Here is a 72,089-nt window from a genome sequence, read left to right as displayed (position 1 = left end):
AATGGAAAGAATTGTGCATACTCCTATGTATTACTATTTGTTGCATAAGGAGAGCTAATGTTTTTTTCCCTTGTTTTGATGCCCCCTGCTCTTATTTTCTGCAGCAATTAGAAACACCTGACTTGGGGACTCCTCTGCTCCTGCAGCTCTTGAAGGGCATACGGAATCACACAGAATCACAGAATGGGTCGTGTTGGAAGGGAGCACAGCGGGTCATCTGGTCCAACCTGACTGTTTAAGTGGGGTCATCCCAGCGCACATGGCACAGATTTGCATCCAGATGGTTGTTGAGTATCTCCAGTGAGAGAGACTCCACACTCTCTCTGGGCAATCTGTTCCAGCGCTTAGCCACCCGCACAGTAAATTCTTCCTCATGTTCAAGTGGAACTTCTCATTCACCGGTTTCTGCTTGTTGCCTTTCGTTGCTTGGCACCGCTCACCAGAGCCTGGCTCTGTCCTCTTGCCACCCTCCATTCAGATGGACATGGATGAGGTCCCATCTCAGGCATCCCTTTTCCAAATGAAGCAGAGTGTGGATAGATATCGGACAGCACACGGGCTGCGCTGCCAGTGCGGGGCGGGGGAGGCCCGCTCAGCGGCGCTGGGGCAGGCCAGATCAGCAGGGCCCGGTGGAGGGGGCTGGTCAGGACGGGTCAGGGGGGCTCGATCAGGCAGGGCCAAGGGGGGCCCGGTCAAGGGGGCCCGCCCAGGGGGAACAGGCCAGCGGGGGAACCGGCCAGGGGGAACCGGTCCGGCCAGGCCGGCCAGCGGGGCCGGGGCCAAGCGGGGCGGGGTGGGGGGGCGCGGGCGCGGGGCCGCCAATGGCCGCGGGCGGGCGGGGCGCGGCCGCCATTGCCCCGTCCCCCCGCGCTGGCGGCCGCCGGCCATGCTGGGGCTCCGCCGCGCCTTCGCCGCGCTGTTGCCGCTGCCGCGGGCAGGGTCGCCGCCGGCCGCCGCCATGTCCACGCTGCTGATCAGCCAGGAGCGCTACGCGTGGCTGCGGGAGCTGGGGCTGCAGGAGGAGAACCCGGGCGTGTACAACGGGCGCTGGGGCGGCCGCGGGCAGGTGCGGGGGGCGCGGGGCCAGGGGGGGCGGCGGGGCCTCGGGGGTCGCGGCCCCTCCGCCGGGTGAAGGGGCCCTGCCGCTCACCGCTCCCGTCCTGCTCTAGGTGGTGACCACGTACTGCCCCGCCAACAACGAGCCCATCGCCAGCGTCCGGCAGGTGAGCGCGGCCCGGGGCAGCAGCGGCGCGGCGGGGACGGGGCGGGAGGAGCTGTGCGGGCCCGGCCACCGGAGCGAGGCGTCCTGGGAAGTTGGTTTGGGCGCTGCCCCACCCGCGACCTGGGCGGCGATGGGCACGAATCTCCCGATACCCCGTCAGGGTCCCTGGGATGTTGAGTCCGGGCGGCCGCTGGAGCCTGGCCGCCGTCGTAGCCGGGGCCTACTGCTGGCAGTATGCCCGCGGCTTTCTTGGGAAGAAAAATAGTCTGTTTGCCTTCTTCTATTAAGTTTTTTTTACTTATTGTCTCTCCAGCTCTCTGCCTCGCACTCTTGCAAGGATTACTGGGAAGAGCAAGGGTTTCTCCCTTTTCTTTTGTTTTTGGGGGAGTTGCAGAATAGGGGCAGATTGTGCCAATTTAATAGGGATGAGTGGCCTGGGAAGAAGTAGAGCAGTGTGACATTTAAGTAGTAAATCTGTGTAAGTTTTTACTATAGGCATAGCAGTGTTGTATTAATCTACTCCTTTTGTGCATTATGACCCAACTAGCCCTTGATGTCCAGTGAGGCTGGGTGATGGAGTAGGACATATTAATATATGTGTGTGTATGTATATATGCAAACATATATAAGACCATTATTCTATATGGAGCTTCCTTTAACACCTGGATGAAGACTTCTGCTTGTGTTTTCTGTTTTGTTTTTTAAATTTAGGCAGCACATGTGTTTTTCATTGACAGTGGCTTCAGGCAGCTTATCGTATTGGGACCAAATTGTGTCAGGATACAAGCATCCTGTAAAAGTGGTATCCTGTAGTGCAGCTACTCCTTATAAATATATCTTGAGTTGGATGCAGAAGCTTTTTTGTGAAACTTCTTTTGGGGATTTGATTTTCCTAACTTTGTGCTTCCTCATGTAGGGTAATTTGGAGGATTATGAAGAAACAGTAAAGAAGGCTAAAGAGGCATGGAAGGTCTGGGCTGATGTAAGTTAATGGGGACTTCTCTTTTATTACAGATCTCCGGCAGAGACAGGCTATTAAATTCCCCTGTAAGGTGGAGGTGTAAAAATGTGTTCACAATGTGTGTGGTGCATTAGAACAAAAATCTGCAATGGAGACCTCAAGAAACAAACCCACATAGTTAGTGTGTGATACCACTGGGGTACAAAGATGAGGACATTGACCTGTGGGATATGTTTGTTTTGAAAACCCTGGCAGATTTACCAAGGCTTGTGCTTGTGAGCGGTTGCCAGCAGGTCTGGTGGAGTTCAGAAACTTTTTAGCAAGTAACCTATCCCTGCTCATGTTTCACTTCCTGTTGCCCCCTGTTTCCTCTGGGAGAACTCTGTGGAATATTTGGATGTGTAATTTTTGTTGATCATCTTGTTCTCGTGGTGTGAGGAAGACTTCTGGTTATAAACATGGGAGTTTTTTGTTCACCCACTGTCTTGTTATTTCACAGAACAGCTGTGCACAAAAACATTAGTGTTTTGTTGTATATAATAGCTAAGCTATTTTTCCTTAGCAAGCTGTAGTTCTACATGCAGCTGTACCAGCCAGCACCCATTCTGCTGCTGATGGCTGTGCAGGCTTGGTTCTTGTTTTTCCTTTGCTACCTGTTTTTCCTTTGGTAGAATATGAAACCTGGATTTCAAAAGGTCATGTGCACTCCGTGTTTTAGCCAGCAAAGTAGTTTACCTTGTCTGAAGGCAGCAAAGTTTAGGATGAACAAAACAGCTTCCTCAGGATAAGTTAGTATGTGTTCTTTTGTAATGACTTCTGGGTATAGTGTTGATGACTCATAACATGTTTGGAAATAATCTGAAAGCCATCCAACAGATAAAGAATCAACACATCAAATGTTTCTTGAAGATTTTTTCTCAAAGCTATTTTTTATTATTTTGTGAATTTTGTTATTTGTAATGATCTTACTTGAAAGATATTGCCTGTAGAGGGATATGCTTGCATGGTTTATGCTTGTCTACTCAGTCTTGTTGTTACAGAGAGCTGCTGTTTTAGACCTGTAAATCCTATTGCATATGGTTTGCAAACTGATCTTGGCTATTGATTATTGTTTACTATACTGATACCATGTTAGAAAATAATATTAAGAGTTGGTGTATGAGCTTAATATTTTCATGATTGAGGTTTCTATGTGTCTTAATTTCTACTATCAAAGTAAATGTCATATTTGGAAGAAAGTTTGAAAATGTGGTACTAAGTGCACTTCAAGGTGCAGAAACCAGTTAAGTACACTTTTATGAAAAATGCTTGTTTCTTGAGGTGCAGCTTATTGTTTAGTTGTGTTATGGGTGATGTAGTTGAACAGAGTTAACAATCTGAATATTCAGTGAAACTAAAGTTTTGAACAGACAAAATGTTTGCAGTATGGTCAGTCTCTGAGGCAGGAAGTAGCTTCTTGTGAAGTAGTGTGCATGATAAAAATGAAAAGTAACAGTGTCTTGGGAAGATAAAAAAAAAAAGCACAGCAATCAGTGATTGCTTACCACAATGACAGAAAACTAGCAGTGTATATACAGCAGGAGTTACAGATTTTCAATCTCACATAGATTCTTCTGTTTTGTTTTGACTAGATCCCTGCACCTAAACGTGGAGAAATAGTGCGACAGATTGGTGATGCCCTGAGACAAAAAATCAAAGTTCTGGGAAGCTTGGTAAGGTATTTTCAGAAGTTGCTTGCATTTCTTGGTGGGGAATGAAGGCGAAATGTGTGTAGAAACTGATTATTTTTAGTAATACTAACAGTTTTCTCTGCAGTACTAAACTTGGTAATTGTTAAATAGTTGTTGTTAGTTCTCTTAGCTTGCCTAATTAAGTTTTAATTTTGAAAAGAAGGAAAAAAATAAAGAAACTTATTATGGCATAGAAAGGGCATGAAGCTGTGTCAGTTGGGAGTTTGGCTACTTGTTATGAAAAGGTTCTGCACCCAGAGGGTGTTTGGGCACTGACCAGGCTCCCCAGGGAAGCGGTCACAGCACCAACCCTGACAGAGTTCAAGAGGTATTTGGGCCATGCTTTCATGCACATGGTGTGGATCCTAGGGATAGAGCTGAACTTGATGATCCCTGTGGGTCCCTTTGAGCTCAGGATATTCTATGATTCTGTGAAATGACAATTTATAATAGGAAAATAAAATTTAATATGGGCCTTTCTGGGATGAGTGATACAACTGTTGCCCTGCTATTTCCCCTCCTGCTTGTCAGATAGGGCACTTCCTAATACTAAATGTATCCTGAAAAAGACCTTCCTCTAATACAGAGCTTTTAACCTTGAGCTCTTTATGGTGATCTGCAGGATTTTGCCAAGTGATATGTGGAAATATGAGGCTTCAGGAGTTGAGATGGCCTTAATGAGATGATCTTGCAGTGCTGTGCAGGACATAAAGGCTGAAGGACCACTCCTTTAAAACTCTTGCTGGTTGCTAGGGAAGAAAAGGAGATGAGTGGGGAACTTCCACTTTCTTTTTACAGGGCTTGCCTGTCTGTGCTGCTGTTCAGAAACAGCTATCAGTGAATAACTCCATGTGTAGTCAAGCCCATATTGTTAACCTTCCAAACTTTGTTCTGCTGTTTCCCTTGATGTTGTCTCCTCAGCACAGTTTCTGTGGTGGAATTAGAGTGCTAACGTACTCCTGTATTCAAAAACAGTAGAGCTTTCCTGATGAACGTGGACAGACAGAAGTTTGTTCTATATTCCTTGACCAAAACTTACAGCTTTCTTGCCACATTTTCTTAGTTTTCCCAAACAGATGTATGTTCAGCTCTGCTAGGATTGAGGATGAATTTCAGGATGAAAGAAGTGCAGTAGGTATTCAGATTTTAGGACTTTGCCTGGCTTTAGGATATGTAAGAAGGAACTGTATTATAGAAACTCATTTTTCTCATATGCTGTAGGAAATTTCCAGCCTCACCTTGCCATGCCCTGGTGAAGTATCCAGGTATTTCTACTGCACTTACAGACCCACTGCTGTGTTTCTTAGTACATATGTCTGATGCCGCTCTGTTTTTGGTCACAGATAGGGGCTGTTCCATCTGTCTTGAGATGACCACAGGCATCATAGAAATGCAGTTAGTCATCTTTGTTAACTTTCACATGGAGAGAAAAATCCCGTGGAAATCCTTTGAACCTGATGCTTCATTCAACAGCCTTTTTAAAGTACAATCATCAGTGTAAAGTGGTAGGTGATATCTGCTTGAAGGCCACACCTAGCTATCAGAGCATGACCACAAAACTGAGTGGAGATAAGTAGATGATTTCTCAGTTCCTAAATTTTGAAATTTTCTCACTTTTGGATGAAGATATCTTCCAATATCAGCTTATTCTCACTGATGTATTTCAACTGAGTAAATCTAACATATTTTTAAGAGAAGCATGTAGTTTAAGTTCAACTTCAGAAAAAAAATGATAAATTGATCCTAAACATCCCAGGTTACTAAAATACTAAACATGTATAAGAATTTTCAGCAGTGTCTGTAAATGAAATCTCTCAAATTTGCTTTGAGATGCTGTAATATGAGTAGTTTACTTATGAAAAATGTAAGTGGCTGTTTTCTTTTGCTGGAGTAAAGTAATCCCTCTTTTCCAACTTGTACAATGTAGTCAAGCCTGCTGATGTAAATCCAAGGTTTTGTTCATCTAAGTGTATGAACCTCATTAGTGTTGGACGTTCCTTCAGTATTTTTTTTCATTTTTCTCCATTAACTTCCTTTTCTAATTTATTCCTGTTGTATTGGGATATGACCCTTGTTGTTTCTTTAAGTTCTGAATAACTGGGGAAGAGGTGAATCTCCTCTAATGAAAAAAATGTGTGTTAAAATCTTACATGGTGAGTAGACACACCCAACATTAGGGGGAGACAAAATATATTTAGGATCCAAGGAATTTTGTAAAAAAGTTTTGTCTTATTGTGAATTTTTTCAGGTCTCTTTGGAAATGGGAAAGATTTTTGTCGAGGGTGTTGGGGAAGTGCAGGAGTATGTTGATGTCTGTGACTATGCTGTTGGTTTGTCCCGAATGATTGGTGGACCTATTTTGCCTTCAGAAAGTAAGTATGTGTTATTTTTTTGGTTTTCTTTGTTGGTTGGTTTGGGGTTTTTGGGGGCTGTTTTTTTGGGTTTTGTTTTATTTTGTTTTGTTTTTCTTTAAAGAAATGAAGATATGGAGGTGTAATTTAAATATGCTGTCTTGTGGTGCAGCAAGATCTCTGTTCTGTATGTTATTTAGGGAGGTCTAGGAATAGATGTGATGGGCAGTAGTGCCAGCTATTGAAGTATCTAATGAAATGACAGATAAGCAGGTCAGTCCATCCATTTTCTCTGAAGCATTAAGTTCTTTGATTTCTTTATTGATGAAAGGTGGTAAAGTAAGTAAAAAGTTTCAAAGTGTACTTTGAGAGGAGAGACCTCTTTGCCAGTTATCGATTACCACAAGTCATCATTATGTTAACTGAATAGCTAAAATAATAAAAGTTTATGTTCTCGGATCATTAGCTTTTTGCACAGTCTAGCTAACCTTGATCCAGGTAAGCTGCAGAGCACAAATAATAAAGCTCTTAGCAAGCTAATGCTGTGGTAGACTGAAGAGTGATGCTAGGTGTCTTGCTTACATATCTTCCCTTTTTAAAAATACCCCAGACATTAAATGGATGAAAACTGCATTATGCTGTGGCTTTGTTTTCAGGACCTGGCCATGCCCTTATAGAGCAGTGGAATCCTGTTGGGCTAGTAGGAGTCATCACAGCCTTCAACTTCCCTGTGGCAGTTTATGGGTGGAACAGCGCAATTGCAATGATCTGTGGAAACGCTTGCCTCTGGTAAGATCTACTTCTCTGCTCTGCTAACAGTATTTTTAAATTAGAAAGCTATTAACTGAGAGGCATTAAATTGCTATTTAGTGTCAGGTGTTTCTGGATATTTGATTTTGTCTAATGTAGGCTTACATTCTCTTTATTTTTAGGTCTGTTTGTTGAGAGAGCTTTTTTAAATTTTGTGGTGGCTTCTTTTTGAGGTACTAAGGTACAGATGCACCTAGGACTTAGCCAAATGGCCTGTATAAAAAGAACCCAGGGAGAGGACTTTCAGCAGTAGTAGTTATTATATTCAGAGTTGGTACAGCTAAGATTAAAAATCTAAATAAGTAGTTTTACTTTCTCTCCTGTCTCTCACTTTGCTTTCATCTACCTCCTTCACTCTAAAGTCTGGCCTAGCCCATGTCCAGATGGATTTCAGTAGAATTTGCTTTGAATGCTCAGCTGCAGAAGGAAATTGTTGAGTTCCTGTCTTAATTTGTACCTGAAAACCAGCATAACCAAAGTGTGCTGTAGGTCAGAGACCCTAAAAATTTTCTGAATTATTTGCTTATTTGAATTATTTCTTATTCTTAAAGAATTGAAAAGAATAAAAAGATAATGTATTTTTTTTTCTTTCTAGGAAGGGTGCTCCTACAACATCCCTTGTTAGTGTTGCTGTTACAAAGTGAGTTCTGTTTTCTTTGATACTTGTCTCAATAAAAGGGAGAATTTCTCCAAAGAAAAAAATTTATAGTGATACTTCCTTTAGGTTTAGTGTTACTTTATATTATCATTTTAAATACTTTTTGTGCATTACCAATAACACTTACTTTAAAATGCTAAATAAAAGTCGGCCCCTTAAAATAGGTAATTACTAAGTCTTGTAGATAGTGTATTAACTCCTGAGAACAATTACCCCAAACCACTACTACCCAAAACCCCCAGACAATCCTAATGGTTCATTCCCTATTTTCACCTTTCAGAAATCTCTAACATTTGTACATCTTTGATTCCAGGATAATTGCCAAAGTCTTGGAGGATAACAAGTTGCCAGGAGCAATCTGCTCTCTGGTTTGTGGTGGAGCAGATATTGGGTAGGTAACTTCCCTTGGGTTTTGTGAACCTTTATAAAAGGTAAAGAATATTCATTGAAGTACTTCTAGTAAAGTTATTCTAGGCTCTAGGAGTTCCCAGTACATGCACATGTTGCCATGATTTTTATCAGTTCATCTGAAACTTTGGCCCTGCACTAAATGTAATACATATGTCTACTTGCTGTTTTGAGATCAGCTGGAAACAAAGAACTTGTCTGATATTTAATGAAGAGACATGACTAAGTTTATATTCCACTTCTGTATATGCTTACACCCAAAGAATACAGCTAATGTTTGGTTCCCAGTACCATGTTCTTGAGAGTTTTCAATGTATAGTGCATTAGACTTCTAGATTAGTTGTGAAGGAGAATAATTCCCCTTTTCCATGCTTGTGCAGGACTGCACTTGCTCATAGATGTATACCTGTGCTTGGAAGCTGCACAATCCAAATCACTTTGTTTGATTTTTACAATGACGATATCCCCAGTACAAATGTATATTCAAATAGATCTTTTGAGTTTTTAAGAGAAGGCAAAACATACGGCAAGCATTAAAAATATCACAGATTTGCATATTTTCTTATGGATCATAACAATTGGAGCTGATCTCACAGTATACTTTAGACTGAATTTCAGTGTTACTACAGATGATACTTTTTTAGCCTGAAAAGGTGGATGGAAACAGCCTTGTTCCTCTCTTCTGGCTAAGAAGCTTTCCTGCCATTAGCTTGGTCACCTGATGTTTCAAAGAAGTGGCTCTGGCTTTAAAGATCTCCCTGGCTGAAGCTGATGTATGTGAAAGGTGCAAGCTGCTTTTCTGTCCGCCTGTCTTTTGTTGAGCACAGTGCTTTGTGTCCCATTGTGCAGGACAGCAATGGCAAGAGATGAGAGGATGGACCTCTTGTCCTTCACTGGCAGCACAAAAGTGGGCAAGCAAGTAGCACTTATGGTTCAGGAGAGATTTGGTGAGTGTATGGGTTCTTCTCTATTTTTTTCCATGTGTGGTGAAGGTAGTGGTGCCCCATAAGATTTTAAAATAACAGTTTGTTTTAGCTGTGCTACCTATTTTTTTGTTTTGTTTTTTTGTTTTGTTTTTGTCTTGGATAAATGGGGTTTTGAAACTGCTCGTAGATACATATGGCATTTGTCAGTTAGTTCTGTTACAATTCAGATCTTTCTTCCAGGTTATCAACAATTCCATAGCCCTGCAGAGCTACAGAGGAGAGGTGTGGTGGTGTCCATTAGTGTTTAATTGTATGGAAATTGTTAGGGTGAACAACCTGGGCTTATGGTCTTTTGGAAATTTGAATAGAATTCATGAATACACTCCCTCTCACGTTTTACTGCTGATAAATATAGTAGAAAAGTGATAATTTTTGAGGTACTGTTCTGTTGCAAATATTTAAAAGTGTACAGGCAAGAATCTCAGCTGCTGGATTTTAAGGTCTAATAAACAGCACCTTGCAAAGATGTTTTTTTGGTTTCATACATTTGTTCATACAAGTGTAAAAAAAGCCCCCCAGAAACAGAACAGATAGTAAATATTCACCCAGATATAGGTTGTGATTTTTTGTCCCAGACTGTAGATAAATAGTTGCCAGGGAAATGAACAAGCTTCATTTAAATTCAAGTTAAATTTCGTGTGCATTTTGATCTTTGTAGGACTTTATTCTTTATCTATGTCGTACTATTTATTCTGCAACTTTTTCCTGTTTCCATCTTTTTCTTTGCTATTTTTTTGCCTATCTTCATAAACTTTTCTGTGCCATAACTGCTTGCAGGTGTCTTCACAACATGTGATTGACGTAGTATTTGGTGTAATTTTCTGCTTTGGCTAGAGTAATTAATTGACTGTGATTTCTAAAACATTTTGTTTACCCATAAAATGCATTTCATGAAGGTTAGCTCTAGTTAGAGGTAACCTCACTGACTGAGGTGCAGTGAATACATGTGTGCATGGCATAACTTATTTTGTGTTTTTCATTAGGTCGAAGCCTGCTGGAATTGGGAGGAAACAATGCCATTATTGGTAATATGCACTGTAGAAATTTAGTTCTGTAGATGATATTTGGAAGTTAGTATGCAAATACTCATAGCTAATTGTCCCTTTTTTCCTGTTTCTTTTGTTGGTTTGTTTTTTCCCCCCACAGTGGGCTTTTAAAAGTATATATAGTTTGTATAGAATAATAGAATGTTGCAGGGTTTTTCTGTGTTTGGTATTGTGCAGGGAGCAGTGTTGTAAGATAAAAAGTGAGAGTCCAAGGTCTTTTAAGTAATCAGTGATGAGGAGGAGAATGGAATGAGAGAAGCAGAAAGCTTCAATATAATGAGTTGTGGACAATGCTAAACTAAATAAGTTTGATTTCAGGATAGTTTTAGGTATAAAATCACTAAGGTTGGAAAAGACCTTGAAGATTTGCATTAACTCTTAACCCAGCACCAGCACATACACCACTAAATCATGTCCCTAAGTGCCACATCTTCATACCTTCTTTATATTTCCATGGATAGTGATTCCACCATTTCCCTGGGAAGCCTGTTTGAATGCCTGACTGCACTTTTTTATGTAATCTCGTGAACACTACACTTCTAGCATTTTAGAGTCTGAGTACCTACGTATAAAGTTTAAGATACTTATGATACTTGAAAGAAAAGCATGCAGGTATTTATTTCAGTAGCACATTTTTTAGGTTTAAGTACCTTAGGGTATGATCCAGTTCCTAGATAAACAGCATAAATACTATACAGCTGAGCAACATGGTGGAAAGAATATATAAGCTAAATAAATACCTAAATTGCTGTCCTGTTCTTTTGTTGCCTTTTGTTTCACCTTTCACATATTCTGGACAAATGTTATTTACATATGATCTTTTGAAGTATAAACATGATGCTACATCATCTACTCTTGAAAATCATATTTCAGCAGGTCCTTCTTTTTTCCTGTGCTGCTTTGTAGCCAGTAGTATAAACTTGTTTTATGCTTTGAAAATTGTTTATTTTTTAATGTTAACATCCTGCTTTTTCTGGATTTGACTTCGAATGGTCACATAATCATTGTTTGATTGACTTTTTCCCAAACTTAGTAATAGTTTTGGATGCTTAAGAGACCTTTGTGGCATTGGTTAAGCTGAGTGATGCTTTGGGGATCCTTTGAGCTTTATAAAATATCTCATTGTCTTCTAGCCAGATTAATTTGTTCAGCTCATTGTACATTTTATGTTACTGTACATCTGTGTGTTTTAGCTATGCTTTTTGTAAGGCCACTTGGATACACTTTATGATTGCTACTTTATGCTGATAAACTTCTGATTAAAAGATGGACAAGGTGGAGAAATGGCAAGAAATTGCTTGTAGTTTCTTGAATTAAAAGAAAGCTGAAATTTTTGCAAACTTTATTGCAAAAGGCTCTGTTCAGTAGTTCAAACCTACAATTTTGTCCAATTGCATGTGTCTAATTCCAGCTGCAGAGAAACAGGAGTTTCAAGGTGTTTCCCTGTATCTTACCATGCTGTGCTAGTGCAACTGTTCCTAATGTTTCTTGACCAGCCTGATAGTTTCTAATATTGTTTAGCATCTTAAGTCTTGTGAACTGCCTGTTTACTTCAGTAACATGCTTGTGGTTTAATTTTTTTTTAGTGTTTGAAGATGCAGATCTGAACCTGGTCATCCCTTCTGCTCTATTTGCTGCTGTGGGAACAGCAGGTCAGAGGTGCACAACTGCTAGAAGGCTGGTGAGTAAATATGTACTGTCTGGTTTGGGTAACTCTGAATTTTAACTTAATTCCAAATTGGCTCAGAAGACTCCTAACAATTCCTAATACTGTGAAGAGCAACAAATTATATTTGAAACACATTTTTATTTTGTCAAAAATAAGTATGGTGGGAAAATAAGAACATAGTTTCATTCCAGTGTATTTCTAGCTCTAAACAGTTTCTTTGTATGTGTTTCTAAATGTGCTGTAAGTCGGGAAAATAGTACTTGGCCAAGTTCTGTATTTCTGTTTTCATTGCCAGAGCTTTGCTTGTGACTGCTATAGATTTTGGTGCAGTGTTTATGTTGCAGCAAAGCAAGGGTGTGTGTGTTACCTATTTTATTATTAATTCTTAACCAGTCATTTTCAACAAGTTCAACAGTGTTACAGTGTCAGCCAGTGTCTGTATAGTCTTGTCAGAGTTGGGTTGATTCAGTAAACGTTAGGCAAAATGGATGTGGGTTAATTGATTTGAGTGTATTGAATGGGCAGTGGTTCCTCAAACTGTAGCAATAAAATTTCTTGAGTGTTTGTTCTAGAACACTAAACTGAAATGTTTGCAGAACACATTGGTTCTGAGATGGGGTAAAATTTAAACAGATTTTTGTTTCTTGGCTTGTTTCAGAACTTTATGATGAAGGTTTTACATCTTCATTTTGTGATGTTGGTGCTGTTTTGGAGGCTTCTGTCTCTTTCTAATATTGGGATTTGCTGAATATGCAGATCACTATTTCCATTCTTCATTCACCCCCCTTCAAAGTGTGCAGTAGGACTTCAGGAACAGTTACATAGGCTGTGCTGTCTTATAACTTCCTTACCACATTTTAGTTTCTCCATGAAAGCATCCATGATGAGGTGGTGACAAAGCTGGCCAAGGCCTATGCCCAGGTCCGCATCGGAGATCCATGGGATCGTAAGTAGCTATTTCCAACTCATGGGTTTGGCTGTTGGTTTCTTTCTGTTTAAATTCAGAAGCAACTATAGATCCAAAATATCAAATTTTAGCAATTTACCAGGGGGTGGAAATAGCTGGTTTCACTTAGAATACAAACTCTGAAAGGAAGATGAAGAATCTGGCTAATACTTCTCATCCTGGACAGACTGAACAGTTAGTCCCAAGATGATTATTTTCAAACATACACAGTTTTGATGAAATTATGCTTCTGAAACTTTTTTTTTTTTTTAGCTGACACTCTGTATGGGCCTCTTCATACCAAAGAAGCAGTGAAAATGTTCCTTGATGCAGTAGAACAAGCAAAACAACAAGGTGGCTCTGTGGTCTGTGGTGGAAAGGTGACTTAAATTTATTTTCCCTGCTATAGTTTGTTCTCTAGGACAAAAATACAGTAACATGATGGCTTAGGCCAAGCTTGTACCTCAGCTTGTCCTGTCAGCCACTACAGAATGTTAGTTTGGTGAGATTGATGATGTTTGAATTGGAATCCTGTCTTCAGAGTAAAGGCAATTCTACTTTGAAGCTACTCTTGCACCACACCCCAATTGCAAGTGAAAGTGAAAATAAAAACAGCAATGTAAATGGTGAATGTCAAACTTGTAAAAAAGGAAAATTGCAGTTCTGTCCCTCACAATATCTAACTTGAGGAAATACTGGAGATTCAAGACAGCCACTTGTACGTCTTCATCATACAGGATGTTTAATTCTCCTTGACTTATCGTTCTGGGACTTCTTGTCTTTCATTAGCAACTTCTTTATACCTTTAAAATTCTAAGTAGCTTACAAGTAGGAGAAAAGAAGTTTCAGCTGCCAGACTTCACAATTTGATTACATCCTTAGTGGACATAACTTATGCTTCTGTGTTTTAAATACTTAAGTAAAATTCAAGTTACTCACACTACCTCCCCTTCTGCCTCTGATTTCTCAGCTGTAGTAATCAGACCATGAAGGATTTCTTTCCTACACTAATACTAAGCTGGATGCTGAGTGGAACTTAATTGGCTATTTTTTATTTATTTTGAAGGTTATAAATCGCCCTGGAAACTATGTCGAACCAACCATTGTGACTGGCCTTCCTCATAATGCGCCTATTGTCCACACTGAGACGTTTGCCCCCATATTATATGTGCTGAAATTTAAGGTAAAATAACACTGGGGAAACAGGTGTCAAGGATGGTAACAGTAGAATCACGAGGCAGATCTCAGACGTGTGTCATAACCATGCAGTTGTCCCAGCGCTTCAGTAAAGAAGTGAAGAGTGGTAGCTCTTGTTCTGCGCTGTGAGATAGCCACTGTTCACCTCACTGTGTAGCTGCATTTGTGTGAAGAGCACTGGAGTCACGATGAGAATCTGTACAGGAGCAGATTTCTATTGTTAGTGTTCATTGTTGATGCTGTTCATATCTGCTCAAAAGCAGAGTGTCTGTTGTGCAGCAGTGGGGGTATTCTGACGTAGTCTGTGTGTGTTTGGCCAGTGCCATTCTGTACATTTGCGTTATGGTGTATGTGGTCTGTTGGTTTTTTCTCACAGAGCTTCTTTGTAACTACTTTGCATTGGATAGTCATGGCTTAACCATTGACACATGCTTCTTCTAGGAGGAAGAGGAGGTTTTTGCCTGGAACAATGAAGTAAAACAGGGTCTTTCCAGCAGCATCTTCACCAAGGATTTGGGAAGGATTTTCCGCTGGCTTGGGTATAACTGCCATTATTTTTATACTTTCCTGAGGAACATAAGATCAGTCTTTCATGTCTTTTGTAAATCTGTGCATAAAGCTAGTTGAGTATTTTACAGCGTGCATTTTAGGGAGGGAGCCTTTCCTGATCCTAAGGAGGAATTGTTCCTTATCTTTGTTTGTAGGCCAAAGGGATCTGACTGTGGCATTGTGAATGTTAACATCCCAACCAGCGGAGCTGAGATTGGAGGTGCTTTTGGTATGTTACCTGTGCCTCTTTAAGGTTTTAATCAGTCCATTTAAATGTGAAGAAAAGAGTTAAGTTAATTTTGAATCATACTGCTTTAGCAGAAAACAGATACTGACCAGCAGTAGTTAGATTTAAATTTTAAAAAATACCTGTATTTGGTTTTTAAAAATTCCATGTGTTATTTCCTTCTCCTCCCCTCCATCAAGGCAGTGTAACTCAGAGATATATTCTGGAGGTGTTTAAAGATATGCCAAGTGGAAAACTGTATAAAAGTTTTAATTAAAACAATCCTGAGCAATTTTGTGTATATTGACATGTAGTATTTTTGTGAGAAAATCTTTAAATAAAATTTTTTGCCTTTATTTTTCTTTTTTGTATATATTTAAGGAAGTGAGGGGGTGGAAGAAGAAGGATTATTCTTACCATTTAAACAGTACAAGAGCCAGCACATTCTTGTACACTTGTCTTAAGACAAAATGTTTTTAAAACAAAGCCCTCTCATGCCATGTTGAGACTTTAAACTCCAGGGAGATAATTTCTTGAATCAAGCATGAGAAGAGAGCTACCTGTATGTGTTGTATGGGGTGGTAATTTAGCTCAGATATAGGACAAGGGAAAAGAATTTTCCTATGTATTTTTATAAAAATGTCTTACCTCCTGGAGTTAGTCTAGATTCCCATGTCCAAAAATAGGTTTTAATTTATAATGTTTTTACTACAGGTGGTGAAAAGCACACTGGTGGGGGAAGAGAATCTGGAAGTGATTCATGGAAACTTTATATGAGACGGTCTACTTGGTAAGAGACCAAATAAATTTAAATTATTTATGAACTTCCAAAAGTTCAAAGCATATAAGTCTTTGACTACAAGGTTACTATCTTTACTGAATGGACGATAACATCTGTAAGTGTAATTGCTTTTTCTTCACATTAATAGTAGAAGATTTGAAGGGTTTTTATAAAGACAATTTCTTAACTTTCCAAAGAGAAAAAAAAAAAAGGCAATTTTGGGGTTTCCCCTGTCCCCTTTTGATTGATTTTAAATTCATCTGAAAAATTACTGAAACTTACCAGGAAATACACTGAGTTGCAACCACAGAGAGGAGACCATGAGGGCACTACTATTACCTCTGGTAGGTGATTCAGCTGTGTGTTGGTTATCTCCCCACAAATCTCCTGACAGCCCATAGTGGATGACCATTAGTATCCTCTGCTGACTTCCATAGCCTTTACCTGTGCTGTCTTTGCTTTCCATGCGAGGACTTACAAACATGAGAAATCCCACCTTGATTTTTCTATGTGGACATTCTTCTAGTAAGAGATTAAGTAAAGAGAAGTAAGATTCTCCATAAAGGAAGAGATAAAGGAAGATGCGGTCTTTTCCTGTATATGGTTACTGTATTGAAATCTGGAGTAAAGTTAGTTCATAATTTTCAGGAGGCAAACTGCTTTAGAGAAGTCTTTTGTTTAGATGTGACAGGAATCAGAAGCTTGTACAGAGAAGTGGACTGCATAATCTGTCTTAGTGATTAAGTCTGGTCTCTAAATTCTTGTTTCTCTTTCAGTACAATCAACTACAGCAAAGATTTGCCCTTGGCTCAAGGAATCAAGTTTCAGTAACAACCTTATGAATGAATGGCTGTGCTATGAACCGTCCTAGTATTTCAGAATCAAGCAGCTCCTAAGCATCATGGGGATAAAAATCAATTATATGAAACAAATTCTGTCAGAAAATCAGCTGCTCTTAAATTGCTTCACTTTCTATGTATGTATTTACTAATTTAGTCTTCAAATGAGAAGTCTGTGGCTTTTGGGAAGGGGGGAGGGTGACTAAAACTAACCCCCTTGGGTTCAGGTGGCCTGGATAACCTGTTGCCTTAACACTGTATTTCAGTACCAACACTGCCTCTATCCCCTCCTCACCTTTTGCTGATATTTCCAGCTATGATGTCTGTGTTTCAAACTGTGTGCCAAGTTGCCTGCAGGTAACTGGTGCTGTGGGGGTATTTAGGCTGCAGTACAGGGCTGTTTTTAAATTAATAAATAAAGGTACATTTTGTGAAATATCTTGGGTTTCTCTTTTGTTTTATTCACTGTTTTTGAGCAGGAATATTCAGTGGACTATCCATTTTCACACACTGAGCTGCTGGCTGGGAGAAGAATCACTGGGCTAAAAGCACTGCTTTAGTTTTCCTGCCTCTCCTTCAGAAAGGAGACTTTCAGCACACATGTTGTGAGATAGAGGTCTACTGTTGCGTCTTGGTATCTCCTTTTTACACTTGAAGGGGTTACAGCCAATTCAGGTGGTCACAGCTCTTGTGATATCCTACAACTAAACCAGCTGGAGATGAGAACTGAAAATGCAGCCAGAGGAAATACTTTTTTGGGAAAGGCATATTGTTTATTTGTGTTTTACCTCAAATGAGGGTTTATTTTGGCCACTGGAGACTACAGGCAGCAAGAGCTCATTTAAGAGTCTCGCTCAGGCCTCATGATGAGAAAAGACACAGTGCTACTAGCCTGATTTTAGCTTTCCACAGAGGGATTTCTGAGGTCCTCAATAAATTGTTTCTGGGGATTTCTTTTCTCATCAATGTCATATACCAAATTTCCACAATCTCCGAAGATGGCAGAACTGTTCTTTATGGGCTCAGATTCTAGGAGTCTGATTTGACTATTGATTTATTTTGATGATGTTTTGAGGGCCATGCCATGCAACCTGGGTTTAAAGTCCACCGTACCACAATGCTAGTTGGTCTCCTTTCACCTTTATTTCTAGTTTTAAAATGCATAGTGTTTATAGTCTTACATTTGTGTTATACAAATATTTTGGGTGTCATGTTCTGTAGATCAAACATTAGGCAGCTTTTTTTCCTTCTGAATCTCTTACTGCCAGGAGTGTTCTCTCCTCTAGTTCTTTTGTGTCTGGCCATTTCATTAAAAAGCGTTGTATGTTAGCACACGGAATGAACTGACATACCCTAAGCAGACAGATAATCTCTAGCAGATAAGGCAAAGAAACAATTCTTTGAATTAAAATTAAATTTTAAATTAAAATTAATTCTTTGAATTAAATTCCCAAATTTAATTGTTCAGCAAATAGCCCCAGTTTTTAGAAGTTGTACTCTAATGCTATTCTGTGACACTGAATGTTACTATGAAACTCTTAACAGTGAAAAATAAGTTAAAGAATTTTTTTGCTGCTTATCAGCAGCTTATCAGCTAGTTTTTGGATAGCCTCATGTTTCATAGCCTCTGTTTTTTCTTTAAAACAGAAGCTCTTTTTAGGGTAAAATACTCTTTTAGGGTAAAATAATCTCACAAGTCCAGCTGTTTAATTTACAGGAATAAGGTTGATTTTGCCATCTGGCTTTAGATAGGGGAACTCGGGTTGTGAACAAAACTGGTATGGTGAGTCTGGTGTTTGGTCTTCAAATCATTATCTGAAAACTAGTATGAGTGGAATAAATGCACAAATGTGATCAAGAGGTGACTGCATAGCTAACACACTAAACTTCTGAAGGTTAACTTGACGTCTTAATACATAACTCCTTTTTCAATACAAACTTTTGTAAGGGTAGCCCATGGGACTCAGCATGAAGAGTATGTGCAAACTCAGTATGTGAGTTTGACCCACATTATGTAGGCAGAGAGACTGGGCTTCTCTGTAAGTAGGTTAAAAATTCAGCTCCACTTTTGCTAAGTATGGGAATTACTATTCCAAAGATCTGTTATCTGCACTGTCAGTGGACTGCTAGTGCGGCATCAGAGCAGGTAATCATAGTGCTGCCTCCCTTTCCAGACAGCTTTGAATTCCTTACGTGTGGTGATGAACAATCTGAGAATTGGCTTGCTTCCTGGCTCTGGGAAGAGTGTCTTTTAAAGGCTGTTGCAGATTGCAATGTTTTGGCAAGCATTTAGGTGCCTATAAGTAGTTATGGTTATGATAAAGTATTCAACTAAGGAGGTTTAAAGATGCTATAAGTACACAGTTCCTCAGTTTCTGCTTTAATTTGGAAAGTCCACTCAGGAGATTGTAAACTGCATTAGCTGTCAGTGGGTTATCTCTCCCAGGGAAAGCAATTTTGAGAATTCATAGTAGTCTTGGAGCTACTGGTATGTACAACATAACGGTCTTGCAGTTTTAATACAAATTCTATCAGCGTCTTCCAGTGTTGCATAAACTTAATTACCACTGAGTGTGTAACACCAGTGAATAACAAGTGTTAAATGACACGTGATCAATAATTCATTTGCTAGCACAGTATTGCTTACTGTGAAATGACCTTGATGGGAACAGTCTTACAAGTAACTTCCTTTCTTTTTGCTACATTATTACCTGAAGAAAAATGAAAATTCTACAAATATTTTTGCTGATAAAGAGAGAAATTGCTTTTTTAATGAAATGTGAGAATGGGAGCTGTAGGCTGCTTCTATTTTATCCTATTGTTTCCTATCACAGCTTCTTGCAGAGGTGACGATTTTCAGGAAACAAGAATACTGCTTGCCAGTAGTAGGTCTCAGCTTGGAACTTTGCAAAAAGTGGTCCTGCAGTGCTGAATTTAAAGCAACTGGGAATATATTTACTATTTTCCTTCAGCAGTAGTACACCAGCCCATTCTTGTTATATCACATTCTTTTCATGTAGTTGTTTGCATCATTCTATTGTTGCTGGATGAGTTCAAAACCACATGGCTGCCAGAACTTTTAATTTGTGGCATCCATGTTTCTGTATGAGAAATCATGTGTATAGGTCCTGCATTCGAGACTCATTAGGTATACTAGCCCATTTGTGCCTCTGTGTTAACTTCATTAGTAACTATGTGAAAAAGTGTAAATTACAGGAGACTTCTGTGCCTGGATTTTCTTTTGAATCACTCTCTGTTTTGGTCCTGCGCTAAGGTGTTGGCCATGTATTGCACAAGTGTGTTCTCTTATTCTCCTAGTGGAAGCAGAAAAAACCAAAAAGACTTATAGAGGTAAAATTACTTAATCACACAGAATCAAGTTCTTGAGTAAAAACCGTGACTTCATAAGGATTTTTTTTAGTGTCTTCTCTTTGGTATTCCTTAATCAGCAAGCCATGCTGTCATGTAGTACATGCTTGGTGTTTGAAAACTAATGGATTAATTGCATTCAGTGTGCAAACATCTGCTGCCACTGAAGTGCTGCTTGAAGTGAGAAGCATCTTGGCTCACATTTTGAACATGGTTGCCCTATGGATAGCTGGTACAAAGGTAAATACTGGTTAGCAGTCTTTCTTTTCTGCTAAATTATTAGCACTGATTTTCCATACAGCTCACTACTTTCCTCCTAATAATAGGAAAATGCATGTGCATTTTGGACAGGGATTTACACAGCAGAGCATAGCAGAGCCTTTTGAAAACGTCTGTGTTCCTCCCGGTGTCGCTGTTGGTCAGGCTAAAGCCTGCCTAAGGGCAGCCTTTGCATTTGCTAGCCAGCTGTGTAGAACACAGACCTCTTTGTCTGAATGTTTTTTATGTTCCAGTACATCTGAGACTGCTGCCTCTGAGCTAGTAATTAAATACACTCTATTCTGCAAAAGCCTCAGTTGATTAATGCAATTGTTATATAAAACATTAAGTCCAAAAGCCAAAGGTTAAAAATAATAGTGTTTCAGCCAGGGAGAACAAATGGTGTAATACTTACTTTACCCAGTATGCTGCTATTCTCTGGCATTATAGCTCTTTTTCTGCAGCGTGATTTCAAGGGAGACTTAGGAGGAATAAACAGCTCAAGTTAGATCTCTGAATTTCAGAGGAAGGCACATCCTTTCATGACATTGAAGTCTGGAAAGCTGGCAGTATGTGGCAATTGTGTTTCATGCTTTCCTGACACTCTCCTTAGAGGTGTCCCAAACCTCCTTAGCTGTGATAGTGAAGTCAGCATCACCTGCTCGCTTATGTTACAGAGGTAATGAAATGGCAGTGTGCAGAATTTGGAAATGAGATATTCAGGAGGAACAGAATAAATATAAGCTCTCTTGCTTCCAAAGATTTTCAGTTACTCCACAAACTGTTAATAAGTAATAATTAATTATTATTATAATGTTAATAATTTTTGTCTCCTGTCTTCTGTGGATTTTATAAGGCTACTCATTCGCTGGCCTGATTCAGACTGATCTATAATACAAACTGCTCTGTCCAATGTAGCAGCTGTATTAGAAACACGTCTCGAAAGTGTAGCACAAAGCTCTTTGAGCTGCATTTTGTCTAACTACATTTTTTACCACAATTGCTGATATTTTTAGCACATTTACCACAAGAAGTGTGCAGGATTCCTGTAGAATACCAGAATATAAACCGCCTTCTAGCTCCTGTGTGACTGTATTCACCTACAACTGTATGTGCTCATGATTGTGTGTTGGAGAGATTGGGGCTGACTCTTTGCCACATTCCTCTTCTCAGGTTGACCTGGAGAGCTGCTAATTTGTGATCTTGGTTTAAAGCAGAAGTAGCAGAATAAGGTCATGGTGATGTTTCAGGAAACAAAGTAAGTTGGACTATCCTCTGAAGCTTTGTTGTCGTTCTAAGTCCTTGTGGGTTAAAAACTCAATAAGAGGACTTTAGCTTGGCTTAACCAACACTGGCTGCTGTGACTCTATTTTGCCTGCCTGTTTTCTTCCCATGTTCAGCTCTGTTGCTGAATTATTTATTTTTCCCCTGCCAATGTAATGCTGAAGTGACTCCCTGCAAAGTCTGAAAAGCACCTTAGTGTTATTGGGGAATGTGCTGGAAGACATTGTTGGCTGCAGAAAATGAAAGGGCTCTTGAAAGAGTGGATAAGGAATTCAAAATCACCAGAAAAGATGATGAGATGCTGATGATGGGGAAACCAACGTGAAAGGCCCAAGCAGGACTGAAGACAGATAAGACCCAGTACCAGGATTTTAACTGCTGGATATTACATTTGGAACGCTGCAGAAGGTCAGACTATTGCAAGTGGGAGGTGGGGCAGAGTGCACAAAATAGGATAAATTGAAAGACCGTGGTTTTGAATATATAAAAGGATAAGAGGATTGCTGTGTGAGGAAAATGCAGGGAAAGGAGCTAGATGTAGTTAAGCCTAACACATAAGTTTGCATTTATGGCAGATGACACATAGATAGACATATTCACTGAAGTACAGTATCACCCCAAACCTCCAAATCTGCTCAGAATTCATTGATGGGAGCATGACTCTAACAGGCTGTCAAAACTATCTACTGTGATTAAAGAAAGAAACCCACCAAAAACACAAAGGAAGGTGTCTCAGAACATTGTTTTGATGGTTGTGTTCCTCTTAATGTGTTCTTTTTTATAAAAATTGTCCCAATGTCATGAAGCATGTTTTGTGAAAAAAAAGCCCCAAGCCAAAACAACACACCAGTCTCTTTGTTCTGTGTTTTTAAAAATCATCTCTGATGTTGCAAAACCATGCATTTCAAATCTCTGTGAGATTTATGTCAGCCATTGTTTGTCTAAGTACACTGGCTTGCATGCTGATCATATAATTTTCTCTTCCGGCTGTTCACTGCCTTCTTCTTTATGAACAAACACTGAAAGTTCACAGAAAGGGTAACTCTTCCTTGTGCTTAGCCTGTGTTATTCCATTCTGTGTTTTTCTTATGGGAAACACTAGGTTTGAAGAATACTGTGCACAATTATTTTTTGAATTCTTCACACCACAAATTTCCTAATTAAGTGAGAAGTTTGTAATTCCTCAGGGTCTCAGCTTGTTTTTTTGGGGTTTTTTTGAAACTGGGATGAGATATTGCTATTTTGGAATCTGCTGAATATGCAAAAGATTAATGATTTCTTGGTTTTCAATGCCTTTCAGCTACTCAGAAAACATATTTTGAATTTTGTATTTAAGCTGCTAAGAAAACTTCTTCTGCAATGTGGGTTAAAACATGGAAGTCATGGTCTTTCATGATTTGCTTGCCAGAAATCGCACCAAGTTCTGTTGTAGAAATTAAGCAGGTATTATCCAAGTCAAAACAATTATTTTTTTTCCCTAAATACATTTAGGCTGACATAATAGTCTCTATAGCATCTCCATGAACTCGCTATTTTTTAAAAAAAATTTTATCTGCTTCATCATTCTGTGGCTTCTCATTCCTTGATACTGAAGGATTAGTCAACTTTTGTTATGGTTCAGTAAATCATGACAGCAGAGCCAAAAATATTTCTGCTCTTTCTTTTTCTGAATTTCTACTGTTTCTGTTTGTACAATTCTGCCTAATTACTCTAGATTTGTATTTGCTGGGGATAGAGACTCTGTATCTACTGGGCCACTTAACTAAGACTCAAGATATTAATTTTTACTCTCTTCCACCCAAGCAAGATGAATACAGTAAGTGCAGCCAACACACAAAAATCGGGTTCTCCCCAATCTGTTCTGATTATTTCCTTTGCAGCTCTTTCCCAGGAGAGTGGGTGAAAAAAGCTGTATTTTTCTCCAATATGTTTTTCTGCTGTCCTACTTGTCCAAGAAAAGAGCTATGTGTGCTTTCCTGCTGTCCTTCCTGCCCCACTGTGGAAGCCTACACCCATCCATCTGGGGTGCCCTCTCAATTTCTTATCAGCAGGGCTCACTGCCAGGGATCAGAGGTCCCAAATAAAGGCCTCACACTGTAGAGCCACAAATGTGATGGCTTGACTGCATCATATCCTGACTGGCAGGCAAGAGCAATCCAAGAACATCTTTGGCTGAGCAAGGTCCGTTCCTGTCTCCAAATCTACAAGATTTCCTATTCCAAGAATTGCTCCACAGTCACACAGAGCAGTGACGGATTTCATTATGAAGAGAGTTCCTTTATACAGATGTGGTCAGAGCATTACAAAGTAAGATTTTGGCTTGTGCATTGAATCAGAGGCTGAACAGGATCTTGGTTAAGCTGTTGTCTCATCCTGCTGTTTCCCATACAGGGCATGTGCTCCCCTCTGAAACAATGCTGTTCTCTCTGTGGCCCACCAAAAAATCTGTATCAGTTGCTGTCCCGAAACATGTCAGCCTGATTTGATAAGTTTTCTTACCTGAGCCAGGACACAGGATCTAACAAAACCTAGATATAACTGTTTGCTTTTTTGTCCAGGGATGTGTATGGACCATCTATCCAACCTTGGAATAAACATAGGAAAGTGCAGCTAAAAGGGAAATAGATATCTAAAGCAGCATCTTCTGCATCTACCCGTAAGATAAGAATGTGTACGTGCCCCAGACTCATCATTTCCACACTCCTCCACCAAGTGATTACTCAGGTGCTCTAATCTATTTAGCAAAGCTGATGCAGCAAAGGTGATGCAACATACCTTTGCAATGTGGACTTTGCACAAGATAACTCCAGCTGATTTTCCTGGAAGAAAATAAGGGATACTGCACCACAGGTATATGGGTAGGGATGGGAAGCAGCAGCACATGACCAGGAAGGTAGTGATGGTAGGGTGACAGTAATACTGGTTTTTAAGGGAAGCAGCTACTGTCAGGTTGGACAGTCACAGCTGGCTTCAGTTAAGTGCTTAATGGCAGAGGGAATGGACATGTGCATGAATCTGAAGTGACTCAGGCAGATGAATGACTAAAACCTTAAGGATCAGGCAGTGCTGACTTCTTTACATTAATTTTTAATCTCAGGAAAGGCACCAGGGTTGTGTAGAAGCCTAACTTACTGCTGCTGACAGATCTGGTCTGTTGTCTGCAGCTGTGGCTCCCTGGGGAAGCACAGAGGTACATGACAGACGTGCAGAGAACTTGCCTCAGAATATTCTTGCAGTTTCCAATGTTGCTTCACTTTACATGGAATACAATTACAGAAACAACAGAGGAAAAAAAGTTGTGATGTCAGCAAGGCTCCTAAAGCATTATTTTAGACATTGCTCAACATGCCTTCATTTGATACTGGGCTCTTTTACAGACTCTTATCCATATCTCTAATGGGAAATTAACTGGTTTTGGATGGGTTACTATTTAGAAGATCAGCTTTTGGATCCAGGCTACATCTGGCAGAACAAGATGGGAACTGGAGGCAGAGGATGGTCTATAAGCAGAAGGAGGGAGTAACTAAATATTAGAGCTCTCAATATTTGGCTACAAGCAGTCTCATATCCTTAGTCCAAACACAAATCGTGTACTTTCTTAGTTCAATTAGACCCCAACCCACAAACTGTTTTTGTGGTAGCATTTACTGTGATGGTCAAAGAGTGACTGCAGAATCAGAAATCCATGAAGAGACTTGGAAGAGAAGTGTGGACAATATGTTCATACAATCAAGAACTTGGTCTTTCATACAGGATTCTTTCCTATAGCCATTACTATTGATCAGAGTCTTTAGAAGTGTGACCGTTTTCAGGTCAGTTAACATGGATTATATTGTCTTCTTCATGTGTGCTGTCAGTGGCATCACTTGAAACAGTTTTTGGGAAAAACATGGAAGGACATCTCTTTATGCAAGTATCATAAGCCAGTGCTGAGGCATTTATGTTTCGTTTGTGAGAGAAGGTTTGTGGTTCATTACATATGTCGTGGAAACAGCTGTTAGTACAAGCTGACTTTCTTCTAACCTTGCCCTTGCTCCGGAATGAGCCCACGTGTGCACATTGCCATGACAGCAAGCTTTAAGTGCAGGAAGAATTCAGAGCTGTTTTTTGCCCTGCATGCCATATCTAGCACGTAAGGTTATAATTAAGTTACTCATTACCTTTTCTTCTTGGAGGGAGACTTTATCCATCTACCTGTAGATAGTGTGAAGAGCTGATTTTTAATTTTGTACTTGACAGCACATCAGAATGATTTTCCTTTCATCTCCTGCTAAGCACTGCTAAAATGCCTAGTCAGTGGAAAATTACCTTATCAATACCATGAAGTGAGGAGTTGAAGAAGCCTTTATTATACAGTCCAAACTACCTGCATTGCCAAAGACTATCAAATCCTTGTTTGAAGCTTAATGTAGAATGTCACACCTCCATAACATGACGCAGCTGCTACATCATCATGACACAAGCTTGCTGTTTATGTAAAGCCGGGGAAAGGTATCTTTTCAAATTTAAGAACATAATGAACATTTAAGCAGATTCCAAATGGACTTAGTACAGAAACTGGGAAGACAAGAATGTCACACAGGCAGTAAAATACATCAGCAGAAGCTCTACCCACAGTGGACAAATTTAAAAAATTAATCAGAGGGAAGAACTATCTAGACTGAACTCACAAAGGCTGGCAGCTAGTGTGAGCCTAGTCAGTATAATATGTATATGGAGGGCAATCATTTCTGCTGGAACTCCCTTCTTCCAAGTTTTTTGGCACAGGTGTTTACTTAGAGAACAGACATCCAACTCAGGTACTGCCCATCTATTTTCTCCTACTGGGGAAAATAGACAAAGTGATTCATACAAAGCACTTTTAACTTCAGTAGGGGATAGCTGGAGTATTCTTGTCCGCTTTGTACATGAAACACAGTCTTGGGAAAGGTTTTACTGACATGCCTTGAATTCCTGTTCAAAGTCTGCTTGCTAAGGTGCTGCATCCTGACCCCTTGTTTGCAGATTATAATAGATATGGAACTAGGTACAGGAGAAAGAAACACTTCTGATTATCATACTAATCCTGCTAGTATCCTCTCATAGGACACTTCTAATCAGTTCCTTCTTGGGATCATCCCTTTTGAGGGTACTACCAATAGCAGGTGTAGTCAAGGTCTTATAAACACTAGATCTAGGCTTTGTCACCCAAATAATTTGACATTTAATTCAAGATGAGTAGGCATAGTCTCACTGGCCGGTTTGACTAAATGGAAACTTGAGAGTCAGCAGATGTCACCAGGAAGAAGATCAGAAAGTCTGAAACAACTGTGTAAGTGAAATGCCTGTATTTTGGACAGGAACAGTGATAGGCATCATAACACTTCATGAAGCTCAGGGAATAAACTCTCCCAAGTGCTGTGGATTTACTGTAGATTGTACATTGTTCTATTGTTCGCATTTGACTGATTGTTCGTTAAAATCCAGGATGGCTTCTGATAAACAGAGAGTAACTTTAGATACAATTAAATGAAATTCAATGACATACATTTTTTGTGGCTGTTCAGTAAAGAACAGAATATTATGAGGCTCTACATTCATAAAATGATACTACACTGATTTTAAAATCCAAGAAAGCAAAAAACCCATCCCTTTTGTAAAGTCTCATTACATGCAAGCATGTTTAGCAGAATGCTCCACTGGGTTCAAACCATAAACCCAGAAGTGTCAAATGAGATGAGTCAATTTTCTCTCTTGAGCAAATTTGCCTGTCAGACTCAGATAGTCTCACCAGGCAAACTGAAAAGCAGGTGCTGGTAAAATCATTTCAAATTACATTACTCCTCTGCTGTTTATAGAAGCATACACACAGGCACTGAACACAAAAAGAACTGTTTGCTCAGTGTAGCTGTTTGCTTAGTTTTCTGTCTGAATAGCCAGCTTTTTCTCATCATTACTGTGCACCACACCTGCTCTGTAAATGCAAAATCTCCCACATATTTGGGAATAACACCTCACTAGCAGTTGCAGCTGAACCAGCTGAGCAATAGCCTGCAAAGGCCTGGATAGCACCAGCCTGGAGATTTCTTTAGCATTTGCCAACTGACTATGAGGTGGAAACAGGGAAATGAAAGTGCAGGTGTAGCAGGAAGTAGAAAGCATCAGTACACATCTGTATGAAGGTTCAAGTGAAAGCAAGTTCTAGTATCAAACTCAGATATACTCAAACAAAAACACATACAAAACTGTCTTTCCTGCAAATGTGAATGGGAGCTGCTACCTTTGATGTTCTGCTGAGAGGGAGGCTTTCAGCAGATCATACTCCCTGCCTAGAGTGCCAGCTGCAGCATTCACACCAACAGTACCATAAACTTGATACCTTGACAGAAAACTAGTTCAACAACCCCTCTATCCAGATAGCCAATACAAATCCTTATTACTATTTTCACTAACTACAACTAGAGGAAACACAGGTGATGTGCCCCTCTTCCCTTCCACCTGCAAACTCAAAGCATCTTCCCAGAACCTGGCACTACTAACTACTAGGTCCTGCATGGCTGGTAGAACTCAGCTGTTTTTCTAGCCTCTATACTGTGAAGCACAACAGGTAGACAAAACTGGAAAAACAAACGCACAATAAATTTTTAAATTGTCTTTTTAAAGCAGATTTCCATGCAGCAAATTATGAACAATTGCTAGTAAGAGTTTGAGCTAAGAATTCTTTTTGCATTTCTGACTTTAGTAAAGTCACACATCCTTCCCACCTACTTCTGCAAACTCATGCTTTTGCCAAAAGGCAAACACCTCCTTGGAGCCTCTGTATGCACTACCTGCCACAGACGCTGGAAGAAGTTTTCCTGCTCTTTAACAGAGTTCCGGCATTAGGGGAAAGCAGCTTTTCCTTATTTACTCCTGCTGCTAGTACTTCCCTCTCAAACCTGACTGGGGCAAGCCCCGTCCTCTCCAGCTGCAAGCTTGAATCACAGGATTTAAATCATTCCACTTGTAAGCTTTCTCCACGTGAAGCCTTGCAGTGCTCCCTGAAGTACCTCAGTACTGCACACAGCCCACCTGTGCCCTGCTGCCCCAAGAGTGAGACATCCTCAAGACATCCTCCTCCTCCTCCTCCTCCCTCTAGGAAAAGGGGGAGAGAGGGTAGCACCTGAGGCGCAGGGAAGAGGTCACACAGAACTGTGCCAGTGCACTCACATGGCCGCTGCGTCACAAGCCAATCCTTTCTCTGGAGCGTAGTCCACTTTCCTGCCTTGGAAGAACACTGTCACTCCTTTGTCCAGACTCGACTCCCCTGGCATGCTGCTGCAGCAGGCTAAAGGGCACACATCCACCTCTCACTGCTCATTCCCTCCAGTAATTATTTTGTTCCGTGTGGCTAATGATAAGGGCTTACCCTGCCTGACTTACTTAAGGCACATATCAAATATTATCTCTCTCCCTGTTCTCCTGTAGAAAAGCACAGACTTGATGCTGTAAGGTAAGTAAAAGCCTAATGCAGTTCAGCTGCTAGATATAACCAGGTTTTCTTGCAGTTTCTTTGATAAAAGTGACTCATGGCATCAATTTTTCAACTACAGAGCTAGAGATTCCTGGTGCAGAATTTAAGGGAGGGAAGAAGAGCAGGTAGAGGATGAGGTGAGAGTCCAAAACATTACATACACTGTAATATTGTAAAGTATGGAAAAGGGGAAAAAAAATATAAATCACTTATTTCAACAGTTTTCTTGTGGAAACTTTCTTTGAAGCCGAATTTTCCAATAAAGTCACAATAGCTGAGGAAGCAAAGGCAGAGACTTCAGTAGGGAGAACAGTCAAATCTCACAAATTTCTTACATACTGTGCTCAGGTGGAGTCTTGAGCCAGGCAGGCATGTTGGAGCCCACAAGGCCTTCCAAGCTGCCTCAACATTCCCATACTCATCCAATACCCTCAAAGGAGAGAACTTGGAAAAAACTGGGGAATTTGAGAAAACTATCAAGATGTCCTGAAAACCCTGGGGGGCCAAATTTGCTCTTACTGTTGTCATTGAGATCCAGAAAGAAGTCACACATGATGGAAGGACTGCAGCAGGATGCACAAGGATAACCCCTTGTGTTAGGGTGCTGGGTTTTGCACAAACTTTGTACTGTGAGGTATAAGCCTCATGAATATCACATTTCATCAAAACTGATGGAGGGACTTGGGTTCATCCGAATTATTGTATTGAGTCACTTGTTTTAAAAAAGTTTATTTAAACAAAGTAGGTACATTTCACAGAAATGGTTATAAAATGCATAGCATATTATAAACAATACTGTTACTTCACAGATAGTAGTTATTATCCTAAATATTGCTTTTTAAAAACTAATGAGCCTGCTTGGTGAATCAGAAAGCTAAAAATCCCCATCTTAGGCACTCCGGGAAAAAAACAGTATATGATAATACAAAGCAGGTGTCCACTTTTTCATTCATTCTACTGATTGTTTGTATTGCTGCACCATTAATTTGCCAGTTCTCATTATGTGGAAATATCCAGTCCCTGGAGTCACGTACCAAGACTAGATTTCCATTTACTGGACTACAAATTGCACTTGCTCAGCCAACCAAAACCCATGCAACTCCAAGGAAAGCTGGCTGAGGATCTTTATACTGATTAACTCCAAGGGCAGAGACCATATGAGTGGACAGAAAACAAGCAGTTTTTCTAAGTTGTGCACGTGTGTCACACCCATATTGCTATTCATAAGCAACTTGACTGTAAATTGGCAAGTCCATACAGATTACAGGCTTGACTTCAATGGAACCTGAATGCCAGTAGAAACAGACCTTACCCTTAGTGGTGATACAGTGTCACAGAAAGTGGAATTGAGCCTTTTTACAGCGCTGGAGAACTGAGCAGACCTCAAACATTCAGAACTTTGCATCCCCAAACACAGAGGTGTCTGTTTTCTGATCTTTGGGATGTCAGGGTGCAGAGAAGCAAGTAAAAATGAAGAGCACAGCACCAATCCATAATCATAGCTAAAACAGGTATGTGCTCATTCACACAACACTTCAGTACATGAATGATGACTGACATTCTTCACATTTGTATTTGTATGACAATAAGCATAAAGTAAATGTTGAGGTAAAAGAATATGCACCAGGTTTGCACTGGTGTAAGCAACTCTAAAATCAAGCAAGCTATAAAATCCATTAATTCACACACAATAAAGAAAAATCCCCTCATTTTTAGAACATAGACATACGGTTTGATCTACATCTATGTTTTCAAAATATATAGATACATGCTGAAGAATCAACTGACTTTTTTGTATGATGACATGAGCTTTACAGTAGTTTAAGCTTGGCTTGGACTGAAAATAAAGAAGCTTGAACTCTGGCCAGCAGAGCTCCTTTAAACAGTTTGTCAAGACAGAAGAACGAGGTCTGAAGCAGTCCAAGAAAATTGATGTTTCATTCACCATCTTCAAGTAGCTTTTGTAAGTTGTTCTGTATCTTAGAAAAAGAGAGGGAAAGAATTGGGAGGCGAGAAGTGTTTTTACACTGCATTTTAAATAAAAAATAAAAACAAGACATACTCTTCAATATTCTCTGTATGCATGTTAGTTCTGTCACACCTCTTCATACCAATGGTATTCCTGTTAAATGCTTCCCTTATAATAAGTGTAATATAAGTGCATCAAATGGAGCACCTAGATAATCAACTAGCAGGACATCTAAGTTTCATACGATGAATATCTCCTGAAATTTTCTCCTACAGCTTGTCTTCTCCATTGGTCACAAGAAAATAAGACAAAAATAAAAATCAAAGCTAGAAGCAACGGGACAAGAAACTGAATGATTTTCACCTTGATCAAAAACCAGTAAAAGTCTCTAACTTCCTAGTCACAGCTCTATGACTAAATAGATAATTCTAATAGTTTTGTAACAGCTTCAGCCATGATGTGTGCACAGCAAAATATAGTTTTTTAACCATTAGCAGACATGTCCCATTTACCAGATTTAGTGAAACGATTGTAGGTTATCTTCCTTTAGTTGCAATGAAAGTAATGTCAGCCAGTTGCATCCTTTAGAATAATTTGAGCAGACCTATTTTTACACAGCCTATTTATCCACTTTTCATCTCCTTGTTATTAAAAGCAGAGAGGAGGTCACATCCCCAGACACTTATGTTCTCAATAGCTCAGTATCTTAGTAACTTGCCGGCACTGGTTACAGATTCAGTCACAGCTACGTTCAGGCTTCAATTTGAGGAGCCGTTGTACTTCCTGATCAAGGATACCACTTTTTAATCCTACCTCATGATTTCTATTCCAGATGCACCCCTTTCTCAAGAAGGGCATTTTGAGGAAAGGGAGACAGGAAGAAGCACCTAATTTTATATGAGTTGCTTAACATGTAAACAGGAATTTCCTTTTGGCTTGGTAAGTTAGTGTAAGTGAATGAATAATACTAGGCCTCATTTGCCCTCCCACAATTAAATACTTTATCCTTTGATGGACATGGTGCATTTTAACAAGCTGCTAAATACAATTAAAAGCCAAATTAGCAGAATTTTGCTAAACAATGGTAGTTCCTTGGCTCCAAGTTTGAAGAACTTGTAAAAATCACAAGGTCACACTTACAAAGTCATTGCAACATATTCGTGCACTAACCATTTTTTAACTGCAGAGTAATTTTTAGTTTTTAATCTAGATGATCTCAGTGCTCCAGTTTACAGTGCTGTGGTCACAGGGGACCACAGGGGAGACATGTCAAGTTATACTGGAACATGAATACTACCTTTGCTGTTGCAGCCAGTTACCAGCACTTTTCACTAAGGCATATGAAACTGTTAAGCAACTATAGTAACTTTGCTCAGAGAACAAAAAGCTATTTGATTTCTAACCACTGCTCATCTAGATTAGAGCAGGATGTGGCAATATGCTGCTACAGGCAATTTTGATTTAGCTTGTATGCAGAGCACTTCATTGCCTTGAATATTTGGCAGATAAAGGTAAGTCTTTAAGGCTCCAATCCTGTAAACACTAAACAAAGAAAGCACAACACTTAAGACTCTAATTTAGGACAGAAGGTCACTTCTCTGTGAACAGCTGAATGATCTAACCATCTAGCTGCCTATTACTGTCTCCAAGCAGATGCTATATAAGGGAGTGGGACAGTGCCTAGCCTTGCTGCAAAGGGCTGGCTGGCTTCCCACTGAAATGAGGTCTCCTATGAACCATCTTGCCAGCCTGTCCCAGGCAGACAGAAAGCAGTAACCTCTAAAAAGACCCAATTTGGCTGAAGCTTGTATCTGGTAACCATCTGGTAAGCATCTTCCCCTTATATTCACACTATTATTATCCAGAAAATACAGAAGGGTTAAACCAGCATTACTCTAGATTTCCATAGCCGAGAGGGTGAAGGTGTGGGGGAAGAAACCCCTTTTTGGCAGTATTTCTAAAACCCATGTCACACATGTAAACAGTGATATTATACAGTCTTTGCTTTAGGTCATTTGAGACATTTGGTTTGGGGGAAAAAACGTGTTGAAAGAGCTTGGCACAGACTCAGTTTTAGAAACAGAGGCAAAAATATCCCATGTGACTTAAGCACGCAGGAATTCAAATAACTTTTGTTTTTGTTCCACTAGTGCTTTTGTCACGCTTGGCCTGTGTATGTGTACCCAACACACAGCACTTCACCCACCTGTACGGGTGCATTTGTCAAGGTTAGGGGGCAGGTGGGGCAAGGTCTGCAGGGGCAGCAGCTGTGGGCCAGGACCAGGGGCTGTCCTGTGCTGGACACAGCCATTCCAGCAGCGTCCAGTGGACCCACCGCAAGGCACAGCCGAGCCCCAGCCATGACAGTGGAGGAGCCTCTGGTAAAGTGTTTTAAAAAGGGGAAAAACACCCAATAAGGAAGTAACACACACCCACTCATTCCACACAGGTTTCCAATTCAAGTCACCAAATGAAGTCATCAAATACATTTAGCTTTCCAATTAGAGAATGGTAAAAATCAAGGGTGAGGTAGAGGGAATTGCACAACTGGTGCAGCAGCATTTGTGTTACTGAAGTAAAACAAGCAGATTCCAGCCACTTTATGTGAAGAAGCTGACTACATATGTAAGCAAGCACCAGTTTCTTAATCAAAAACTCCAACAAAAGCCCCAAACAGAAAAATTCATCAGATACCAATAAAGGTTAAGTCCAAAACCCTTATCCCTGATGGATTAAAAAAAAGGGGGAAAAAAAAAAAAAAAAGGTTGAGATCACTATGTAATGCAATAATTATCCCTAAAGTGTCTTCCTCAGGGACACTTCTCCTGGTTGTAAGTCTCAGCTCAAGGCAAAGCTTTTACACATACCAATGTTTATACCAGGGTTAACTGACAGTCCAAAAACTAGTCCTTTGTCTAGGAAAACATGCCACTTTTTGGTAGTGAATCTGGGGGTAACTCAACACTTTTCAACATAAAAGATCATATAAACCCAGCCAAGAACCAAAAATCAGCAAAACCTGATTGGTCTATCAGCACTTGCGTTATATCACATGATGTTACCTTTTCCAATTTTCTAAGATTAGCAGTTAACTCATCACAAAAGGTATCAGCATTAATTTGCAGGTGAGATCCCAAATCTTGGTGCACTTGATGTCTGTCAAATAGAATGAAATAGTAAGTGTGACAGACCCAAAAAAAGAGGAAAACAGAACTGGATACACATGCAGCTGGCAACAGAGTGGCAAAATTGCAAACTGTACTTGTTTATAGAAAAAAATGTGCTAAGTCACTTCTTGACTACATTTTTTTACATGATCTCATTCTCCAGAAACTGAAAAGTTCCGTAAGTTCCACATCCTGTGACTTGGAGGAAATTGGAAAGCCCAAGCCCTTGACACTGCAGAAGTGCACATCAGATCTTCCTTCCTGTATATTGTACTGTTTGGGATCAGAGCAACAGAAACGGGACTTTCTTGTGTTAGAGTTTCTGAAGAGGAACACAGTATCCTGGTAATAAAAATAAGCCAGAAGTGAGAAAAAGGCTTTTGACATTGCCTACTACGTGAAGCAGGCTTACCCCACTTCTTGCATTATAAAATGATAAAATATAACTGCAAAGCTGCATAGATAGAGCACCATTTCCATCCTATCCCTTTTTCTATGAAGAACCTGGTTCTGTCTTCTGACACATGCCTACAAGTCCTACTGCTTTCCACAGATGACAGCTGTGACCAGCTGGACCATAAACAGCATAGTCATTGTTTGATATGGCCACAAGAGCAATGTCAGAGTGACCTGTTTTGTCATGGATGGGTAATCAAAGAAAGCTGAATTTAAAAGCACACTTATGTAAGAGCTTGCTAAATTTGAACCACTTTGCAAACAGTTCCACCATGCCTGAGACAGCTCTGTCTTGAATTTTATTTTTCCCCTCTCTTTTTCATGTGGTGCTTCTCCAGCTGTCAGCATTTCCACTCATGTTGCATGTGGCTGCAAGTTTTTGCACTGAGTCTACAAATGACTTTTGAAGCCATATTTTTCAGAGCAGCTCGGGGAAAAATCTGTTATAAAAAGGGGAGAAGAGTTAGGGCAGAATCTAATGTGCAATAAACCGATTAGTATTCTCAGCAGTATCCAATTTAACCTCCTTTTGTCCTAAGACAAGAGCAGGGAGCCAATACAACTTACAGAGGTAAACTATAAACACACATACCTCTGCACTGCCCCTCCATTTAATGCTTGTGTATTTTCTATCTATGAAACATGGAGACAAAAAAAAATCCAAAGAAACAAAAAAACTAACTTGTTTAACTGCAGAGGCAGATGACATCCATGACTCTAGCTACAGAAAGAAAATATTTATGTAACTATGGCCCTTTTCCCTATTTCCTCTTCAGGAAATGCCCCTTGGTGTGTTTGGATTTGTTTTGGTTTAGTGCTGTGGTGTGGGGTTTTTTATTTCAGAAAGACAGGACAGAAGTTTCTAAATGGTATACAGACAACATAAAGCTTTATACAAGCAAGACAGAGGTACTAGCTCAAAGAGTATGAAGTATGTTTCTAACATTCTAATCAAATTACACTAATACTGAAGACAGAAGTTACACCTTTTTCATTGAATCTTTGCCCTGGGAAAAGATTTTAAATCTCCAATATTTTTTCAGAGTTTATCTTACTCCTTAATATGTGAATCAAAAGCTGTCATGGACATAAGGCGTTCTTCCAGGATGCTTATTTTATATCTCATGTAGAAGGTAGAAAGTATTAAAACACAAACGCTGTAAGAGAGAAAAATAAAGGATATCAGTTAAGGAAACTTTAGCAGTACCTGACAAAATTATTTTTAAAAGCCATTTAAATTGTTACTTGTACATGTTCAAAAATAAAGGTATTTTTCTTAGAAACGTTTCAGGAACACCATCAATGGTATTTTACACAGTTATGAAAATCTCAAACCTGAGTATGTTTGCTAAGTGACATGCAAAAGTAACCTCTGCAAGTAGTTAAACACTTTTAATATTTTCTGAATCTAAAGTCCCTTTGCTTTTAAAAGTAAATGGCCAGTAAAATATAAGCTTATCCCAACAGTCTTATATAGATCTATGTATATATATATATATATATATATATATGTGTGTGTGTGTGTGTGTGTGTGTGTGTATGCACATACACATTTTTGGAAAGTGTAAAGGCCACAATTTCCAGTAATTTCCATTTTTCAAGTTAAGCTTAGATGGTATCAATCATGCTTATAAGAAAACCGTAGTTTTTGACAATTTTGTTATTACTAACTTACAGAATTGCATAAAATACAAGTACATGGTTCAGAGATAAGAGCTTCTGGGACTTCACTTTGTGGAGGAACCTGAAGGCTTCAGAGTGGCCTGCAAGGGAAAGAACCAAGCCTTACTTTGAGAAGAGCAGACCACAGAATATAAACAGTGTTTAGGAGAATGCAAACAGAGAAACAAAGAAAGACATCTTCCATATTATGTGAACTGACCTAATTATGCAAACTTATCTCAATTTATTCCAGCTGAAGATCTGTCCTTGACTTCTTACCATTTCGAGGACTGTTTCGGGCTTTTCCATCAGGTCCACGTTTACTATGTGCATCTGAACGAACAGACTTGGCCTCAGGCTTGGAAACTTTCAAGTGAGTCTCTGTTTCAACAACGTGATAATCTGTCAAAAGAAAGATTTTTAATAGATGTGAAATACAAAGTCAAAGAAAATTATTGATAGCTTATGTTGGTCAAGAAAAAGAGAAAGAGGAGAGTTTTCAAAGGTACATTTCTGTACTTTTGGGTAAAAAGAAGGCAGCTGGTTTAGTATCCTTGAAATAGCTTACATACTAATTCCACATCAATACAAATAAAAAGAAGCACTTGGATTGTAAGAAGGTGATGCATGTTGCATTTATATTCCAGATCTTTTAAAAGATGGCAACCCATGAAAATGTTGAAAAGCTACTACTGAATTTCCAGGCAGAAGATTATAGTCATAAAAGTAATCTCTCAAAAGGCCTGAATTTGCTAGAGTAATGAGTCTAAATTACTTTAACAGCAACATCAAATGCGGATAGTGGATTGTTACTTCAAAAAGGACACTACAACTCTTGTTCCTGACTGTCTTTAAAAATGCCAATGTTATCTTGAAAGAAATGGGACAGAAAAATCTGATCACACTCAGTTTTATGCTATCCTTGCTTACTCTGGATTTGCTCTAATGATGCACAAAAACAATCATGAGTGACAGACATACTGCCTTTCACCCCTGCTTTCACCTCCTTTTTCTAGGGTGGTTCTTTGCCTGGGTATTGGCTTTCATTTATGGAAAGAGAAAATGGAATGTTTTGAAGAAGTTACTAGCTATCAGGAAGTAAGACAGCAAGTAAAAACATTATTGAGAAGCACTTCTGTGGCATGTGATGACGCCACAATTTAATGAAAAGCACCACACAATTAAAGACAGATGCACAATAAATATTAAATACCAATGAAAGCAAATAACTCCAAATCATCCTGCTGAACAAAAGACACAGAGCAAAAGGGAGAGTTAATAAAAAATAACATGATAGAAAACTACTACAAAAATTGACAGTATCTTTAAACAGTTTCTTATGTAAATTATAGTCAAGATGGAACCCAGAGTACTAACAGCATAACAACATACTGATATCTTAACATATATTAATTGTACAAGAGAATAATTTATATTTTCATAACGACATTCAGCATGAGCTACACAAAACAAGTATTGCTGTACTCATGAGGTTATGAAGTATGAGTTATGAAGTGAGTTTCGATCAGAATGGCTGCTAGTTAGGTGAAGAACTTGAGAAAATAGATTACAAAGAGTGTGGTAAAGAAAGAACAACTTTGGATAGTATCTTCAATATCTTCAATCCACAAAAACACATCAAAAATAACCTTGATGACCAAAAGCCACCATGGTACAAAATGTTATTGTATAGATCAGAAGTTACACTGTGACTTGAACTACTTTAGAATTGGTTATGATTGTTTATTTTTCTTTTGTGTTTTAAAGCATGAACAGCTCCTACATTCTATCTCTGCTCGCATCACTAAGCAACTGGAACCAGTAGTGACAATTTAGATCTGCTGATGACCAAGTCATTGTCTGAGTCTGGATTGCAGAGGGCTATAGTAACAGAAATGTAAATACTGGGGCCTTGAGGAAGACCTCAAAACCCGCATAATTCTCTAGGACTGTGGAGAATTTAGATTCCACATCAGAAGGGGATACAGAAGCAAAACTGAGTGTTAGTTCATTCTCTTTCTCTTGGAGCTCCATGATCCCACTCACCTTGAAAGCATTCCAGCTCTGGTGTCTGTGAGCCTGTGCTGCTGGACTCTTCCATCTCTTGTCTTCGCTGTTGCACTATTCCATCCAGATCAGAATAATCTTCAGTGAAATCCTGATGGGGAGAAATAATCACAAAAAGGCTCAGCCCTGTTCTAAATCTAAACAATCTAATTTCCTCTAGAATCTCAACCGAAGATCAAAGCCGTAGAACTGTTTAACTAGGAACAATCTTTGATACCAAGATGTCGAGATCAAATTAAAAAATAAGCTCCATAACATCACCAGAATTCAAGCTTTATCTCCTGTGTTGTCTATAAGAAAGATTGCTAAGTTTGCACAAGTTTTAAGTCCAGGACAAGCTCCTGGACTCACATTAGGCTCTGGTAATCACATGTGGCTTCACAGCTCTTGAAGTTGAGTGAACAGTTTTACGGAGGAAGACTTGCTACTAGAAACACTTCAAAAACTGTTCATGGCAGACTTTGCATCAGTACAGTGAAATCTGACTGCTAGACAGTGATATGAATAACATACAGACTGCGAATAAACCCAAAGCGCACACATGTATATAAACGGCACGTTTGATCACAGATAATTATGCTAATTATTCCAACTTGTTTTCTAGCATTAAAGACTCATGGAAATTTTAGAAACAGATGCCATGATTTCCTTCAGTTTCCTTTCTTCGGGCATTATAAATAGTACTTGCAATGAAAGATGCCACACAACAAAAGAACAAACTTCTAAGCCATTTACCAGGGGCAGAGTTCTAGGGCGATCAGCCCTGAAGCTGTTTTCTGCAGAAGAGGGATTTGGACTGTTGCCCATGCTTGTATCCTGAAAAAAAGCAGCAGTGTTAACAAGGAACACAAGCAGAAAGTATCTAGCATTTCACAGCAGAATAGCAGTAATAATGAACACAAAGCTACATACCATCCTCACTGCCACTAGTACTTACGTCAAGATGTCTACAGATAGATTTTAATAGCTTGTAGGTGGTATCTCTGGAGAGGAGCGAGACAAACATGTACTGCAAAACATAAGTTCCATGACTATTTGCAAAAGACATACAGTCTTCCTTTTATCTAAATAAAACTTGACAGGTGATTTTGCTGATCAAGAAACAATTTTCAAGGACTTCAGTATGGCAGGAAAATCCTGCAGTCCCTCTAAGCCTACAGTTTGAGGTTTATCACACAAACACAGAAAAGGCAGATAAAAGTTACCATGCTCTGCTGCAAGAACAAGAGCATAATCCAGATCTGTTCATTCTTTTAAAAAAACACTTTCCATGCTATGTTTCACCCATCCTTTAAAAAAACTCCAAACAAACAAAACCCCAAACTTGCTTTTATGTACTGTCTCCTGCACCCACAAAATATTTGTGAAATGAAAATGTGTTGTTTCTGAAGCTGCTCATAGGATAATCACATTTCCTACTGACTGATGTAATTACAATTCCTGGATATCACTGTAAGACAACAGATTTTTGTGTGTCTTAGGTATTACTGGTTAGGTAAGATAAAAGTAAATGAGAGAACACCGACAGAGCTGCCAGCAACGCAGGTGACTCTGTGTATGCACCTCCTGACTCAGTTTTTTCAGTTCCTCTGGTGCTATAAATTCTTCAAAAACAGGGAATAAAAGATTACAGAGACCAGGTGGCAAAAAGATATTATTTTTTTATCCTCTCACTGAAATACCATTGTGCTCTACCAGTACTTACCCTATCTGTCATTGTTGCTATGATCAGAGCATTTGGCACAAGAAGGGCTGTTTTGGTTTTCTTCAGAAGTGTCACTGACAGCACAGGTATACTAATCTGAAACAAGATCAATGTAGCACTTGAATCCCAATACTTGCATACAAATCTGCATCATGCTCTGTCCCAAGGTGCCAGCCCAGCCACTGGGATAAGCCACACTTTCAACACTCACTATTTAAAGGCGTCTCCACTGTATTTCTGGTTACTTTTATTTCATATGAAACAAGAAACGTAATAATCTGAAACCATAACTAACTGCTTTTACTTCTGCCCCTTAAAAAATGCTAATCCGGGCTTTAGTTTGTGTCTTCCTTTCCTGACAAGACTTCTGGCTCTCACAAGACTACAGGCTTAGTGTAATGCTGATCAGCAAAATGAACCAATCCTAAAGTTATACTTCTTTGTTTAGAAACCAAGTATTTCAGAACTTATCAGACAAGACAAGCTTGTTGAACAATGAACATAAAAGTCTTCTCACCACTTACAGATCTACAACAAGCAGGAGAGTACACAGCTTGTCCTTCAGCAAGGTTCAAAGACCCAATACTGACACACCTCCTGACTTCAACTGATTCCTATGTGTGCCAAGGAGGCAGTCTACATTAACATTGAAAAGTTATCAATTTTTCTTCCTGCTTGTGTTATGCTTGTGTTAATGCTTCCATTAGCTTAATGTCCGCTAAGTTTCAGAGTATTTCACTTCAGATATTCTGCATGGCTCTTCCCACAAATCCCAATTTACAAAGCTTAAAAAACCTGATTGGAAACAGTGAGTTGAAAAACCTAGAGGTTTAGTGAGTTAGGCAAATAAAATAATCCTAGATATTAATATAACATACTATACTATAATATAATATAATAATCATGGATAATAACATCCATGATCAAGAAACAGATCCTATTAAAAATACCTTTGGCACAGGCTCTCAGAACTACCTGAGAAATTTGTAAGCAAAGTTAAGTGTCCATAAATTGTTCAGTTAGCAATCACAGCACTGAATTAAAACATGCCATTGGAAGAGAATGAAGTTACTCTGTGCAGTTTCTTGTTAACTTTTGTTCAGAACAATAACATGAAATCATGAACTGAAAAATTGTACCAGGTTAAAAAAAAATAAAAATCTTTGTGTATTTTGGTTGCAAGACTGCCAAATACTATTCAAACAGAAGTTCTACTACAAGCTGCATGAAAGCAGCTTACCATTTTTCTAGTTGGCTCAGTTCACAATTCAGCTTAAACAACTTTAAATGAGAGATGCTAATGCCATTCTACTTTGTGTAGTTTTGATGGATAACATAACTGTAATCAAAACTAACATTTTTTGAACGTTCCATTCAGCACTTGCATACTGCACTGTTCCCACAGCATTAGATTGAAAGGGTGGAATCACTGTTTGATCACAACTACTTTTATCTGGAACAATAATTATTTCAGAATAAAAGATTTAGCTGCAGGCAACATGGACACTAATTTAAAAGGGTAAAACAATGTCTAAATCCAAGGAAGACTCAAGGTCAACATATATATCCAAATTAGAGCTACCTGGAAAGAAAGTCTTTCAATGCCTATTCAATCCTGCAAAAGCAATTTTTTTGTTCTGAATATACATAGTGTCTTTATTGCATAATCAAAATTCCTGAACTGTGTAGCTGTTCCTTGCATGATAGCTTTCATTAAAAAAAAATTTGCAGGTAGAATTCTTGTCAAAAATTAACTAGAATATGTAGATCCACTGTTTCTCACAATAAAACACTTTATCCGTGAGCTAAAATTGTTTTACTAGTTTTAAACAATACCAGCTTTGCGTCTTGGAGGCTTTGTCAGTGTATCTGACTGCTAATAATGTTCCTTTTCCTGTCCAGCTTGATTTCCTCCTTTCCCTCCCACGACATCATTTTTTCCTGTATCCCTGATTTTCCAGCTTTTTTCTTGACAGTATTCTTAAAAGCTGAACAAAACTGTAAATAAATGATAAGGACTGTCACCTTCACTCTTAATTTTCCCAGCAATGTCTTCTGAAAATAAGACCCAGAACTGAGTAATTTGCAGTATTGCTATAATTACATTTACAGTGTTTATTCTACCCTATCTTGTAAAATGTTTTCACTTTTCAGCACATATGTAGTGCATGTATATGTTCCTGAATTTAAAGCCCTGTTGACAAATGTAATTTCCTAGTACTACGTCATCATCATCATTCTGCATTTTTTTTTCCAGGTTTTTCTACTCAGTAAAGTTCTACCAGATTCTTGCGTACATTTAGCTTAGTTGACACTAGAAAGCCGTTCCACAGTCTGCAGTAACTACATTTGCTCATGGTGAACAGAAGATTGCCAGTACAGCAGCCTAAATTTTAATAAATTGCCAAGATAACTGTTACTAATATTGAATGACAGTATTCAACCAGATGTTTTTCCCTTTGTGCCACACAGCTTTCACCAACATATACAGCAACCACGTTAATGTACTGTCTATGACTAATAGAAACCATTAACTAGAAATCAACAATAGTCCTGGACCAAGTGCTGTAATAACCCATATGGTTGCTATGGACAATGTGCTGTCAATAATTTCAAGCATACTTTACACCTATTTCACTTTATAAAAAGCCTTTTAACAACAGATGTTATTCCATCAAAATAGTTGACTGCAGAGAAATGAGATAATCTCAACCCCTAAACTGATTTCAGCATTCAATTCACTGGATCTAACCAGGAGCTTTGTTCAAGGATGCTCCTGAAACAAAGAAGTCAAAGAAATCCTTGAAACAAATTGATCCATTTCCCCAGAAGAGGTCAAAACCAAAGCAGTTTATGTAAACAAAGCACACTCCAAAACCTTCAAATCAACAGATCCAAGTCTTTGAGTCTTTGTTTTTTCTGTATGCATATCATTCACCACAGGGGTAGTAAGATTTAGGTGGATCACCAAGAAAGATTTATGATCTTCCCAACAGTTCATATCTCATTTGTGATCTGCATACTGTGTTCACAAGTAAAAACCTTGCACACTGGTTTTTCTAATTCTCTTCACTGTTTATGCAAAATGGAACTGCTAGAAGACTCCTTCAGAGAGCTTCACTATTCAAGTCAGAAGCCAGTTTTAGTTCTTCCTCTTTAACTGCCTTAATATGTTTGATCCTTCTCTCCACTGCTCCAACTATAGTCTTGGAGCCCTTAATACTCTTCAGCCTTCATTCCTCCGCTAAGTACTTACCCCAAGACAAACATTTTTGCCATTTGTGTTACATGGATTTGACAATACCCTCACTGCTGCTTTCACATCCTTTCCTTTCATCTGATTCTTTCAGACATTAAGTCCTTGAACAAGAGATTCAATCTCTAATAATAACAGTCCTCAGTTCTAGAATGTTTTTCAAACATCACTTATAAACAGTGATTGTATTCAATAAAACTTGGAAGTATTACTATTCTATCCTTGCACAGTAATTTGGACTTCTGGTGATGAGCGAATTGTTAAGAATAGCACTACCATTCTATACATAAACGTTTTACTAACCTTAGTATCTTTACCAAAAACCTTGGAATGGAAGCAAATCCAGTTTTCAGAAATGAATAACTTTCCTTGGTACAGAATTTCTTTCTGCAGAGCACAGGTAAAGCCTGAAACAAACAGATATTCTATAATCTTGAATGTAATCACAACCCAAGCCAAGCCCAGCCAATTTGGCTTCAGTTTTGTTCTTTTTACAAAGCTATGATATGTTTAAGTTTATACCTTTTGATTAACATTGTCAAACCTTGAAATTTTCAGTAAGTTTAACTAATACTGACAAGATCAGAAGACGTCATGGACCTAAGTTTAGACTCAAAGTATTTGAAGGACAGCAACTGAAATTAATAAAATGAATAGTAATGTGCAACTGGCCTTCAAAGGTTAAAAATGTTTTCTGAGAGAATACAACCTAGCTTCCTAAAAACTTTTTACTAACTTCTACATAACTGCATTACTTAAATGTGAAGAGTTTAATGAAAGGTTTTATCATAAAACTTCCAGCTCTACGGCCGTTGTCTAAACTAGACGTCTAACAGAGATACAATACATGTAAAGCAATGCTGCTTTTACTTCACAGACATTGAGCAAACCATTTCTCACTCATGAACCACCTTCCCTGCATTCCTTTCAAGAAACATTTGCTATACATCTGTGTAGAATTCCCTTCTTATAAGTACTATAGATAATAGTAAAATATTTAAACATTAATTTTCTTACTAGTGTTTTTAAATATTAAAACATCATCAACAGCAAAAACTCAAGCTAATCACTTGACCAATTCTGTCTCAAGTACTGCTTTTATCAAGGAAGATGCAGTACCAAAAAATACTGTTATTAGGCTACTCTTCAGGAATGGCAAATTGGGTTACAATTTCCAAATATACCAAACATGCAGAGGTTTAAGTTTTCCAAGATTACAACACAACGCCTACTGCACATGAATCTGTAGCTCTAAGCAACTGGAGTTAAAAGTTTTTAAAATTTTGGTAGTTCCTCTTGTACATCACATTTGTTGAGTAACAACATTATCTAGGATCCACAGTCAACAACAACATGGGGATTAACACTTACTTTGTTTCAGTGGCTCATCAATGGGAACGTCTAGAAACAGCTTATGAAAGTGTGCATTTGCCTTCAGCTAAAAAACAAAAAAGCCCCACAACAAAAACACACATGCTTTATTAGACAGTCTGACAAACAAGTGACCTGCTCCACTTCCTGTCCTCCACACACCTTCCCACTCTGCCCACTTGTTTCACAAGAAATCCTCATTTTTTTCTATGTGGCTATTAACTCTATATTGTGCTTTACCCAGACTCTAATACGCTGATGAAAAAGGAACCTGTGTCCTTATACAACCATGAACTGTAGTGCTGCTAAACAAAAGCCCTGTCATGGTAGTTACCTGTTTACTTTTACTCTATGTAAACAAACAAGTAGAGTCTCTGCCTTACCTGATTTGAGGCACGTTTTTTCCTTTCAATCTTGGAGTCACTCTTGATTGTCAGGACTGGACTATCTGTGCTGCTCTTGGTCCTGAAGATTTAAAGCATTTGATGTAAGCCCAGCTTCAGTTCATTGGTCTTGGTAAGTTACCAACAGGATGTGCTTTTCCATGGAACATATTAATCTTATTAATATGTTATCATATTAACTCATCTAATTCATCAAGAATTCTACAGAGATACAGAGGAGTATATATTTTCTTAAACTGTGTCAGTCTGCTGGCTATGACAGTTTGATGAAGGTCTCCTTTTAATTTAGAAGAGGTATTCTAAATAACTGACTAGCTGGTAAAGCAATAGAAAAAGTTCAAAACATTTTTACAACTTAATGAATTCTAACATTGCTTAGCTTCACCTTCGTTTCTGGGCAACGTTTGAAATACTAATACTAAACAAGCATATTCCTTACTAATGGAAGATAAAATGATACAAAACTCAGTAGTTGAGATGAAAGGCAGTGTACAGAAAGCTATGAAGTTGTAACACAAGCAGCGAGCTCATTTGGAAAGTACAACAAAGAGGAAGAGGTGCACAAGTCAGAGGATGGCTATGAATTCTCTAGTGTAGTGTAGTGTAATGAAATCATCCAGACAACAGCAACCTTACAGAAAATGAAATGGAATTCTGAGTGCCAGGTGTATAGGTAGCTGTACTTGTACAGCTCTAGCCATTTATACTGGAAAACCAAACAAAACCTCAAACAACTCTAAAAAAGCCAAGTACAGATCAAATTCTCTATGGATGGCTGGTAAAATCAGTTTTGCCTGTTTTACACAGGCAGAATTAATGGCATGGATTGCTCAGGAAAACAGAGAAGTGGGATAACTGTTTCATAAATAAGAAAGAGGAGAACACTCCCTCTGAGAGCTATGTGGCACAGAATAAATGTATATTAACATACTATAAAAATCAGGTAGCTCTTTTTCAGAGGCTCTCAGATGCAAACTGAATAGCACAAAAAAACCCCGTATCACAGGACTCATATGGAATGACCTGAAAAACACATTTTGCTAGAGATACAGTAGGCAAATAAAGGTGCTATGAAAATTTCCATTACAGCACCTTATCAGTGAAAGGAAGAGAAACCCTGAGTGTTATGGAGACACAGCTGGAAAGAGATTGTGTAGCAATCTGACTTAGACACTGACTTAGCAGAGAAACTGGCTGCATACCTCAGGAGGTCCCTCATAGCAGAAAACTCTAAAATATGTGAATACATGTATTAGTGAGCTCATGTAAAGTACAGGTTGAACTAAAACAAATAGTAAGCCTGACAAAAATCTTATGTTTAGCCTTCACCCAATGCAGTAAACCACAGCATATGAGAGGTAAGACTGCAACTGTTGGGGAAAAAAAAAGTGATAATGTATTCCTTCAAATACCTTTTCCTCAAAGATATTTCATGAAATTAAGTGATTTTTAAGAAATATTTGCCTTGTGACCAAAACAACAGTGTCAGGCTGTCCACTGACTTTTGCACTGACTGTTCAGTTGACAAAGTGAAAGGGATGCAAAGGTTCAAGCATCCATGTGGGATTTTAGCTTCTTTTAGAAGCACTTAAAATGCATTCCAGTTCTCTAGCAAAAGAAGAATGAATGTCTTTGTGGGGACATTACAAGAACCTGATGCAATACATGACACAGAGTCCAAAATTAAAACTTACGTCATAGTTTTACCATGGACAATCAATATTCCAGCATGAAACTGTTCTGGAAAGAGGCCAGGACTAAAACTGCAGCTCAGTTTGACTGCCTGTCAAATTGATTATGAAAGGAATGTAACTAGCAGTGGCACCAAACAGTGAAATATATTTTTTCCTAGAACAGTGGAACTAAGTCAGCCCAGAGTCTAAATTCTATTGTGACTACTTGTAGTAGGTAACAGAGCAACCAAGGAAGGAACCTGGATTCTAATACACTTGCATAGTGTGCAAGCTAATATCCTCTATTAGGATATCTGAAAAATACAGTCTAGCTTTTGAAGTGGGTTGCAGCCATTCTAACTACCTTACTAGAAGAAAACTGACCATATTTCTGACATTACCTAGCAACATCAACTTTTTTCCGGTCATCAAAATACTCCACTTCACTGGTAGAGGTCTGCAGCGACACAGTGGGTGATTTTCCAGCCCTTTTTTTCTCATCAGTTCCATTTTCTCCATCTGAACTGCAGGGGGAAAAACAAACAAACAAACAAATAAATAAATAACGGAATAAATAGAAGTGTGTATTACAGGATTCACTGTAATGTTGGATGCCACTGCAACATGCTGACAATATATATTGTCAGCATATATATATATATATGCGCATATATTAAAGAACAAAATTGTAATATATATTTCTGCTGAGATTCTGAAAAAATCTTTGTCTACTGACTTGACAGTACTATACATCTGAGCTTCAGTACTGGAATTTCAGCAATGAAGAGTGGAAAACTGAAATACAGCCATGGACATTTCAGCACTCATAAAATTTTTGGCTCTAGCTTCCGTTCTGAAGAGAATGTCTCATTTAGGAAAAATGCATTCCATGTTCAGTACTCAGACTCAGATGACTAATGGAAATTAATTTGATTGGCAAGCCAGGAGAAAAACATCTTGCATGACAGCACTTGGTGCCTAGCAGATTATTTGTGGCTCAATATTGCAAGAGGAAGATAGGACCAATTTTGCCTCTCACTTCCCTCTTCTGTGAGAGTCCTCATGCAGAATTTTCACAATAAAGGTTTCTCTCCAAGTACAAAAAGCATTGGTTTTATTTTACAAAAGCAGCACTGCCACCAAAGTGCATTGTCTTTTCACAGCACATGCCACTGCTTTAGAAAGTTATGGACTCAGAGTCTGAAGACTAAGCAATACGCCATTAAAGCATCCCCTGGCTTTCCTTTACATAATTTTCCAACAAAATGAGAACTCAGAAAACTTAGAGAAAAAGAGCTTTTATTAATAATAGGGTGTGAAGAATGAAAATGACATGACAAATACATACACACACTTGCCTGCAAAAATGTGAAGTCCCAGAAAAACTCTAGGATTAAAGAGGAAAGCCAAACCATGTTGCCCACTAATTCAATGCCTGGCCTGAATGACCTCATTTACAGAAGCTTTCCATTATACTGTTCAATTTGTGCAATTTTACAGCAATACCACAGTCATCATGTGACACTGTCTTTACTATGAATAGGTTTTTTTCTTACTAAGACAAAAGTTTTGCTAACAGAGGTTCTCAAACTAATCAAATCATCTTTTAGGAAGGGCACAAAAAGATCTTTTGCTTTTATTACACTCTGATGAGTAAGATCAGGAGATATGCCTCACAACACCTTAATTGAGGTCTAATGAGGTGTTATCCTACCTCACAGCTAAACTAGAGCTTATGTCACAGGACAAATGCCAGGATTCTCAAGGCATCTTATACTTACATAGAGCAGCTATTTCCATATCTAAGCCTTCCTCAGCACCCTCAGCACTCCCCACCACAAGGGCACAGAATTCCTACTCCCTAAGTCACACTTTACTGGTGCTGTAATCCTTTCAATTATACACAAAGCCAATAAGGAAAAACCCTATTATTTCCCCATAACTTCACTCTTGCATCAGCTCTGCCCTGACCACACATCATCAGTTTTTATTTTCAGTCAATGGAAATGACAATTAAATAGGCAATTCATGAGATTCAAGTGGAATGCCATCTGCCTGAAAAACCCAAACAAGCAGCTTTATGCTGTTTGAGACTTTAAGCAGACAGACAAATAGACAACTGACTATTATAGAGACCAACTCAAGGTGCTCCCTGCAAACATAGGGAAGTTTGTATTCCAAAAGTCTGCAAATCCTGAAAACGCCTTATTCACATTCTTGGTATATTTCTATTACCCAAATCGTTGGGCTCCATGAGTGGCCAGAGAATACCAGAAATGAGTGGGATAAGGAACAGGGTGAGACAAAATTGCCAGGTTCAGAGAAAGCAGCTTAGCATGGAAGCTCCCAAATGAACACGACTAGATAACACAGCGTTGTTTTTAAGATTAGCTGCTTTAGCCTGAAGCTTTACTGGTGTCTATCACCGCCTTGGTCAGTCTGCTATTCTCACATGGCAATACTACCAGCTGATCAAGGAGGCCTCTATAGTACAAATATATTTTTTTAAAAAAACTACAACACAGGTTCTACCACTCACACCTGTCAGTATGGTTATATGCTTTGCTGCTGCTTTTTTTACTTAGAATTCCTACTCCCTTTACCTCACACATTCTTTCTGTCTTCCCTACTAGCTTCTACTACTTCCAACCTCTAGCGTCTGAACCCATTCCATCTAGCTGGTTTCAGACGGCAGAGAGCTCAGGCACCCCAATACGCTAATCCCGCTGACAACTGTGTGTGGGAGCACAGAGTTGCTAACTAACTAACTTGTGTCAGCCTGCTCACCTCTCCAGGATGCCTCCTGCAGCTGAGAACAGCAGCAAAGCAGTGAGGAAATTCACCCATAAAACACATGACACTGACAGAAGCAATCGGGTGTATTCCTACCAGCTGATACAGTTTCACCATGTCTATCCTTCACACCCCTCCTCCCTGCCCCATCATCATGCCTTCTGCACATAATGAAAAACTATTTTTTTCTGCACAAAATGAAAAAGAAAAATTTGTCCTTATATTTCTGATAGCTCCACACAGCAATTAATTTACTAGTAGGTGTTTTATAACTATCAGAAGAATCTTCCCTTCCCGCAATCCTCACAATTTCATGAGTGAGTTAGTTCTCTTAAATGCTTTGTAAAAAGAGCACATAAGTCAGAACAACAACAGCAAATTAGATTACGAGCACTTAAAAAATGAGTGATTCTCACTACAGCTGTTGCAGATGCACATAAAAGAACTGGATTTGCAAATGTCAGGGCAAAGCAAAAGAATTTTGTGAAATTGGGACCATTAAAATGAAAAAAGAAAACAAACTCATATATTTGGTACTATCACCAAGCCTGTTAAAATGATACTTCTAAGAAAAGAAGTTGTCTCTAGTTTTCAAATAAAGAACAGTTGTCATAGGGAGTATCTTCAAAGCCAAGTCCTGCACTTACAGTGTGATCATACATTGTATCTAAGCTAGTTAAAATGAACACTAGTTGTATTTAAGGGAAAGTGCTATGAAATACATAAACCAAAGCAGTGGACTGAGTTCCATTCTAATGTAGTTCAGAAACACATTATTCGTCAATAAATTTTAAAAGTCACAGAAACTTCACCTCTTCTGATCTGAGTAGTTTCTGGGAAAACAAAGCTTTGTGGAAGATGTGTTCAAACTCCTTGAACTGCATAAAATTCTCTGAACTTCAAACTTTTTTGTTTGACATTAACCTTCATCAGGACTTGAAAAATTCACTCCCTGTGAAAGTTCTACTGTGCCACATTAATGGGAATTCTTCAAGAGAAAATGATTCAATACATTAATCTAAAATAGTAACTTTTCCTCTGTTCCTTTCAAATACAGCTTGAGTAAGAAGTACTGAATAAAACCAATGTGAGAGAGAAGTGGTAATAGGCCACAGTTTGGAAAGTGAACCTCAAGGAACAACAGCTGTCTTTGACAATCCCAGTACTGAACCAGACACAAACACTTCTCAGGCATACACAAGAGAGACCAAAATTCCAGAACTATATGGTGAATACTATCTTCATTTCCCTGCAGCCATACAACTCCTACAGGACACCCTCAGGAATGATAACTGATAACTGCTCTAGAAGTTCAGAAGCCACAGTAAGTTGTGACAAACCAGCCCCCCAGTCCACAAACTGCAGATTAGTTATGTAGGAGGAAAAAAGACCTGTTGAATAATCAGAGATGTCAGGTACACCTTCAATTGTTTGCAAAACTGGAGTCAAAGCGTATTTCCCAAGGGTTTAATGTAACTCAGTGTGGGTGCAATGTTCCTTCTGTGAATGGAACATATATATTAGATCATCATGTTACCTTAGAAGCCCTGTTGGTCCAGTTTCACTTATGTTCTTCAAAAAGTATTAATTTTGCAATAGCAGTTAGACTGCTGTATTAGTGCAAATGATCAACCAAAGTAGTTGGGAAATAATTTCTCCCCAAATGTCCACAACCATGCTTGGTATACCCCATGAGAAAAATATCCACAACAAATACAATGACATTCTGTAGTATCTTTTGGTTGTGTTGGATTTATCAGGTAGCTGTTGGCACACTGACAGGATTTGACAAAGGAATCGAAGTAGTGTGAACAGTACTATGGCTAAGAGATAGTGATATTTAAGCTATTCTTACTACCTTACATGAGTCTATGCACGTAAAGAACTGGGTTACTTTTAAAGAAACTTAAAGTCAAAGGGAAAGACACCAAATATTTAAGGATCCCAAATAAAGATGACAGACTTTGGCAGGTTTTTAAAGGCAGAGAAGATGGAGCAGGGTGAAGAGATTTATCTAGGCATTATCCAAAAGACATATCAGCAACATGCTTCAAACAGAGATGACTACAAGAGGGTAAGATGGAATGTACCAATGCTTGAAAGAACATTGCTCAGCATGCTGAGGGTCACAGGTCTCCTCCTAAACACTGACTTTCCTTGAGCTATCACATGCTAGAGAAGCAGTCGTCTCAAACTACTTTTTGCTAGGATTAAATCTTAAATTTTTCTTTCAGAAGACATGCCCCATCATTCTACTAGGTATCTTTTCTATGCCACACCAGTCTGAACAAACCATTTTTGCATGTGTAATCAGATTCTGAAGTGTGTTATCAGATGAGCTTGAATTCATACTGTACACAGTTCAATTACTTCACACCTGGGCTGAAGAAAATACCTTTCCACTGTAAACCCTCCTGCTGCTAATCTTCTTCATAGAAGATTAGAATGGTCTCCACACTGGAAAAACTAGCAATAGTGCTCAAATTGAGGATTTAGGTGTTGTCTGTACAGTCTGGTCATGCAGAAACAAAATGCCTCCCGTAGCTCTATAGCCATGCTCTAGTGTTATGTGGCACTCAGCACTGTTTATGTGAGATAACACATCTCCCAGAAACAATTTCTTAAAATTGTGATTTAATCTACTTTGAAGATCACATACCATTTTCACCATGCAAATGGCTAGCCAACCATGGACTATCATTAAGGCTCCCGAACTATAAAAACAGGCAGAATACAAGCTCCAGCTACTCTAATCACAAAGGGACAGAAAGCTACTTAACACGTGCTATAATCGATGTTAGACTGACATAATGTGTCCATTTGGTATTTGTATATATCCATATACTTACACAGCTTGTACTTAAGACTGAAATCTGAAAGAAATAAAGCAGCTGATTCTGAAATGCAGGACTTTGTATGTCTTTTGTATAGTTAATCTACAGCCAGCAGATGTATTTATACCAAATACAGAGAGCAGCAAAGCATTAATGATAGTTCAGAGATGTGAAACTCTGCATGACAGAGAAGGTCAGTTTGTAAATATGAAGGGGTATGAACCAGACTGAGATTTAACTTCCTCAGGTTGTTCAAGGAGCAGGCTAATTCTCCTCTCATGAGATCAGAGTCAAACATGGCATAATAGAGGCAGAGTTACACAGCTGCACATTAACTGTGTAAAACATGAATATGGATGGGCGCACTTGCACATATACCATGTGCTTCTCTAGGCACTTCTAGTTTGAAACACACCTGTAGGTACAGCTGGAATCTTGATGTCAGATAGCACCAAAAGAGAAATGAAACAAATTGTTTAGGACTTCCTCAAAATCTGAAACTAATTTTATATTTTCAGCTAATTGATTGCAGAAATGCTTACTGTGTTCTGTTCCACATCTATCTCTTGGAACACAATTACTCCCCTGTGAATAATTTCATATGTTTGTGTTGCAATGTCTTTATTAAAAATGCAAATGAAATTTTGGAGTTAATACTGAACAAAAACCCCTGCAACTCTGTTAAGGACAGAGAAAGTCAGGTTTTTCTCCTCAACTCAATAGAGGCATTTCACATAATAACTAGATCAAGTTTCACACTGCCTTACCACTTGGACATCAGCAAGATCACTGTGACACCGCAGACGTCATTAGCAAGTATGTAAATTCTCTGCTCTAAATACCATCTATTATTAACTGTCTGTATTCCCTGTCTAATCAAAACCAGACTGCTATCAAGTTCCACAGAAAAAAAAAAAAAGCCACAGAAGAATTCCCTGTGCTCTGAAACAAGAGACACTATAACAAGATATTTTACTAAGTTAACACTAGAACAGGAACACAAGCCATTTAGCTCTCTTGTCTTCTCAAGAGTTTCCATTTCATGTATCCACTTCAAAAAGCAAAAGCCCTCTCATATATATCTTCACTCAACTCCAAAGATTCCCACCTTGCAGCTTCCATGATCAACAACTATTTATCTGAACATAAGCATAGTCAAATCTAGCACATAACAGAAATCTCTGACAGACACACTTCTGGGGGAGAAAAAAGAAAATTAAGCAAAATACACTCATTCAGCTCTGTTTTGGAAAGAAGCATGTACTCTTCTCATTCTCCAACCTGCATGCACAATTTAGGAGAAAATACTTTCATATCTCCTAATTCTAGCCTACCTAATCTAACCCAAAGCAAGATAAAATACAATCACAATTCATACTGAAAGGGAAGCATACAGTCTTAATTCACATTTTTATTTTTAGCTTACAGAGGTGACAAGAGAAAGGAAAAATAAAAAATCCTTTATTTGTAACTTGTTCAGGGTGCAAAAAAGAGAGAAAAGGCACTTTTCTAGTGCTAGGTCTAGCAATTATTCAATACCAAATTTAATCACAAAGATAAAAACTGCATCTATATACAATTAGTATGTTCAATACCACCCTACAGACCTCTATCAATCAGAGCTGTTCCTTAACTCAGGAAGAAACAACCTGTATCTATCTGAAAAAAGCATCTTTACAAATGAGGCCTGATCACCATAGAATAAGCATAATTCAGGCCTCATTGCCTGAAGCTTCACCTCTGGTTTCTGGAAGAACAGTTCCAGAGAAACATACCTCAACATACTACAAGACTTGGATGCCGGTTTATCAGCATTAATTGTGCTATTGAAAAAAACTAAGTAGTTACATCAGACTCAAATATGCAAAAAATAAAACAAAATACAAAAGCCCAAAACCACAAAAATGACCCCAAAACCAAAATGCAAATAAAAAAATATATTAGACCCCTGCAATTATATTAACAAGCATTACTAAGAATGCAGTTAGAGATGAAAGCAGAGGTCTGGAAACAATCTTATCAACACTTTTTCCATTCTCTGCTGTTATGAAGTGAAGCTGCCGCAAAACCCTTGACCAGCAGGGTTCAGTTCTATGGTACACTTAGAAATAACAGCTCGCTATGCTGTGCAAAAACTATTTTAATCAATGTACATAAGAAAAAATAATTTTGATTCTTCTGACAAGTTATATACAAATATACAGAGAGAAGGAGGATTGGATTTTCTCATAAAGCTGTGTCTTTGAAAGCTGGCACTGATAAAAGATAACCCAAATCATTGTTAAGATTTCCCTGTTTAAAGTGTTTTAGATTCTGCCCTTACCTATCTGATTTACATTTTTTGTGAGGTTCCCCAGCAAGAATAGCGGGCAACAAAGCCAAATGAAAAACAATGAGATGAACATTAACTTCTCATTGTGTCTATCTACTGTGCTTTTTGATGCTTTCCTTGTTTAATACACAACACTAATCAAGGAGACAAAGTCTGAAGTTTCGAGGAATACCCCAGTACATTTTTGAAGTTTCATCACGCATTTCACCAAGGACAGAAGTGAACCATTCACCAAGGATCTGACAATGCTGAATTTCCCATTAGCTTTTCTATGACTACTCTTACAGAACCGCTCACGTGTTCATGGAAAAGACCAGAACAATGTGGATAATTGAATACAAAACCTACTATTTTACACTAGGAAATACTAGCTCCTAACCATGTGTCTAACCAACACCAGTCACAACAGCACCTTTGACTGTGACACTGAATATAAGGAACCGTTTTCCTTCCAGAGTCTTGGAAAAAGGTAGTCTTATTAGAATCAGATGTAACACATGGTAGCCAGACACCTGCTAAGGACAACTGGATTTTCTATTTTCACCATTTTTTTTTCTAGTTTTCTATGTTACCATGACACTGAATGCTCTCAAAGCCTGCTTCTTCAATCTGAGCCTTTCCAGTGGCCACAAGCTGCCCTCCACAGCAAAACACACTCTCCTATGCTGGCACATTTACATGTATGTTAAAATTTCTCAAAACCAAATAGGAATATAAATAATTCTGTTATCTACTGCACTTTTGTAATATAAACTTCGTTCTTGTTGAGAAAAAGGCTGAACAAATCTAAACAGCTCTTCTTCTAGTATAGCATAGATAGCAGCTACAAAAGTATATCAAGAGTCTTTCGCTCAGGTGGTCTATCTTTCACAAACAGACTGAAACTATAGTCAGAGGGCTAAACTGAGGCACATGTAGGACATGCCAGGGTATGGCTGATTTTATGGGGGATGTACAGAACTGTTGTTTCATAGTCAGATAACTGGGTTTCCCTCTTCTATTCACGGAGGGCAAAGGCTTCAGTCTGCCTCTATGTTCCCTGTCCTGCTGAAATTATCAGCTGCCAATCTGCAAACTACGGCTCTACATATTATTTCCTGCCACTCTTTCTGGAGCTTACTAACCTCCTTAACCTTAGTGTACTGTTTTTCCAAGGACTGAGGCAAAGACAGACAGTGCCAGGTAGAAGTTTAGTTCAAGTAACACAGATCAGAAAAGATTCATTGGAAAGGCTATACGGGGACTTGGCAACAGCTATGTACAGAGCATAAAGATCATCAGTCTCAGCAGTGGTCTCATTAGATAAGCACATAATTTCTAACCACATGACTGCAATGCTTATGGAGACGGAAGTAAAAAGACAATACTGTGATGGGATGTTTATGCATCACCTGTCAAATAACAACAACAAATCCTGCTGCCCAAAGCTGTAGTTATCATGCTGCCTAACAAGCAGTTCTCACAGATTGCATATAACTAGTAAATACCTTAGCCACATGAGGCACCTGGGTGGAAAGAAAAATAACTCTTCAGATCCATACCATGCATTTACACATGGAACTGCTTTTATAACTTCATGCACAGAAAGTGAACGAAGTAGGAATGGCAGGGAGAAAAAAAGGGAAAAAACAGAAGTTATCAAAAAACATCATCATGAACAAATCAAGGTTCAAACCTAGACTGGAAAACTCTTGTCACACCAGAAATTTAAATGTTTCATTTTCAAGCCTCTCCTTCTTTAGAGATCATGTGTTATAACTACTTCTATAAAAGTAAGGAAGAACTACCAGGGAAGAATTAAAAAAATATGATATTTAGTATGTGTTAATGCCTTCATCCCCTGAAAGTACATAATTATACCTTTTTCCCTTTGCAAAAAAACAAACAAACAAACAAAAAAAAACCACAGTAGAAGTCTGGCTGATGGAAAGGAGTCAACTTAGATCAAAACTGAAATAAAACTTTAAGTCAGTAATAAGTAACTTCCCTATTTTTCTCTTCATTTTGTGTTTTCCTCAAGTAAGAGACGTAAAAAAAATTAGTGAATTTTGATTAAGCACAAGTAAGCCAATTAATTTTGCTTTAATTTATCAACTGATAAACAGTGATTAAGAAACATCTATTATGGTAGAATAATATGCCAGACAAATAAACCATAAAAATCACATACTCCCTGCACAGAAGTGTCCAATTTGCTTGCAAGCATTTTCCACTGCTTGCAGCAGCATATTTTCCCCAGTACCTTCAATGTATTTTTGCTGAAAAAAAAAAAAAAATTACAACCTTCCACTTATTTCAGACTCTTAAGTCCGAGTCTCTTAATTTCTTTAAGTTACATGTGGTAATTGGACATTACCTGATTCTGTAAACCATAAGGGGACAGAAGTGCCACTTAATATTAGCAGAATCTTGCCATACTGTAAGCCATCACATCACACTTGTACAGCAAGATTGAATCATACCAGGACAAATATTACCAGTGGTACCAGAAAGTGCTACATGGACTTTGTCAGAAGTGAGCATGGGTAGAAGGAGAGGGATTCTGACAAGGCATATGTTGCTATTACTCCTCTGCCATTTCTCCTTAATGTACCACACTCTTTTTTTTAATGCTCAAACAAACATCTGTTCCACCAGCTGTCCCTGAAGCAGGGCTGACAGCTTCTACGGGAGGTCCAATGCCACCACAAATAAAACACAGCCCACTTCCCAGTCAAAAAAAAAAAAAAAATTAAAAAAAAAATCCTCTAAATACAGTGAAAGGGTTAGCTCCTTTTTGGTCCATGGCCACATCAGGATGTAATGGTTAGGGAACTCCATTTGGAAGGTTTTTTCTGTCCACAAATTTTTTATTTGCTTGGAAGGAGCTCAACATAATGACAAACTTTTGGCACATCACTGTTTTGGGTCTGCATAATAACTGTGCCCATCTTCCACACAGTGTTATCTCTGGGGTTATGACTCACAGAGATCTACAGGAAACAAATTTGCAAATATATAAGTATTGCTAAACATGCCAGAATAGCCCATTTTCTGAATCAGTATGAAAATACTTAACTCTTCTGAATCCCTGTTGGATAAATACAAACTTCTGAGTTTCTAATCTTGGAACACTTAAGAAAAACTAATCCAAAAAAAAACCCTGAAAAAAAACAAACAACCCAAAACAACTCAAAATACCTTTACAGCTTCAATCCTTCAGATACACCTATCCCCCAGGGAGCCCTTATGGTAGCAGCAGCAGCATGTTAAGCTAAGACGTTCACCTCTAAACTGAACAACATTTTAAGCATACCTCCAGGAAGTACAGATTACTCTATACAGATAAATCTCTTTACACAGATGAATTTCTCCCCTGTGAGCTCTAAAAAACACTAAAGATTCCATAAACCTCTATAACCCTGCTAACATTTTTTTTTTTCAAATAGAGATCATGAGCTCTGTTAGTTGCGTGTTGTTCCCTGAAAGTACATGAGGGGAATGAAACTCCACCAAATCCACATACACTTATGTACAACATCTTCTAAAACTAAATCTTCAACAATTCAGCTTGTAGCAATATAATTTCTAGCTGAATCAAAGCTTCTCTTCTTGAGTTGAACAACCTTCCCTGTAACATCACATCAGTCAAATCAAAGAAACTTGGCTTGTGAGGTTAACTCTCAATCAAATGAACACGAGAGTTTCTCAGACAAATTTCTAAGTAAAATGGGGCTGGAAAATAAATTCCAACTTTGTTTACGAAGAGCAAATGTTTCAACAGTTTCCTAGTTTAAGACAAAGCTTTTCCAGTTTGGTTTTTTTTTTCCCCTCTCCCAGTCTTTTCACTCTCCTGCTGTCAGGCTACAGTTGCTGAACACTGCATCTTACAGTGTAACAGACTGCCTAGCTCTTCCCTGCATGACACCTACTGAACAGCAAAAAATTATAGCTAAAAAACCTAGAGAATCAGAGGGAGTAAGACTTTTCTGTTTATAACACCGGCTAGGAATGACCTCACTTGTAACTGTTAACTGATGAAGGACTGAAAGACTAAACACCTGGGGGCAAAACAGATGGTCAGTTACCTGTGCATGTGCAATGCCTCCAAGATCAAGCTCTTCATATACTATCTTGGACTCCTAGTTCTGTTTTCAAGAGAAAAATCAGATACAGATCTTGCATACCTGAAGAACTTCATTAGGTTCACTGGCATAATTCTGCATAGGGATCAGGATCCAAGGCTTGAAGTCAGAAGATTCTAGAGAAGGTCTGGGAATTATGTTTCATTTGAAGTGTGAAGTCACTGATGTGATTACACCATACAGGATAAAGGACACTTAGAAGACACTTTGATTCCCTGTGCTCTCTAACAAGCAAGTTATTTCTGGCAACAGATTTCACTGTGATACACATACTTTGGGAATACATCTGCTTAGAGATCACGTATAAAACAGCTGCGGGAAAAAACCCCGAAACCAACACAGACCTTCTCAGAATTTGTTTTAAGAGAAAGAGCTAGCTGCTGGTAACTTGTCTGCCTTTTTCCTGGAAGATGTTTAAGATAAAATATTTGTGAAGAAAAATTCTTTGGGAAGAGGAATCATCCCAGATTAGGAGAAATTTTAAATTTCTTTTAAGGAGAAAACCCCACCTGTTTTAGTTTCTTGTTCTACAGATGCTTAACTTCTCAAACACTGTCCTTGGGACTGCCAAGACCCATGTGAATTGGCAGCCTGGCCTGGAAACAGCTGCTTGAGTCCAGCAACATTTTCACGTGATGGTCACTGCCATGATGCACAAGCAACTAAACAACTTGAGATCTCTGCAGGACGCAAGAGACCAAAGCAGGAGATGAACCTGTAACTCTTGATGTTCCCAGTGCTCATCAAAGGCTGGGAAGGTCAGGAGCCTCAGGGGAGTCTTCCCACCCTTCTGAGCACTCTGACTCCCCTACCTTCCATCAGTTAGTCCAAGCAGACAGCCTTTACGAGCCGGCAGAGCCACCTCTTCCTCATGAAGAATATTTTCGACCTCTTCACCTGCTCAATTTTTACGGTACTTCTCAGATTAAAAAGCAGAAGTGCGACTATGAGTATGGCCACGCTGGGTGAGGAGCCCAGCGAGGAACCATGCCAGGACAGGCAAGTGACCACCACCCTTCTTCCCAAGAAGGGACATCCTCCGTTTTCTGGGACATCAGTATGAACTGCCATTTTAACGTCTCTTGCCTATTTGTCTTGCCTTTGTCAACTTTCGACAAAGTTCTGAGTTTTCCTGGCACCCAGAGTAAAGGATCACAGCTTCTCACAGAAGCCCGAGAACTTTAACATAAGTGATAAACCACAACTACCGAATTTGTGTGCCACGGCTCAGAAAGATTTTCAGGCTGTTGGGTGAAATCACTAGAAGCAGTATTTATATGCCTTACTCCTAAAACCGTAACTTCGGAGTTCAACGCCGAAGTCGACCGCGGATCTTGGCTGAGCGGGGGTGTTCGCGCCCAATTTAAGCCTGGAGGCGGAGCCCCCTTGGTGACTTCCCCGGGAGCTTCCAGGCCGACGCCCCCACACGCGGCCCCACCGCTCGGGGGACTCCCCCGCCGCCCCCGCCCTCAGCTCCCCGCGGCCCCGGCGCTGCCCCGCGGGCGGCCCGGGCACAGCGCCGCGCGGGGCCCCTCTCCCGCCGCGGGCACTACTCACAGCCGCGGAGCGCCCCTGCTCTCCCCCCGGCCCGCGGCCCGCCCTGCCCTCGGCTCCTCCGCATCGCACCGCGGCTCGGTCATGAGCACCATCGGCACGGGCAGCAGGACTCAACCCGCCGCTGCAAAGGCACTCCGCCGCCGGCGGGCCGGGCCGGGCCGCCCGCTCCGCCTCCTCCGCCCCGCCCCGGGGCGGTCCCGTCGCAGCTCGGGGCTGGCAGGAGCCGCAGCCGCCACAAACCGGTTGAGCTCGCTCGGGCGGGCCCGGCGCCGCCCGCGAGCTCCGCGGCCTCTCGCTCCCCGTGAGGCCGATCCCTTACGAGCTTTAAATTATTCAGTCGGGACGCTGTCGTGTGAGACGCCGGCTCCCGCCGGCCCCAACAAAAGGCATCCTTAATGTTTTATACGGGCGTACAGGAGATAGGCGGTTTGACACAAACGCGGTCCCGGGGGGGAAGGTGGCGGTGGCCGGGGCCCTGTTTTCTTCCCCGGTGACTCGTGGAAGCAGGCAGTAGTCCAAAACTGACGGTGGCATCTGGACTGCTGTACTGCTGTGAACTTCTGAAGTGATTAGCTGCTGTTTCCATCTGCAGCTTTAGATCTTGAGTGGACAAGTAGATGTTCATGCTTCCTTTCTCAACACCAGGACCCCATGGTGCTTTTTTTGCACAGAAGAATCACAAAACCACAGAATGGGTCATGTTAGGACCAGTGGGTCCAACATTCTGGCTCAGGCAGGACTGTCCTAGAGTATATGTCTCAGGATTGTGTCCAGGCAGTTCTTGAATATCTCCAGCAAGGGAGACTCCACAACCTCTTTGGGCAACCTGTTCCTGTGTGTGGTCACCTGCACAGTAAACAATTCTTCCCTTATGTTCAGGTGGAACTTCCTGTGCATTAATTTCTGCCCATTGCTTCTCCTAATTGCTGGGCACCATTGAAAAGAGCCTGGCTCTGTCCCCTTGGCACTCTGTCAGATACCTGACACTGATAAGGTCCTCACCCAGTCTTCCATTCTTGAGGCTGAAGGTACCTATAGCTCCCTCAGCCTTCCCTCAGAAGAGGGATGCTCCAGACTCTTGACCAACTTAGTAACTCCCTGCTGGACATCTCCAGGAACTCCTACTCTTGTACTGAGGAGCCCTGTACTGGACAGAGCACTCCAGGTGATGCCTCACCAGGGCCAAACAGAGCGGCAGAATCACATCCTCCAACCTGCTGACAATGCTCTTCCAAATACAGCTGAAGATTCCATCAGCATTCTTGGCTGCAAGGACACACTGCTGGCTCATGGAAAGCGTGTTGTCTACCAGGACTCCCAGCTCCTTCTCCACAGAGCTGCTTCCCAACATGTTTGGTCTCCAGCCTGTGCTGCTGCACAGGATTATTTTTCTCTGGGTGCAGGACCCTGCTTTTGCCTTTGCTGAATTTTAGAAGGTTCCTCTCTGCCCATCTCTCCAGCCTGTTGAGGTCCTTCTGAAGGGCTGCAGAGCCCTCTGGGGTATGGGCCACTCCTCCCAGCTTTGTGTTGTCAGTGAAATTGCTGAGCAGGCCTCTGCCCCTTCACCCAAGTCATTGATGGGTAAGTTAAACAAGACTGGGCCCACTATTGAACCTTGGGGGACACCACTAGGGACAGGCCTCCAACCAAAGCCTGTGCCACTGATGATGACTCTCGGGTCTGCTGTTTAGCCAGTTCTCAATCCACCTGCCTGTCCTCCCATTCAGTCCTCTAATCCTGAGTTTCCCTGTGAGAAACAGCATCAAAAGCCTCACTGAAGCTGAGGTAGACAAGATCTATTGCTCTCCCCTCACCCATCCAGGTATTTGTTTTATTGTGGAAGGCAATCAGGTTGGTCAAGCATGATTTGCCTTTGGTGAATCCATGCTGACTACTCCTGATCACCTTCTTGTGCTCCCTGTGGATAGAGGGGGCCTCCAGAATGAGGTGCTGCACCACCTTTCTAGGGACTGAGGTGAGGCTGGCTGGCTGATACTCCCTGCATCCTCCTTCTTGCCCTGTTTGAAGACTGGGGTGACATTTGCTTTCTTCAGTCCTCAGGCACCAAGGCTGCCCTCCATGACCTTTCAAAGATGATCATAAGGAGCATAGCTATGATGTCCATCAGCTGTCTCAGCACTTTTGGGTGTTTTCTATCAGGACCCATGGACTTGTGTATGTAGAATTTGCCAAGGTATTCTCTAACCCAGTCCTCCTTGACCAAGGAAAAGTCTTGCTTCTGACATTCCTTTACCCTGGTCTCCTGGTTCAGAGGTTCCTGAGGGCTGGGCTTGCCAGTGAAGACCAATGCAAAGGTGGCGTTCAGTAACTGCCTTCTCTGCTTCTTCTTAGTTTTCCTTTTGTTACTGACGTATTTAAAGACATTCTTCTTTGTTTTTTTTACATCCTTGTTCAGATTTGATTCCAGATGGGCCTTGCCCTTGTCTCATTTCTAATAATTCTGACAAAATGACGTAATACTGTACAAGAAACAGCAAGCTGGCTTACCCCTGGCCTTCCTTGGGCCTGAACTGTGGGGCAAGTTGAGTGCCCTCATTTAAGATTTAAGGCAGCATTGGCACAAGTCATCTTGCATGGCAGTCACAAACTGTCAATGTACAAATGAAAAATGTCTTTACTATATTTTTACTGGTTAATACCCAGTTAGGTTTCAGTTTGGTGAACTAATGTTTTCATAAAGCTAAGATGGACACTGTGGTTGTAAGTACACAATCAAAGGAGAGAAAATCCTGGGATGAGAGTTCAAAGTAACATGCCTAGACAAAGGTCTATTTTAATATTTTAATAAAATTAATAACAGAATAACTTTATAACAGCAGACTATTCACATGAGCTAAAGGGATGTACAGTATTCACATGAGCTAAAATGGACAGTAGAGTAGTTTCTTTTAGTGAGTATCTATGTAGGAGATAGATACTAATGTACATTTCAGATTGAAAAGTATGAATGAAAATTAATTGTCTTTGAATACTTGGTCTTTAGGAGATACAAGAAATAAGTTTTAGGTATTGTTGCAGTACTTTCAGGTAAAATCAGTAATAAGAAGGAGGTGTTAATGGTGAAATGGCTCAAGACTGCCATAGATGCTTGGGCATATAGATCCTGCAAAAAATGCGAGATTACTGTATGATTTTTGCTAGACCATGTTGGTTTAATTGACTTCAGTATAGGAAAAGTTAAACTACGTGCTAAGATGCATAGAAAGGAAAATATTTAAAATGGCTGTATTTCTGGCAGACACCATTAACTAATGTTCATTTAATATTTAACATAAAAGTCAAGGCACATGTGGAAATGAGATTTAATTTACAAGAGAGATTATTCAGCCTGTTAGGCCTGTTAGGCCCTGTACCTGTGATTGCTGCTGTTCCTCCCTGTGGAAGAGTAGAATGTTGCTATTCTTCCCTGTTCCCTTACATCAGACACAACCTGTGGCAGTATAACAGAATCTCCTTTATCCAACCATAACATAGTAGGAGCCATTTCAGCTGCCTGGACTATGAATAGAGCTGGAACTGAGAGGGCTGGGGAAGGCATCATTCAGGCCCTTTTCTTGGGTGCAGCAACCTGTGTGAGGCTTTAGGTACCCTCAGGATTGGTCTTGTGTAAATGTGCACAGGACGATTGGAATCAGTAGGAAAAGTGACTGCCCCTCATCTTGTTTTTGGAGGCTTTTCATTGCATTAAAAATGATTTGCTAATTTAGTCCTAATTTTGAGGCAGACTTGTGGTTGAAAAATTCCTGTGTAAATATATGCAGTTCAGCAGAAGTGCTGGTTTTAATACATGAGAATCTGAATTTTAGATATCTGAATAAATAAAATTTGCTTTCTTTTGACTGCTTAGATTTTCAGTCTGTCAGGTTTAACCACCTGTTTAGGAGATAAATGCCACTGACTGTTTTGTTCATTCGTTGCCAGAGGTTCCTGTCTTTACCTCAGTGGTGCAAGAACTAGAAAGGAATTGCTTGGTCCTGGAGCTCAGTCCATCTCATAGTTTCATGTGGCTCCATTCTCAAGGTGTGCAGAGCTACATGATTTAAATAAATCTGTCTAGTCATTTAGTGCAGAAGAGACTTACTTTCAAATAAATTGATGCCTAAAGCCTTGGCACTAAAAAATGGCTCCCTGCTTAGCAATTTCTTCCATATCACAATATCTTAACTCTTATCAGAGACTTGGTTCTGGCAGATTGCCAATACACGCATTCTTAGTGTACTTTGCTGTTATCTGATAATGACTGTGGAAGTAATAAGCAATGAACCAGGACTATACCTTGTGGGGTTTTTGGAGGATTTGAAAATGAAACGGTGGCCAAGGTCTGTCAGACTGTACATGGTACAGCAACTCCAGAGAGAGAGGGGACACTCCTGAGCAGTAAAAGCTCTGAATACCAGGATTCTCAATAATATTCAGGGAGGAGTGCCTTCTATAAAAAAAGCAAATGTGCAACTGCTCATGTGATTGAGATGTACTTGAATGCCATACCATAAGCTTTTCTTGTTATCAAATCTTATATAAAAAGAAAATAAAAGTACAAAGGACTTTTTACTGTAGTGTGATAATTGCTTATATATACAGATACAGTAAAGCAAGTATTTGAAGATCAAGCCGTCTCCAGCAGAGATTCATTGTCAGAAAATCTGAGCTGTCTTTTTCCCTAACTGCTTAAGGGCATATTGGGGAGAGAAAGTAGTGCACCATAAAGTTATGGATTACTTTTCAATGCCTGCAGTACTAGTGATAAAAATGTATTACTGTATAGGCAAAAGTTTATGTATTCCTTGAAGAGTACATTAAATCTTAGAGGGGATTCAGGGTTTCCAGTAATTAGAACCTTCACCATTATGTATAACACAGCAAAGGATAAAAAGTTTGAGATGGAACAGTACAAAAAACTTCCATTGCAAAATGAAAAGATTTAAGATACATATGAAATCAGAGAAAAGTAGAATGGGGAGAGATTCACTGAGTTATTGAGTCCCAAGTTAAGGCCTGCTATTCCTGTGTCACTCCTGGTAAGACTTCTCTCTAAGTTTTTCTTAAAACATCATCAGTGTGTCCAGGCCACCAGTTCCAGTGTTTGCTGTCAGCTAGGGGTTGTCCTCAGTCATCTGCAACATGGTTTTGAATCCTTTTTGCTGAAATCTGAAGCCATTACTTCTTAGTTTATTCAATATGAAAAGCAGTGTAAACCTGTCTCTTGTTTCTCCTCATTTTCATCTTATCTTTAGTCTCAGATAAAACATACAAATATATATATATATATATATATATATATATATAATTTTTTTCCTATGAACTGCCTCTGGTAGGTTCAGGTATTTTCTGAAGCTTGATCCCCCCACCTGAACATCAGTAGTCTTATGAAGGCTGTATAGAGAGGTGTTGATGATACTCCTAACTCAAGCAGGAATGTTCAAAAACAGTGTTCAGGTTACTTAGCATACCTGAAGTATGCTCAAAATAGATGGAGCCAAGGTCCAAAATAGTTTGTGGAAGATAACTAGGGTGAGAACACAGTGAATGGTGCAATTTTGTAAGGACTGAAAAGTGGTTTGGGCCTGTTGAGTCTTGTTCCTTGCCTGGATTAAGAATTTAGTAATTTATTTGTTTTTAAAAGTTTGAAATTACTTTATAGATAGCCATATCAGCTAATATTTTTCTTCCAAGCTGTTTACTGGACTTATCTGACTATCAATTCCTGTTTTTTGTTTAAGGTAGCATATATTACTGTATTAGTTGAACTCCCCTTTGGACGGGGCAGTGTATGGGGCGGATGAAGTAAGCTGTGCTGGAAGCTAGTTGGAGCACTTACCACAAATGGTGAAGTGTGCTGGGGCTGTTCCTTGTGGCTCCATGCTGAAACTGTTGGGTGTGCTGAAACAGCCAGCAGGACAAAAGGGAGAGACTGCCACACAAAACTTCTGGGGTTTTAGTAATGTGGTGTCAGCACACCTCCCAGTGAGCATGTACTCATCAGCACATTTACTGCCATTTTTGAGCCAATGACCTTCAAAATGACCCGTGTAAAGTCACAGAAGACACTCTGCATACTGTGAGCCTCACCACTGTGTCTTACTATGCCATGGTGATCAAAAGAACAGTATGGGACGGAGGGTTAATGGCAAAACACAGTAGAACCGTTGAAATAAAGGAACCTTTATCTTGCTCCAATTTGTTCACAGCGACTTTCTTACATTCCGGGAAAAGCAGCTTTGTGACATGTAACGGTTCCATTTGGCTAGCTGTAAGAAAGCACTCAGCCAGTTGGCATTTTGCTGAAAAACACACTGCACGGCAGTGTCTCCTCTTAGCTCATGATAAAAAAAAGAGCCATTATGGCATATTTTCATGCAGTATATTGGCCTGGATGCCTCATGAATGGCAATGCTAACATATTAGAATACTGCGATGCCTAGATTTTATAATTTAAAATGTGTGAAATCTCATGGCAGCAAAATCCACTTTCTCCATTTGTAATTTAAAAAATATATTTCCATTTTTAATACAAGAAATAGATGTTCTAATTTAATATATTGTCCAGCTATGCTAAAAAAGATAAATGTAAGTATTGCTTGTTCTACTCTGGTGGGTCACATTAGCTTGGTTTGTCATCCTCTGATTATAAATATGCAAGGAAATCCTGGACAATATCCAAGTGTGACATCTCTGTATACAGATAACTTGGACAAAAATTTCAATCCAACTACAGCTGTATGTTTAGGATATCAAACAGATAATATATATCTAATGAATAAGGTGCATGGATATATATAATTACTCAATCTATGTATCATAAAAGAATACGTGTGGGTCCTTTTTGGAACCACATATGCCTGCATGCATGCAAGCATTCATGATATGTGTAAATATGGTGATAATTTTGTTGAAAAAAACCTTTAGTCATCTGGCAGTCTCTGAAGTGCAGCAGTATGGTACATTAAATGTACATGTACATTACACACATGTAAGAAAATGAAAACCTTCTTGTTTGAGGATAAATTGAATCTTCTGCATGAAAATATAGTGCCCAGACTTATAGTGCCCAGAAGCATAGGAAAGGTTTGTTCTTAACTTTAGAAGGGTAAGGTTGAAGTGAGGAACACAAGATAATGTGAAAGAATTAATAATACTATCAATTTTCGCACAGCCTTTACATCAGATGGAGTTGTGAATAATAAGCTGTTTGGCTGTGGTTATACAATTACTGTTCTGTCTCATTTAGAACTAGGAGTTATATTACTCTGGGGGAAAAAGAAACCAAAACAAGTGTAAATATGTCTTTGTAGTCAGGCCACAAAAGGTGAATGCCAAATCCCAAATGCAAGCCATTGAGCAGTAAGGTGGTTTCCAGTGTTTCAGGTGCTCATTACTGAGCTATAAAAACAACAGACCTTTTAGTAGGTGGCATGTGCCTATCTTTTTAACATGAATTGTTGAATTTGTCTGAGCTAAGCCTCAGTCTTACAGCAGTACATTGGAAGATTCTGAGGGATATAATTTCAATGCAGAATTTCTTTTAAAAATGCTTTCTGTCAAAAAATCTGTGTGTAGGGTTCCTTTTTGCGTCCAAACAAAAACCCATCTGTATCAAAACCATCTTTAAAGTTTATGTTACTAGTTACAGAGTTTTCTGATATTTTGTTGTAAGCAAAAGAGAGGTAAATATTAATGCCAGATTGCAGATGCAAAATGTGAGTACTCTATTTGCATATTGTAGTGCACCAAATGAGCTGCTGGATCATAGCTAGAGTCAAGAACCCTTTTGACTTCCATTTTCATTAGATATTTAAAAAACAAACCTCTCCATGTTGTACATTATTTTATAATTTTTAAAAAATTGCTTGTAATTTTTACCTAATAACAATATGCCTGACAAATGCTGAACCTTCTTTTTTTTAAAAAAAACATTTAATATATAACCTGCAATGTGGTTATTGTTAGGATTGGTATAAACATACGTAGCTTTATGACGTTCAGAGAACTGGTGGTCTAAATTGCTGAAAAAACTTAATTTTCTTGCGTTTAATATGTTTGGGTTTTTTTACCTAGAGTCACTCTGAGGATTATTCAAAACCAAAATCCATGAGATTTTTCTAAATTTTAGGAGAACTGGATACAGGGTATTGACTCATATTATAGGGATGGGCTCCAAATGGGAGTTTGAGATCCCTATTTTTTTAGCCCATATTTTGCTCTGGCCTCTTGGAACATGTTTTATTCTGATGTCAGAACAACTTCATACATTCATGCTGATAAAATGCTGCAAAGACATGTGGCCAGTACTTTTGTCAATACAAATTTCCGATCGATAATGCAAGGCTGACACCTCAGCTTTAGCTCCAGAGCCTTAATTTGCTTCTGAAATCAGTTTTGCTCTATGTCAGGAATAACATGCTGCCATGGTGATAAACTGTGAGCTCCCCTTTATGAAATGTTAATAACGCCCTGGTTTCTGCCAAATTCATGCTCATCCACATGGTGCCAATTACAGTGAGGTGAAAACAGATGTATATAAAAACTTAGGCATATAGTCAGTTTTTGTCCTGAGGCATGAATAATTTGAATGAGCAAGAACGATCATTAATCCAGTAGATTTTCTCTGTGGGTGCATGTATAGAAAATATGCTCTAAATAAATAGGATTGTATGAAAATAGTACCTAAAAATGCAGAGCCTCCATTTACTTTTCCCAAAAGCGTTTTCCATGATTTTTCATGTGGCTCATTTTCAATAAATGTGTCATGATTGTAACTAACACATGAAGAGCAAGTTTGGTGAGAGCTCAGTCCATCTAGCTCACTGAGTGCTGTCATGCATCTTTCTTTTTAGATTGTCTAGTATTTTCAGCCTGCTACTCCATCTTTGCTATTGATAGAGGTATGGTTTCACAGCAGGGTTTTATGATCTTATTATCCTTACTGAACCAGCAACTGAGTAAACTGGTTTTCTAGAAGGCCTGCCCCTGCCACTCGATACTTGGCAGGCAGGTTGATTATTGAGAAATCTGGGTTAAAGGACTCTTTAACTCTTTGTAAGGCCTGATCACATTGCCCCCAGAGCATATATGGCAGCCTTTTGTGAACTGATTATTTAGTGGTAAATAAAAAAGTAAGTACATCTGTCTGCCCAGTGTTCTGGACAGGACACAGAAAGGAGAACAAAATTTATATTGTCCAAATTAGGAAGTGGTTAAAAATCAACAACTTATATTGCCACCCTCTGAATACCTCTGTATGTACTTATGTCCCACTCCTAACCGGAAAATGCGATCAAGAGGCATAAAAAAGTCATGTGAAATTTTTTTTTTTTTAAAAACAAGCTCTAAGTGATTAGTTCTAGATAAGAGTCTTTGAAATCTCTAATTAAAACTTAAAATTTCTGATTCTCTGTTATGTCTCTGTTCAAACTCTTGGACATTATCTCTCTGACATTCAAGTTGGAAGAAAGGATGATATGCAGCTACAATATAAAAAGCCTTAATAATATTTCAAAAGAGAAAAAATTAGGCCAACAGACTCTTTTATAATAGTGACCCAATTAGTGATAAGATTTGTCACCCCATATAAAGAACTTGTGCACAGCCACAAAGAAATGTAATTCAGCCACACAAAGACTAAGCAGAGGTTCTAAATCACTCTTCAAGGTTGTTTGGCACCATGCAACAATTAAGGACCAGCCCTTGGCAACAAATTTTCAAGTGGATTAAGAACCAGTAGATGTCTAATGATATTTTGAACATGATGGGTTGACATGGGTGTTTACTTGTCCTGCTCCTTCAGGAGATGGGGAAGTATAAGCAGTGAGTGCCAGTAGCCCTCTGACATTGCCTTCCCTCATTTTTCTGTGCTGTCTATAATGTGCATGATTTATCCAGAGCTCTGCATTGCAATGAATTCCACCATAGAGGGAATTTGCAATTCAACAAGTCTACCCTTACAAAGTAAGAAAACGGATTTCTCCTTTTTTTTTTTTTTTTTTTGGCAATGTTCTATCAGGAAACCCTTTATTCATTTAGCAAGTTTTCTAGTTCCATGAATATTTCCTGTAAACAAGGTGGCACTTACTTTGAAAGTATCTTTAATAAACATTATGAAGTTCCTTTAGGGCAAAACACACATGAAAATATTTTGTTAAACTCCCTGATCTAACAAAGTTTACATTTGTTTTGTACAGATATCAAATATTATAGGTATTTATGTGATCCCATAGAGATCACTTTAAAACTTGAGTTTTATTAGTATATAGTGTTATAGACATTCAAAACCCTATTTCAGTGTCAATAGATAAGGAAGGAGAAAACAATTCACTTCTGTCCTCCATGACAAATTTTTCCTTTACAGTAGTGCTCCCCTTCCCAGTGCAATCAGTAACACATATGAAGTAATCATCTCTATGTGTTTCCTTCTCATATTAAGCTTCCTTAGCTGCATATTTTTGTTAGTGCACTTGTCCCAGTGCCTTCCTATGTTGCTGCCCTCTTGCCCCATCATTGAGCACATGCAAAACACTCAAACATTAGGTTTTACCTTATAAATACTGATCCGACACTCTCTGTAGGACTGGCGGGTGTGTCATTACTTGATTTTCGGAAGCTGTTGTGACTTTCAGAAAGAAAAACTGAGTCCTCCAAGGAGCTTCCTTTTTTCAGCATTTTAATGGAGCTGACTGCAGACTTAGGTAAGTTCAATTCTAGAGTGAGCCTTGGAACTCACAGCCTTCCAGTGCTATAGGAAGTGCTGTCTTGGTGTGACTCCAGTTCAAACTAGGTTTAAAAAGTCAGTTAATGAGTAACATAGTGTTGTGACATCATAAGGGAGTTTTCTTTATTATCTGCAGCACTTCTGAAGTTTACTTGAATACAAAAATCATCAAATCTAGGTGAACTGTGTCTTTGAAATTTCATAATAAACAACAATAACCTATTTGGATGAATTGAGAAGTGTAAAACAAGAACTCTGTTTCAAATGAGGTTTTGTTTTCAGGTTTGTCCCTAAAACATCGTCTGTCATATATTCCACTTTGTGAATTATCTACCTATCTCTAAGTATACAAGTTTGAATAACATATTTGTATATGTTTAAGAAGTGACTACACCCACCTGTTGTGAATATGCCAAAATTATTGTTTATCTGGTGACAGTTTGGTCCACATGTGTGCATGTAGCTGCTGTAAAATCAATTCATTGCAGTTAAATTTAAGTACAAGTAGTCTTTTAATTCCCAATACACAGGAACCCAACTGAACAAAACCAGTTTTTCTAACCAGTTTTTCCAAAGGAATTGGCAAACATTAACTACAAATTTACATGATTTTCTGTTTGTTGAAGATTACTATAATGATTAGGTTAGGGAATTAAATTATCAGAAATATATTATATTATATATTATATATATTATAATATAATAGATATATTATTATATTATATAATATATCAGAAATTTTATATTGCAAATCCTCTTAGTAGTACTGATTTAGTACCCAAGGCATTTAGAATTTCTGTTGAACTTCATCTTGGACTCACATAGTAATGAAGATTAGTCTATGAGACTGACCAAAGACGTTTAAAGTAATACACTCTTTCTGTTCTTAACATCTATAAACAACTTGTGGAACAGTACAAATCCATTTGCACTGTTCACAGGATCTATTTGTAAATGCAAAGACACCTAACCAAACTGATGTATTTTTCTACTTTTTAATTTCTTTTGTTTCTGGTTTCTTTGCATAACTAAATGCCTAGAGGTTTGTTCTTTTTTTTTTTTTAATATAAAATTTGTTTGTAATCAGTATTAAGCAAATTGTAATGAAATCTATAAATGTGGGAAACAGCAACTATTGAAATACAGGATTAGCATAATAGCTAAGAAAAATTAAGATGAAAGAGCTACTTCCTTGGAAGCAAAAATTCCAA

General features: G+C 39.1%; 2 protein-coding genes across 7 annotated transcripts; one reads left to right on the top strand and one right to left on the bottom strand.

Moving 5' to 3' along the window:
- The first annotated feature begins 872 nt into the window (after positions 1–872).
- Positions 873–16,817, top strand: ALDH7A1 (aldehyde dehydrogenase 7 family member A1). The gene is made up of 18 exons (XM_005528110.3): positions 873–1,066; positions 1,170–1,223; positions 2,139–2,204; positions 3,815–3,895; positions 6,162–6,285; positions 6,921–7,053; positions 7,670–7,714; positions 8,046–8,123; positions 8,990–9,087; positions 10,110–10,151; positions 11,759–11,853; positions 12,703–12,787; positions 13,061–13,167; positions 13,854–13,970; positions 14,426–14,523; positions 14,689–14,762; positions 15,474–15,549; positions 16,317–16,817. Exons 1-18 carry the CDS (start codon positions 887–889, stop codon positions 16,369–16,371), a joined length of 1,608 nt encoding a protein of 535 aa, XP_005528167.3. The 5' UTR covers positions 873–886; the 3' UTR covers positions 16,372–16,817.
- Positions 16,818–29,491: 12,674 nt separating this feature from the next.
- Positions 29,492–70,878, bottom strand: GRAMD2B (GRAM domain containing 2B). 6 transcript variants are annotated; one of them, XM_088054381.1, is made up of 14 exons: positions 70,705–70,877; positions 46,914–47,036; positions 44,819–44,900; positions 44,436–44,502; positions 43,368–43,471; positions 39,809–39,904; positions 39,041–39,112; positions 38,839–38,919; positions 38,083–38,194; positions 36,316–36,438; positions 36,050–36,137; positions 35,430–35,531; positions 33,814–33,907; positions 29,492–30,755 (listed from the first exon to the last, which is right to left on the bottom strand). In XM_088054381.1, exons 1-14 carry the CDS (start codon positions 70,827–70,829, stop codon positions 30,720–30,722), a joined length of 1,305 nt encoding a protein of 434 aa, XP_087910507.1. In that variant the 5' UTR covers positions 70,830–70,877; the 3' UTR covers positions 29,492–30,719. The 6 variants fall into 6 exon arrangements, with proteins under 6 accessions (XP_087910507.1, XP_005528168.1, XP_014112568.1 ...); XM_005528111.3 differs by having other exon boundaries at positions 29,492–30,761; positions 70,705–70,876; XM_014257093.2 differs by lacking the exons at positions 29,492–30,755; positions 33,814–33,907 and adding an exon at positions 33,917–34,260 and having other exon boundaries at positions 70,705–70,878.
- Between the last annotated feature and the right edge of the window lie 1,211 nt (positions 70,879–72,089).

The sequence above is a fragment of the Pseudopodoces humilis genome, chromosome 4 (assembly GCF_049639895.1).
Source record: "Pseudopodoces humilis isolate 2021_Gansu_Grassland_sample_001 chromosome 4, ASM4963989v1, whole genome shotgun sequence".
In the NCBI taxonomy this organism is placed as follows: Eukaryota; Metazoa; Chordata; class Aves; order Passeriformes; family Paridae; genus Pseudopodoces; species Pseudopodoces humilis.
This window is presented reverse-complemented; position numbering and strand designations above follow the sequence as displayed.

What these genes read in the sequence shown, in the direction of transcription:
- ALDH7A1 (XM_005528110.3), top strand. Translation starts at nt 887, where the DNA reads ATGCTGGGGCTCCGCCGCGCCTTCGCCGCGCTGTTGCCGCTGCCGCGG. An exon ending in GTTAGTGTTGCTGTTACAAA is followed by an intron (nt 7,715 to 8,045) that starts GTGAGTTCTGTT and finishes CTTTGATTCCAG; the next exon opens with GATAATTGCCAAAGTCTTGG. An exon ending in TGAGATTGGAGGTGCTTTTG is followed by an intron (nt 14,763 to 15,473) that starts GTATGTTACCTG and finishes TTTTTACTACAG; the next exon opens with GTGGTGAAAAGCACACTGGT.
- GRAMD2B (XM_014257093.2), bottom strand. Translation starts at nt 70,829, where the DNA reads ATGCTGAAAAAAGGAAGCTCCTTGGAGGACTCAGTTTTTCTTTCTGAA. An exon ending in TGATGAGCCACTGAAACAAA is followed by an intron (nt 43,472 to 44,435) that starts GTAAGTGTTAAT and finishes TGTTTGTTTCAG; the next exon opens with GCTTTACCTGTGCTCTGCAG. An exon ending in CTATCTGTAGACATCTTGAC is followed by an intron (nt 38,920 to 39,040) that starts GTAAGTACTAGT and finishes GCTTTTTTTCAG; the next exon opens with GATACAAGCATGGGCAACAG.